Source organism: Erythrolamprus reginae, chromosome 2 (genome assembly GCF_031021105.1).
Source record: "Erythrolamprus reginae isolate rEryReg1 chromosome 2, rEryReg1.hap1, whole genome shotgun sequence".
NCBI classification, from domain to species: Eukaryota; Metazoa; Chordata; class Lepidosauria; order Squamata; family Dipsadidae; genus Erythrolamprus; species Erythrolamprus reginae.
The window spans coordinates 74,077,978-74,150,066 of NC_091951.1; the positions used below are offsets into that span (position 1 = coordinate 74,077,978).

General features: G+C 43.1%; 1 protein-coding gene across 1 annotated transcript; it reads right to left on the bottom strand.

The window, feature by feature from the left end:
* Positions 1-3,930: 3,930 nt before the first annotated feature.
* Positions 3,931-46,122, bottom strand: CHST13 (carbohydrate sulfotransferase 13). Its single transcript, XM_070738359.1, has 3 exons — positions 45,856-46,122; positions 9,941-10,023; positions 3,931-5,435 (listed from the first exon to the last, which is right to left on the bottom strand). The coding sequence occupies exons 1-3, from the start codon at positions 45,947-45,949 to the stop codon at positions 4,590-4,592; spliced, it is 1,023 nt and encodes a 340-aa protein (XP_070594460.1). The 5' UTR covers positions 45,950-46,122; the 3' UTR covers positions 3,931-4,589.
* Positions 46,123-72,089: the final 25,967 nt, after the last annotated feature.

Consider the following 72,089-nt stretch of genomic DNA (forward strand, 5'->3'; position numbering starts at 1 on the left):
AATTCCCCTGATTCCTAGCCAGTCTGAACATGCTTATGGGTGTTAAGAGCTAACACTTCCAGAAGGATCCTGGTTCGGGGATGCTGTTGTACAATAACTCCACTTCCAGTCAATTTAAATAAACGAGGGAATATATTTTGGTCATATGTGGGCATCATATAGAGTAACAGACAGTTTGCCCAGTACTAAAGACGTAAGTGTGCACCTGCACACACTAATGCGCACCATCCGAGCATGTCATGGCATCAGGAAAAAACCCGCAATTATATTAAATGGGATAGCTCCAGGGTGGGTCCAGCTGCTGGTCGGAATTCATTTGAACTGATCCGAACTGGTAGCAGCTCACCTCTGGTTTTGGCAGTGATCCCCCGCTCATTGCGAGGGTTCCGTTCCAGGACCCCCCGCAACGAGCGGGTTTTCGCGAAGTAGCGCTGCGGAAGTAAAAACACCATCTGCGCATGTGCAGATGGTGTTTTAAACTTCCGCAGCGCTACCGAGGAGCCGAAGATTGGGGGGCGGCGCAGCTCTTTTAAAACATCGCCGCCGACATGGGGGGCTCGCTAGCACCCCCCCGAACCCCCAACCCGGGTTTGGGGGGGTGCTAGCAAGCCCCCCATGTCGGCGGCGATGTTTTAAATGAGCCGCGCCACCCCCAATCTTCGGCTCCTCAGCGGCGAGCGAGCGAGCGAAGCCAAGCCGGCAGCAATGTCGCCGCCGCTGCAGCCAACGCGCGCTACGATCTTCCGGGCCAGCCAGGCTCAGTCACGGAAGGCAGCCGCTTGGCCCGGGATGCTGGGCCGAGAGGAGCCAGGCTTGATCCGCTGAGCCTGGCTGGCCCGGAAGATCGTAGCGCGCGTTGGCTGCAGCGGTGGCGACATTGCTGCCGGCTTGGCTTTGCTCGCTCGCTCGCTGCGCCGCCCCCCAATCTTCGGCTCCTCAGCGGCGAGCGAGCGAAGCCAAGCCGGCAGCAATGTCGCCGCCGCTGCAGCCAACGCGCGCTACGATCTTCCGGGCCAGCCAGGCTCAGCGGATCAAGCCCGGCTCCTCTCGGCCCAGCATCCCGGGCCAAGCGGCTGCCTTCCGTGACTGAGCCTGGCTGGCCCGGAAGATCGTAGCGCGCGTTGGCTGCAGCGGCGGCGACATTGCTGCCGGCTTGGCTTCGCTCGCTCGCTCGCCGCGCCGCCCCCCAATCTTCGGCTCCTCAGCGGCGAGCGAGCGAAGCCAAGCCGGCAGCAATGTCGCCGCCGCTGCAGCCAACGCGCGCTACGATCTTCCGGGCCAGCCAGGCTCAGCGGATCAAGCCCGGCTCCTCTCGGCCCAGCATCCCGGGCCAAGCGGCTGCCTTCCGTGACTGAGCCTGGCTGGCCCGGAAGATCGTAGCGCGCATTGGCTGCAGCGGCGGCGACATTGCTGCCGGCTTGGCTTCGCTCGCTCGCTCGCCGCGCCGCCCCCCAATCTTCGGCTCCTCAGCGGCGAGCGAGCGAAGCCAAGCCGGCAGCAATGTCGCCGCCGCTGCAGCCAACGCACGCTACGATCTTACGGGCCAGCCAGGCTCAGCGGATCAAGCCCGTCTCCTCTCGGCCCAGCATCCCGGGCCAAGCGGCTGCCTTCCGTGACTGAACCTGGCTGGCCCGGAAGATTGTAGCGCGCGTTGGCTGCAGCGGCGGCGACATTGCTGCCGGCTTGGCTTCGCTCGCTCGCTCGCCGCGCCGCCCCCCAATCTTCAGCTCCTCAGCGGCGAGCGAGCGAAGCCAAGCCGGCAGCAATGTCGCCGCCGCTGCAGCCAATGCGCGCTACGATCTTCCGGGCCAGCCAGGCTCAGCGGATCAAGCCCGGCTCCTCTCGGCCCAGCATCCCGGGCCAAGCGGCTGCCTTCCGTGACTGAGCCTGGCTGGCCCGGAAGATCGTAGCGCGCGTTGGCTGCAGCGGCGGCGACATTGCTGCCGGCTTGGCTTCCCTCGCCGCTGCAGCCAACGTGCGCTACGATCTTCCGGGCCAGCCAGGCTCAGTCACGGAAGGCAGCTGCTTGGCTCGGGATGCTGGGCCGAAAGGAGCCGGGCTTGAAGATCGCAGCGCGCGTTGGCTGCGGTGGCGAGGGCTTGCGATGGAGGGTGGAGGAAGCGGCCATGGGAGGGCGAGCTGCCTCAGGGAGGAGGATCGGGCGGGACCAGGTGGGGGCTGGAATTTCTCCGCCAGGGCGAAGGGCGGGCGAGCGGCGAAGGGCGGGCGAGCGGGTGCTGGGGAGGGCTTCTCGCCCTCCCGCCAGCAAGAGGGGGAGCGAACGGCGTGGGCAGGCGAAGGGCGGGCGAGCGGCAGCGAGGAGTTTGCGTGAGCGGTGGGGAAACTCCTCGCTGATGCCAGCAAGAGGGGGAAGACCCAGGGAAGCCGCCCAGCAGCTGATCTCCCGGTTGCCATCTACGCATGCGTGCCCATAGAAAAAAAAGGGCACGCATGCGTAGATGGTATTTTGACTTCCGGGTTGAAAAATCGCAAATTACCCTGTTCGCAATGGTCGGGGACGCAATAACCGGGGGATCACTGTACATAGAAACATAACCATGCCGAGACAAAAATGCCAACTTAAACAAAAGCCGTTCATGTGGACTGAGTTAAACGTAGTCTTCTAGGATTGCCATTTCAAGTACAATTTTACCAGAGGATAATCAAAACTGCAAAAAAAAAACTATTGCTGCCAACTATTGCTGCATACTGCACGAATCAAAAACAGGGCGGTGAAAATATTTACTGACCCCTCGTATCCTAGACACAAACTGTTTCAACTCCTACCCTCAACGTTGCTAGAGCACTGCACACCAATACAACTAGACACAAGAACAGTTTTTTCCCGAACACCACCACTCTACTAAGTCTGCACTTTTATTTCTACTAGTTTTTTCTCATCATTCCTATCATCCTTTTCCTCCCACTTAGGACTGCACGACTGTAACTTGTTGCTTGTATCTTAAGATTTTTATTAATATTGATTGTTTCTTCATTGCTTATTTGACCTCTATGACCATCATTAAGTGTTGTGACCACATGATTCTTGTCAAATGTATCCTTTTCTTTTATGTACGCTGAGAGCATATGCACCAAGACAAGTTCCTTGTGTGTCCAATCACACTTGGCCAATAAACAATTCTAAATGTCTGTTTCTCTCTCTACGGCCCAATTCCACCTGCGATCTCTGTCTCCCAACCCATACCCTGATATCTACAGTAAAATAGATGCTTTCTGCTTAAAAAGATGCGGAGAGCTATTTTAGACAGAAAACATGACTTGACTGAGACAATATAGCAATGCTCTACAAAGAAGGCACCATTCTTATCAATATTAATATTGTTTCTTCATTGCTTATTTGACCTCTATAACAATCATTAAGTGTTGTACCACATGATTCTTGTCAAATGTATCTTTTTCTTTTATGTACGCTGAAAGCATATGCACCAAGACAAATTCCTTGTGTCCAATCACACTTGGCCAATAAAATTCTATTCTATTCTATTCTATGCATGATTAACTCAAGACATGTCTTCTAGGGGATACTGTTTAGAGGCAAAGCAGGCTCTCGGATGAATGCTCTGTTCGGCTTTCACAATCCAGTGCCCTCCAAATGTACCAGATTCCCATTATAAACCATAAGTGCTGTCATAATGGTAAGAGAAGACAGGTCAAGCATATCCTGGGGGGGGGGGGGCTGTTCTAGAAGAAAAATCTGTTCTCTTCTTAAAACACTCTATGAGAAGATGTCTAGTCCAATTGATACTGCCCAGCTCTATTGTCCTTCCAGTCTTTGGTATGACCTACAAAAATACAATTCTGCAGGAGTTCATTTCTCTCACCTGGATGAGCGTCCACTAATTGACCTGAAGAGCTTGGTGCTGGAGCATAGTTTGATTAGGCCTACATATAAAAAGGACACCACAACCATTTTTGCACATTCCCAATACATATTCACATTTTTTTAAAAAAAGTCAAGGCAAATAATGAAATATTTCTTTTGGTCAAGATTTTCTCACATAGACAAATGGGCAATCCACTAAGCATCACTCCAGTGCAAACTGATGGAAACTGCATGGGAGCAGAACTTGATGGGGAAAATGCAGTGGGTTAGATTTTTGGTTTTTTTCTCTCTGAGAAAATATAGTTCTCTGAAACACCAGCTGCAAGGATGGTAAATGGGGGAGACACAGCAAACTCTTATCTCATAGACAATTTGGTTCGCATCAAATAATTGTTCGCAATTAGACACTTCTGGCTCATATTCCCCTTTCCTCCCTCACTGTGGAGACGTTTGTGGGGATTATAATTGAACACATGAAATGCATGCACACTTTATTATGTCTCCTGCTTCCACACAGATTCTCCCACCTCCTGACAAAAGGACATCGTTGCAGTGCTTCCTAGAAACAAATGCTGTTTGGTTGAGAACAGGAGAAAGGATAGACAACCATAGTAGATTCTGTCTACTGAAAGAGGAACAAAAGACGGAAAGAACAAAACAAAACAAAAGTAGAAACGCAAGCATCTTATATCTATGTTTGTTTGGTTGACAGCAGAAACAACGAGGAAAGGACATGTAACCAGCCTCATCGTAGATGTAAATAAGAAGGGATGGTGTAATTGAAGAGCAAGTAATCCATCTTGTATAAATTAAATAATCTTCTTTGGTAGAAGGGGCTGATGTTCTTGAAGAACTTTGCAGTCAAGTTATTATTGGTTCTGGTGGTCTTAGAAGAGGTGGGGAACTTGATGCCTGCATCAGCCCCAACCAATTGCAAGATATAGTTGGCATCGTCAGCCAAGGTCTCGTACTTGCCAATGATGTCATAGTGGATAATGCAGGGGTGGCAAAGGGAGTGCACTCGTTCCCAATGCTCATTGAAAGGCTCCTCACGCTGGGTCTTTGGATCCAACAGGTAGTACACAAACTCCTCAAAACGCACATCGTGGCCACTTTCCAGGGCTTCGCTGCTAGGGTCCTGACGGTGCCGCCTGATTATCTTGGTCCCATAACGCTTATGGAATGCTGTGTTGTAGCTGCGGGTGAATTTGTTCCGGTAGGCTGAGACCAACCGTTCCAGAGGCTCCCGTACAAAGATGAACTTGAGGTAGTTGCGCAAGCGGTAGTTGATCTCAGGAGTGCTGTACTCGGAGAGGGTGCGGAGGTTGGCTGGTACATGAGCTTCATGTGCTGGGATTTCCAGGGGGTCCTGGTACTTGCCCTGCCCTGTCAAGACCATTAGGACCCTCTTCCAATTAGTGCAAGCTACCTTGGGGACGTAGCAGTAGAGCAACTCATGGGCATCATCCACCACCAGGTGCCGCAAGTCATCTGGAGTTAGGAGGCGTCGCTTGCGGGTGTAACGATGGCACATACTGTTTAACAGCTCCCTCCTGTGTTGATGAGTTGCTTGCAGGGAGGACTGCTCAAGCTGAGGAGACATAAGACAAGGATGTAAGCGGGAACAGGAGTCACTTCATGCTGTGTGCCAAGCTCCTTTTTTTAGATCTCAGTAATACTCTACCTTACATGCTGCCAAAATCTTTGCACACCTTTAAGAGCCATGAGTAGTCATAACATTGGTTACAACTGCTCCCTAAAGTGCTGCACTTATGCTTTAATAGTGAGGATTTAAAGATTCACCAAGTAAAACCGCTCTGAGTCTTCGGAGAGGGGCAGCATACAAGTCTAATATATTATTATTATTGTTGTTGTTGTTGTTGTTGTTATTATTATTATTATTAAAACTGGGTAAACTTGAGGATCCTTCAGGTGGAACATGACTGTAACCCAGTGGCAGGCCACCATTCCCGGGGCTACTGGAATGGGCCGGGAGCGTGTACGCTAAGCACATGCATGCGCCCGGTGCAGGATTTTGCTTTTGCGCATGCACAGAAGCAAAATTACGCACGATGAAGTGCACATGTGCAATTTCTGGGGTTTTTTTGCTTCTACACATGTGCGCCTGCTTCTGTCTGTTCACCCACTTCCCCTCGTTGAGGATCCATCACAAGCGGCAGTGCAGCTCCACCCAGTCACCTGCTTTCCCTCGCTGCTTGTGGTGGCTCCGTCACAAGCAGCAGCACAACCCTGCCCGCTTGCCCATTTCCCCTTGCCGCCACTTGTCCTGCCACTTGTTCCACTGCGCCTCTCACCACCGCTAGCGCCCTTGCTTGCCCGCCACTCATCCTGCCGCAAGCAACAGCTCTGCCACGAGTGGCCCATTCCACCCACCCCACCACATAGCTCATGGTGGCTCCACCGCAAGCAGCCTGCCCCCCCTTACCTTACTCACTCTAGTGGTCAACTCCTGCAGGGGCGCTGAGAGGATGGGCCAGGGAGCAGGCCAGGTGGTCCTGACCTCTGGCCACGTGGTCTGCTCTGTGCTCTCCTACACCACAGACATCTCTCCTGCAGCCTGGGAGATCAAAGAGCAGGCCACGCAGCTGGAGCTCGGGCAGGCTGCTTTTGCTCCTGGCCCTAGGTGCCGCTCTAGGCGCGGTAGTGAGATTTGGCTGCTGTGCATGTGCAACAGCTGAAATCTCCTTCAGGCAACAAAATTTCTCAGTTTATTTGCTTCCACACATGCATGGAAGCAACAAAACCCAGTAATCTTTACCCGACTTGCGCCAGTTGTGCATGTACAGCATGTGCATGTCAGGCAGCAATGGAGCGAGGCTATGCGCTCCATTTCTGCCACCAGAACTGTGTTCCCGGCATTCCTGTTCAAGGCCCATCCCTGCTGTAACCTCTAGATTCCCAACTAGAAAGTCAAAATCTGAGATTTGGAGCCTACAGACTCTAAGTCATCAGACTGGGAAGGACCAGTTCAGAGAACAGATTATTTAACCAATTTTTGTATAGTGGGCCCATTTTCAGTCTCCGAAATATTGTTAAGGAGCAATGGCAGTGAGCAGGAATGCTAAGGGTCTAAACATGTTCCATTTTATGTTATTTAATTGCTTCTATGATTTATATCTCAATTGGATGTATTTGTCTACATTTAGGAGAGGGGTTTATTTATAATCCAAAATATATTAATACTGCTTGTCATCTGTTCTTTCAAGGTTTCCCAACATCCTCTGAATGGACTCAATTGCTTCTTTCCTTTCCTTGATCAATTAATCATATGGAATGATAGAAATGAACAGTGTTAAAAATGCATTAATTTGGTATGCTGGGTCATCAAAGGCCTACATCAAATGAGCAGCTGAGAGCTCTTAGCAAAGCAAAATACTTCTGAATCAAAATACTGTAAATGTAGATCTATTTCCATGATTAGACCTCAGCTATTCAAAGTTTCATATCTTCCCATAATTGGAAACATTTCCTAAGAGAAAAAGGGTACCTCCGGTCACCAGGGATTGTAGCTTGGCTCTGGAAGGTATGACAAACAACAAATTCAGGAAATTCTTTTCTTTCTTGGAAGCTTATTCTTGATTTCCTGTGACTTCTGGCTAAATGGTGGATATTTTTTTTAAAAAAATTATTCCCTGTGTCTCTGACATTTTATAGCACTTCACCTAATGAAAAGATGAGGAAAATCCCTGAAACTTCTAGGGTCTTTTGCAACATTTTGGTTCTTGGAAAGATACTATTCATGTGTGGACTTTGGGTATCTTTTGAACTTCCCTTATAAAAACATAAAGCAGCATCTGTTTATAGAGGTAAAACTTTTTTCCTTCCTCTTAATTATAGTTAAAACGAAGTGCTTATTTGCAGTTTGACTAAATATCTAAAGCAGTCCAATCGGCAAGCTGTTTATATCGTATGTGTTCCATTCATAAAGAGAGACAGATGAGCACATTTAGTATGCCATAAACTTCATTATACACTTCTTTGGATGCACACAAGCTAAGTCAGGGATGGGTGGGCGGCCACATTTAAAATGCTGAGCCCAAGTGACTTGCACCCTCTCATTTAATGACTTTTGGTGGTGGGGCACATTCCTGTTATAGGTTAATGGCTGCAGCCAATTACAAAGCATCTTTTCATTGAAAGGCAAACAGATAAAATTTTCCAGACAGTCCACTCAACCCCCAACTCTCTAGAATACTCCCCCCTCTCAAAAAAACAGATGTGCACCAGGCGAGGATTCCACTTACTGGCTGCTACTGCGTGCGCCCGTTGGAACGAGATTTCACTGATTTCCGGTTATTTCTTTGCTTCTGCGCATGCGCAGAAGCAAAAAACCTCCAAAAATTGGTGAAATGTGATGTGCGAAAGCATCCTCACACAAGATTTTGCTTGCTGTGCATGCGCAGAAGCAATACCTCACATATGCATGCATCGTATCTCCATTTCCTCCACTGGGACTCCAATCCCAGGCTTACTGGCTACAACCCACTACTGATGGACACACTTCTAACCAAAGAATTGAGATATGATTATTGGCCATTTTATTTTTTTCATAGTGTTGCTGGAAGTAAAGATTATGGTGAAGTTTGTTTCACTGCTTTGCAACCCACCTATTTAAATCCTTACTCCTCACTAAAAGAGTCTTTAAAAAGGAAGACAGGCATGATAGGAAGATGGGCAGGTACTCAAGAGAGGTGACACAGGAAATATTTTTTTCTAACCCTACCTTATCTCAGGATTATAATAGCTAGGGTGGCACAGCAGGTAGAGTGCTGTACTGTAGATCTGTAGGTCAGCGGTTCAAATCTCATCACTGGCTCAAGGTTGACTCAGCCTTGCATCCTTCCGAGGTGGGTAAAATGAGGACCCGGATTGTGGGGCCAATATGCTGGCTCTGTTTTTTAAAAAGTGCCATTGCTAACATGTTGCAAGCTGCCCTGAGTCTAAGGAGAAGGGTGGCATAAAAATCATATGTATGTATGTATGTATGTATGAATGAATGAATGAATGAATGAATGAATGAATGAATGAATGAATGAATGAATGAATGAGCGAATAAATAATGTACTTCAATCTTGGAAATGTCATAGGATCTTAACTGTTTTTATTGTTGCTGAGTATGACAAAGATAATTAGAGCTGTGGTGGCACAGTGGTTAGAGCACAACACTCTACTTCAGGCTACTTCAGCTAACTGCTAGCTGTAGTTCAGTGGTTCAAATCTCACCACCGGCTCAAGGTTGATTCAGCCTTCCATCCTTCTGAGGTGGGTAAAATGAGGATCTACATTGTTGGGGGCAATATGCTTACTCTCTGTAAACCACTTAGAGAGGTCTGTAAAAGCACTATGAAGTGGTATATAAGTCTTTAAAAAACTTCCCCACAAAACAAAATGCCAGTTCTCAAAAGGTACCAATTGGATTAGTAACTTGGCCTCCATACTTTGTGTGTGTCTCTGTGAGTGTGTGTGCGTGTGTGTGCATCCTGATTGTTTTCTTACATCTGCATAGCTAAAAGGGTAAAAAAAAAGAAGAACTCAGTGACAAGTGAGCTTACTTTCAATTTACAGGGATTATCCCGTATTTCCAAATTAGGTGGAGGAAAAATTACTCTTTTGGCTCTCAAAATACTCTACGAATAAAATACCTGGGTCCAAATCTCCAATTCATAAAATGAGCTACACAACTTTATAGCAACTGCGTGGGCGGGGGAGGAAAGTCACATTTTCTGCATCCAAAGAGTATTCTTCAGCTATTAAATGTCTCTCTCTTTCCTGCTCTCTATTTAAAATTCCCCCTCAAAGCTGTCATTCGCCAGAGCATAGAACAACTCAAAGAAATTTGGAAGATGTGGAGAGACCTGACCAAGAGTCAAACATGACTGAATGGATAACCTCATCCTTTTTATAACTGCATTTTATTTTTATATTTTATTGCACTGAAAGCCCTCCGGAGTCACCTTCATTGCCAGGAGGGGTGGCATGAACATTTAATTAATCAATCCACCAATCAATTAATTAATTGACTTTTCTCTTCCTTCATACTGTATACAAGCACTTTGCTTTTTGAAGCACATTTACCTGGTCATCCTTGTAAAGAGTCTGAAGTGGACTTCGACCAGATTTCCCGGGCCAGCTGATCCTCAATATCCTGTCTTCTGCAGCTGGAAAGAAAAAAATGGGGAGGAGGAGGAGAGTTTAAAAATGCATGGCAAAGATTCTCTTATTTCATGGTAAGCACAAGGTTAGTCATATTTATAGAAGGAATACGAAAATCAAGGACGGAAAGAGCATTCATTTAAATTAAGATTACTTTTGCACAACCACCATCCTCATGGTAGAATTTTACCAAATATCTACTGTAAATGACATCATCTGCCTTTTGTGACTGTCCTGTCTTCTTCCTCAAAGAAGTATTAGGAAAAAAGATAAGAGGAACAAAGAGAGAAGAGACTGCTGAGACTAAGGGAAATTCACAGGAAGCACCAAAGAGAGAAAATTCTCAAAGAGAACTTGGTTAAATTGTATGCTTATATGTGCAGTTTTAGTTGATCTAATCATATGAATATCTCACTTGTTCTCTGCCATTTTTCTCTCCCAAAACTAATTATAATTATAAATGATAGTTAGGTCTTGCTTTTTTTCAATAATTATTATATCTTTCTATGTTCAATTTTCAGTAAAAATTATTATTATATGATTCTCAAAAAAGAATGTTCTGGGTACAATGTTGCCAAATATCTTTGAATATCTTCTTCCAGAGTTAAAATATTTTTTTCCATTCTATATTAGTGGCCTTCTTCTTTAATTATAATCTCTCTGGTTATCTCTGGTAACCAATCTTCAAGGTCTCCTGTTATCATGTTTTCTTTTATTCAGCACATTTTCCCAGGGAGATATATCTTTTTGGCACTTAAACTCAACCTTTTCATATATTTTAGTAAGATTTTAAATGAACTACAGGAAGCATATTCTTATGTTTTTCAAAATCTTGCTTGCAATCAATCTGGTCCCTTATACCATTGAAAAGCTTTCTCAAATCAACATTCTAATTACCTTTTGTTGCTTAGTTCCAAATAAAAGGTTTTTCTTTAAGTTTTAAACTTACATAAACTTCTTTTGCTGCAGGTTGAAATAAAATCATACAGTGTAATGAAACTTAAAGAAACTATTGTTTGGGAAAATTGACTGTCCTTGCTGAGCTGTAAAATGTAAAATCCGCTAGAGACAGCTGGTCAGTGGTGGGTTGCTACTAGTTCGGACTGATTCATCCAAACCGTTAGCTCTGACTCCAAGCCGAGAGCAAACTGTTTCTCTGCATAGGTGAAAGTGGTCCTGTCCTCCTGCCCGTGGGTTATACTGACCTTTATCTCTGCTTCTGAAACTGATCAGAGGCAGCAGATTGAATTCCTGCTCCGCAGTTACTTTCCTTGCTCCTTGCCTACTTTGCAACATGGAAGTTCCGTTTCCTTTGAACTGCGGAAATGTGCACAGCGAAGCAGTTGTAAAGACAGTTGCAACCTACCACTGCAGCTGGTCTTGTCATAGAGAGGATTTGTGAGGAACACTCTGAGTGATCCTAAGTCTTCTTCATCTGGACAGAAGCTAATTCATTCACCAGCTCTATTTTTCACCAGTCATCAACTCTGTTTAAAAGTAACGTCTCTAGTTCACCATTGCTTCCCTAAAGTCCAGTTGCATTTGGCATTGGACCAGATTACTTACAGGACCGCCTCCTGCTGCATGAGTTCCAGCAACCGATCAGGTCCCACAGAGTTGACCTTCTCCAGGTCTCATCAACAAGACAATGTTGCTTGGTGGGGCCTAGGGGAAGAGCCTCCTCTGTGGGGGCTCCAGCCCTATGGAATCAACTCCTCTCAGAGATTCGCACTGCCCCCACCCTCCTTGCCTTCCGCAAGAATCTCAAAACTTATCTATGCCACCAGGCTTGGAGCCATTAGACTCTAGCCCCCTGGCCGACAAATGTAATGTATGTTTGTTGTGTGAATGGTAATTATTGATTTTAACACCAGTGGGGTTTTAGATTAATTTTAAAATTAATTGGATTAGGATGTTGGCATTGTTTTTTATATGTTGTGAGCTACCCCGAGTCCTTGGAGAAGAGCAGCATATAAATCAAATTAATAAATAATAAATAAAATAAATATTTTTCTTAATTTGCATATTTTTATTCTTCAACTTTTATTTACTTAATAATGTACTGACGTGAGCCCCAAAGTGACTCTGGGAGGCAAAAGAAGGGATGGACCAAAGGCAGTTCTATGAAAAGCAGAGCCAATGATCATGGCAGAACGAAGAAGCAATGAGTAGACTGATTCTTCAATTATTTTTCTCTGGACAAAGATCATCCTCAACTGCTCCAGAGCAGGGGTCTCTAATCTTGGCATCTTTAAGACTTGTGGACTTCAACTCCCAGAATTCCTCAGCCAGCTTTACTGGCTGAAGAATTCTGGGAGTTGAAGTCCACAAGTCTTAACGTTGATAAGTTTGGGGACCCCTGGCTTAGAGTAAGAGATACCAATACACTCAGATTTATTTTGCTCTACTTGAAAAATTTGGTCTACTCTTTCTTGTCAGATCCTTTCTATTCTGTCATTCTCTCCCCAAAACTATGACCTTTAACTTTCCTTAACTCTCACTCCATAGGCCTAATTTCCTGCTGAGGTGCCTTTAGTCTCTGCAACTAAAAACACTAATAAAAACTCAACATCTTGTTTTCTTTCTACTGTTTATCTGCCTCTGTCTTGTTCTGCAAATGCCTAAGAAAATGTATTTGTTATACAGTTTAATACAATGTACAGTTAGTCCTCAACGTATGACAACTGAGCTCAAAATTTCTGTTGTAAAGTGAGACACTTGTTAATCTAGTTTTGCTCCCTTTTCTGACCTTTCTTGCCACTGTTGTTAAGTGAATCACTGCAGCTGATAAGTTAGAGCACGGCTTCCCCATTGGTTTCGCTTGTTAAAAGGTTGCAAAAGGTGATCACAGGACCTTGGGACAAAGCAACAGTCATAAGTACGAACAAGTTGCCAAGCAACTGAATTTTGTTCACATGATCATAAGGCTACTACAAAGGTTGTAAGTGTGAAAAATGTTACTTTTTTCAGTGCCATTGTATCTTTGGGCAGACACTAAATGAACTGTTGTAAATCAAAGGTTATCTGTACCTCATGGTGCAGCACGTGCAAAATGACTGAAAAGTAAAAAGTGTGTAGAACTGTTGTACAAGGGACATACAAAATGTTCACAAACTCCTTTGTCAAGTCAAACCAATAGCCTCAAAGGCCAAACAGATCAGGGGGTGGTGATATTGACTGAGTTTCTTTTTTGAAACAGTTTTCTTAACATTGTTATTTCTTTTTTAATTGATGTATAACACTTTCTGAATTAGTTCAGCAAAACTTCTCTAAAGGGTTCACGCTGAGCAATTCAGAGGTTCCTCTGCTCTCTTTTCTGCTATTCTCTTTTAAGGCAGAGATATCTCAAAAACGTATGCGTGCTGAAACTTTCCATAGTTGCAATTCAACAAGTGGCAGCTTCCAGGAATAATTGCCCAACCCATTGCATGTGTTCTTACGACTAAGTGATGTTGTTATGTAATGTCTTGCTAAGAGTCTGTTCAGACCACAAGAAACCATCTGACTTCCTTTGTGTCCCACTTTGAAATTTTGGACCTGCTGTGTAAAATGTCTTTCATTGGAAAAGAAACATCTGTCAAGGCAGCTCCACCAAAAAGATGTTAAGAATTTCTCCTATGTAAATGCTGTGAGAATAGGGTTTTTCGCTAAAAATGTAATACTGTATGTCGATTTTAGTCTTTTGCCCCAAACATATTGATACCTGTTATCCATTATAGAATCTGTGGCATATATCCATGTCTATGCTCACTTTCCTCTTGAGTACCATGAAAATAACAGAACCACTAGATCTAGGCTACAAAAGTTCTGGATAACAGTTAAATGAAAACCAAGATCTCATTTGCTACTCTTCCAGGTTTTTGCAACTCAGGGATGATGGCCCTAATAATAATATTAGAATAGAATTGGCTTTCATTTATTTCTTCATAACTGCAGTTGGCACCATTTTTCTGATGTACAAAGAGATACTATACTCAGGGAAGGTAGACCTCAAGATTTGGGAAACCCTATCTATAGAGACTGTTGATGGGCACCTGGAAGCCGCTATACAGCTGTTAAGAAAAAAGGAAATAAAGATTGGCGATAAGTGCTTCTATCAGCATCAGAGATCAGTAGAAAAGGAACCTGGGTCAACCACATAAACCAAAAAGTTAGCCTACTCTCCCCCTCATGGAGAAGCTGATCAAGCAATATCCTTCAGGAAGATCCGTTAGATGGGGCAAGCAACGGATCTGTTCACGAGGCAGGTTGCTGCTAAAGGAACAGGAAAGGGGAGCTGATGCAATGAAGTCAGTTTGAGGGCTAGGGTTTAAGTGGTATGAACAAGCCTCTTCCCCATCTAGCTCTACCATAGTGAAGAAGGAAGTGGGGTATTGCAAGCAACTGCTATTCTTGCCCACAAAATTACTGTTATCAAGATGCAAGTAAAAGCATTTTGGTAAAGTTCTAATGGACATAGATGACCGTGGATTTTAAAAAACGTGGGTGTATTTTATTTCTCCTAGATAAGTTTTCTCCTAGAGAATTTAATCATTTCAGGGTAGGATTTAAGGAATTAAGATTGAGAAACTTCTGGCTCCAGATGAAGATGTGATCACCTAGCCAATTTGTAGACAGTTGAAATATACCTAGAACATGTGCATCAAAAATAACCTTGATTCTTTAGAAAAATGACTTGAAACCAATAGAACAAAATTTAACAGGAATCTGCAAGATTTTTCACTTGAACAAGAAATCAGTTTAATAGGTACAGGATTGCATCTATGAAAATATTTGCAGAATATACATAGTTCTTGGAGACCACAAGGAGCTTGATCATTAAGGGAAGTGATTGCTAAGTAAAATTGCAACTGTGCTTATGATCTTAAAAGCATAGAGTTGGAAGGGACCTTGGAGGTCTTTTAGTCCAATCTCTGTCCAAGGTAAGAATCTTCATATTATCATGGACAAATGTTGTCGAATCTTTTCTTGAAAATATCCAAAAATGGAGTACCAACAAGTCTGGGAGGCAAGCTGTTCCACTGCTTAATAGTTCTCAGCAACAGGAGATAGAGTTGGAGCCTTCTTTGTGGTGGCCCCAACCCTCTGGAATCAACTCCCCCGGAGATTAGGATTTCCCCCACCCTCCTTGCCTTTCGCAAACTCCTTAAAACCCACCTCTGTTGCCAGGCATGGGGAAATTGATTCCCCTGGGCCGTTTCCGCTTTACGTATGATTTGTATGAGATGTATGATTGTTTTTTATATTAAGGGTTTTAAATTGTTTTAACCATTGGATCTGTACTGTTTTGTTGTTGTGAGCCACTCCGAGTCTCCGGAGAGGGGCAGCATTCAAATCTAATAAATAATAATAATAAATAAAATGTCTCTTTATTTCCAGGTTGCATCTCCCTCCCTCTCAGCCATCCCTTCTTGCCTACTCTTTGTGGAGGATAAATCAACACCCTGGAGTAATCTTCAAGGACTGGAACATTGTTCTTCTGTCTCCCCTCAGATCTCTCTTCTAAGCAAAATATACCAATAATTCCTTTAGCCATTTTTCAAAGGATTTAACCTCCAAGCCCCTCATCTCACCTGGTCTTTGGGTTTCCAGCATGTGCACATGTGCTGGCCAGCTGGTGTTCGCAAGTGCCAGAATGCCAGAAACCCAAAGACTAGGTGGACAACACCAGCCAACTGATCCTTCAGGTTTATGGTGCTCCGGCGCACGCAAAAACCAGAAGACCAGCTGGCGACAGTATGTGTGCCCACAAAGAAGACTCTGGTGCCACCTCTGGTCACCATCACGGCCTTAGAACATTTCATACCATATTTGAAAAGGGCATTATGAAGGAGCACACTAAAACCTTTTTGGAGACCAAATGCAGCGCACACATTTTCTTCTTCCCATATGCATAAATATAGATATTCTGGCCATAAATATTGAGGTTACAATTAGCAGTACAGCAGGATTTTTCATCACTACACGTTTCCCAAGATTTAAATATCCTGGCTGAAAATCATCCAACTTTATGAAGCAGTAAGTGTCATCAGCCATAGTTAGATGCAAAGTCACAGCTGTTAAGTTCTAAGAGAAAGAATGCTATTGAAGAAGCAGGACTACTCCTAGGAGGATCCTTACCTCTGTTCTGCTCATATCATCTCATTTCAAGCATCAAGCCAAATTTTGCAATGAAATTAGTTTAACAGAACAAAAATTATGTTTTCCATTGAAATTCTAGCTCTCCAGGCAAGTCTCTTTTTCCAGTCCATGAGGAGATGCAAGCATCTATTTCCAACCACAATACCTATCATTTCCAGCCATCTGTTGCTCTTCAGATTGAAGTATCACACCCATCTCTGACCATAGTTTGGGGCAGAAAAGCATGTTTCAATATTGAGATCTGACCAGAACACTTATACCCATTTCACACATTACTCTTTTCTCATACTACTCCATGTATACATACTATGTATAATCAATATTTGTTCAGTACAAAATATAGAAGTGTGTTTGAGCTGGATTAATCACCAACCAAGACAGGCATTGTCTTTTCGATCATTTTAATAGGCCTAGTGGTTTTCACACTCAGCAACTTTAAGATATGTGGACCTCAACTTCCCGAATTCCCCAGACAGTTAGGATTGTCAAGTTGTCAAGTTTTAAAACTACTGCTCTAAGAGTAATGATGTTTTGTACCCAGGAACATGCTGTTCCACTGATAGATTGTCTCTCCCTAACCTGCGGATAAGAACTTGTAATCCTCCAGTTGTTACTGGTCCAGAATTCCTAAAATTATTAATTCATTGGCCACATTAACTAGGGCTCCTCAAATGAGTTGTACCACTCTTGATGAGACATGTTAATAATCTTTGCAGGCATAAACCAAAACAAAGACACAAATCACACAGATGCTGTCATAGCTCAGATCCATTTTACATACTGTATACAAGAAGAGAAATGAAAGCAATCAACAATCCTTGAGAAGCAAACCAGCTCACTGTGGCTAAAAGCTTAATAATAAAAATCCATGGGTCTATATAACAAACCTAACCAAAATGTTGCTAAGATTTTGAATAATTTCAATATTTCTAGATCTTTCCACATGGCATGATTTAGCGAATGTTGAAGGGGATGGGAGGGAGAACTGAATATTTTGGCATGTACTGCAGATGCCAACCTAGAAACCAGGAGAGAGTGAATTCTAGCCTCACCATAGTTAGGAAAGTCAGCTGGGTGACCTTGGACCAGTCAATTTCTCTCAAGCTAACCCACCTCATAGGGTTGTCATTGTTGTGGAAAAAAAACAAAAAGAAGGAAGGAATATTAGGTATGTCCACTGCCTTAAATTACTGTTTTAAAATAATAAGTATGGGATTTGAAAAATGTAATTACTAAATAATGAAATCTACTTCTGTTGCTTTAATAGAAAACTGGCTCCCTGAATTTCTCTCCCTTCTCTGTCCTAAACCATTGTTGTTGTTGTTGTTGCAACACCTTTCCTTATAAATATTTTGGAGAGCCAAAACAATTTTCAGTTTCCCCTTTACATTAAAATAGACATTGACCCATAGGAATTTTGCACCTGTCTACTACATTCATTCACTACATTTGTACATTTAAAACACACTGTTCATTAACCTCTAATAAATTTTGTAAAATGAATGAAATTAGGTAGACAGATAGGATACCTTTCACAGTACAATTCATTGGGAGAAAAAGAACTTTAATAAAAACAACTAATAGTTGCTAATATAAAGTTTTTAAAAAAGACCATTTTAACTAATTTCATGTTTTTCATGAATGTTGAACAGCTTTGCTTGTTTGTCACTCCTGCCATCAATCTTGCATATTGGAGAAAGCAAAAGGTTCCAAGTTGAAGTAATATTCTATTAATTAGCAGTGATACCATCCCCTAAGAATTGGACAGCAATAATCACTTAAAACCAAGATCTTGAAATGGGATGCCAAAAGGTTCCTATCATTCTCTTTCAAGAATAGGAAGGCAATCAATCTGAAGCTAAACTGGATGGGTTATAAATCTGATTGAATGGGATAAAAGACAAAGAACTAATGTTCTTTGGTAGCCTTTGAGAGATGAATTTAGAAAACAGCTTTGCTGTCATTAATTATCTGAAACCAGGTATTTGAGATAGCTTTAACACCCAGCATCCAAGCTTGGAGTAAACACCTCTCTAATCTTTCCCTTTATTATCATTTTCTGACCTAGTATTCAGAATACAGTGTTCCCTCGATTTTCGCGGGTTCGAACTTTGCGGAAAGTCTATACCACAGTTTTTCAAAAATATTAATTAAAAAATACTTTGCGGGTTTTTTCCCTATACCACAGTTTTTCCCACCCAATGTCATATGTCATCGCCAAACTTTCGTTTGCCTTTAATAAATATTTTTTAATAAACTTTAATAAATAAACATGTTAAGTAATAATCTGAATGGTTGCTAAGGGAATGGAAAATTGCAATTTAGGGGTTTAAAGTGTTAAGAGAAGGCTTGTGATACTGTTCATAGCCAAAAATAGTGTATTTACTTCCGCATCTCTACTTCGCGGAAATTCAAGTTTCGCAGGAGGTCTCGGAACGCATCCCGCATGAAAACAAGGGAACACTGTATACCTAAATAGGTGAATATGGTCACCCTTTAACTTTTCCACAAGATCCCAATATTATATTTGGCATTGGTATTATGCAATCAAGAAATCCAAATCCAAGTTTTCAATCTAGTTCTCTCTCTTGCTTCTGAATGGAGAATCAGTCACATCTGTCCTCCAGTTTTGTCCCTATTAACCCAAGTTTTCAACTTCCTCTCTTTCCTTTCCAACTAAGCATGAGAAAGGCACAGAAGTAGGCCAAGAGAATTGCACAACATGGGTCAATCATGTCTGACTCTTTTCTTTCCATGGAATTGACAGATAATTAGATTCATTCCAAAAGATGGAAGTATAACAGCAGAAAATATATCTGCAGTTTGTAATCAACCATTCATAAGGAACTTCAGGGAATGAGATTTGTCACCATCCATGAAAACATATTAAGCATGTGGAGCAGATTAATAAACTGAAGCTCTAAATTTTAATTTCAGTTGCCTCATTCTACCATCAGAACCCATTACGTGATTTTAAAGCATTGACTTTGGCTGAATCACCATAATCTCAGGGAAGTTCAAAGGAGGTACAAAATGAAAGAGTCCCATTTGTAGCATGTACAAAATGTTAATCTCTCCACCAACTGAATTCAGCCATCTCTTCCTCTTTTGGTTGCGTTTACACAAGATATAAAAAGATGTTGAAAATTATACAGTTGCTTTAAAAGCATACAATATAGCTCTGGTCAATAATTACTCAGAAAAGGAGATCTTGAGAAGTGACCCAAAATATCTTTTCTTCCTTATTACAGTAATCCTCTGCTGTTTTGGGAAAGAGTGTTACCTTTGAAGAAGAAAACTGCATTTATTGGCTTGTTACTTTTATGCCTTAGTTTGAGCTGGCCTTTTAGAATGCAACAGTCAGTAGAAGATAAAAAGAGATAAAATGGCCTAGTCTGTTGGAATTAAGTCATAAAAACCCATCCTTAATAAGTTGTTAAATTTTGTCTGAGCCTTTGAGGAACGTACCATTGTATTTCAAACCAGCCTATCATTAAATGGAAAGGTTAGGTGTGTGTTTTGTTTGCAGACAATTCCAGATCCATTTCCCAGCACCACAAAGGGGGAAGGGAATTAGAAAGAAATCCTTCAGCAAAAAGAATTAAAAGGACATTCAAATAAAAGTATGCAGTAAGCCACTTTAGAAGGGGTGTTAAACTGGCAGGCCAAGGGCTGGATGCATCACGCACAGGCTATGCCCACCCCAGCTCCAAAAAGGCAAAAAAAACATTGTGATACATCATGTGACGTGATGGAGTTTGACACACATGGTTTAGATAATTGGTTTGACACCCGTGGTTTAGACACTTAAGTAACTTAAGTAATTTAGCAATAAACCATAGATGGTCGTGTGCATTCATTCATTCATTCATTCATTCATTCATTCATTCATTCATTATTCATCCATCCATCCATCCATCCATCCATTCATTCATTATTCATTCATCCATCCATTCATTCATCCATCCATCCGTTCATTCGGTTTCTATGCCACCCTTCTTCTGAGACTCAGGGCAATTTACAATGTATTAGAAATCAAAATAAAACTGCATTCTTAAAAAACCCACAGTTAAAACTAAACAAACAGGCTCACATGTCACATATCCAACATTCATCCATTAGGCGGGGCAAGATGTCAAAGTTTCAGTGGCCCCAAGCCTGCTGGCAGAGGTGGGTCTTCAAAGTTTTGTGGAAGGCAGGGAGAAGGGGGGGCAGTACGAATCTCTGAGGGGGAGCTCATTCCAAAGGACCGGGGCAGCCACAGAGAAGGCCCTTTCCCTAAGCCTTGCCAGATGACATTGTCTGGCTGACGGGACCTGGAGAAGTCCGATTTTGTGGGCCCTGACCAGCCGCTAGGATGTATGAGGCAGAAGACGGTCCTGTAAGTAATCTGGTCACATGCCATGTAGGGCTTTATAGGTCATAACCAACACTTGTGTGCAACTCTGCTGCACGCAAGCTTTATTGTTTCCTTATCCTCCCTGATTTATAATCTCTGTATTATAAAAACACAAAAAAGAGCAATCCTGATTATTTTTAAAGCATGTATTGATTATGTGAAGCTTCATGTTTTAAGTCACTGAAATCATAACACCATATGCCCACAGGAATAAAACAAACCCTATAGCCCTACCACATTTATGCGGGGGATAAGCAGCATTCTATAATAGGACAAAGTAAAAGCTTAAAACTAAAAATAAGAAACTGGAACAGCATAACATTCTTGGCCTGTGATTATGATTAAAAAAAAAAAAGAATTGGGAGTTGCAGCAATGTCATGTATCATTTTGCCACAGCAGCCTTCAGTTTCTATGGCTCAGATGGTCTTTTTGGGGCCTTTGTCACTGTTGGATGGAGCCCAGCCCTAATTGCACCATTGCTCAAGTTCAGAGGATACACTTGGGAGGTCCTTCCACACATTCCATAGAAGCAAGAAAGAAACAGCTGGCTGGTACCGTCTCCTCTTGCCCCATATAGACATGACAAGACAACTTCATCTTCAGTTCTCAAATGGGCAATTCATCAGATGCTATGGAACTGAAATATGATGTGGTCCCTCAGAATTTTGCACACTGAAACAACACAATCTTCTGTAGGGAAGGGAATGCGTTGAAAGTAGAAAAAGGGTTTTATGACCATGACAGGCAATTAGACGTTTTGATGGATAAAAAAATAATAATACAGTACATGGAAATCCAGGGGAGAGATGCCCGTTGGCTTTCTGACCATCTTACCATGGCTATCTTTCAGTTCTGTTATATTAAAACATGCAAGGAACGTATTGCAGTTTTGCATGGAAGAAATTCTACTATATTTTGGCAGTCAGTCACTAAACTGCATTGCCCTTGAAGACAATCTTCATTTTTAGCTATTTGTCTTCTCTTCCTGCAAATTCATCTGTCTCTAGACTGCAGCCATTTTTCTTTTTCCAAGAAAGACTGGCATGGCTGTGGCCTGACAGATAGTTGAAGTCTGAAATGACTGGAACAATTCACCTAGCAAACATCCTAGACTTAATAGCTGCAATGGGATGCTTGCGAAACCAGTACTGGCCCAACACACACATTTTTTGCTCTTCCTCCTCCTATTTCCCCCCCCCCCAACAATAAACTTGTTAGACTGTGCTAAATTAAGCAAATTAACTTATGAATTACAGAATAAACAAAATAAGAATTACTACAAAGTGTGGGAGAAACTGTACAATTGGATAGAAAAAAAAATAAGAAAGGGAATTAGTATTAAAGGAAAAATTAAGTAATAAAAACAGAATTGTAAAACACTCATTAATAAGTAAATTATCATGTATGTATAAATGTTTTATGTTGTTTGTATGTTTGTTGGAAAAAAATAAAAACAAATGTAAAAAAATAAACTTGTGAGATAGGTTATGTCGAGAGAGAGTGACTGACACAACGCCATCCAGCTGGCTTTCATGATTAATGTGTAACGTAGATCTCTAGACTAAACTGGCTCTAAATAAATTGATAAAATGTTCACATAGTTAGGACTGCATTAATAATATAGATCCAGAAACCTATCGAGTATTCATGCAACTAGATAATGTCAGACTTTGTACTAAATCTGCACTTCTATTCTACTAGTTGTTCTCATCATTCCTATCACCCATTTCCTCCCATGTTGACTGTATGACTGTAACTTGTTGCGTATATCCTAAGATTTTTATTAATATTGCTTCTTCATTGCTTATTTGACCCCTATGACAATCATTAAGTTTTGTACCACATGATTCTTGACAAATGTATATTTTCTTTTATGTACGCTGAGAGCATATGCACCAAGACAAATTCCTTGTGTGTCCAATCACACTTGGCCAATAAAAATTCTATTCTATTCTATTCTATTTATCAGAGAATATATCTCTGCATTTAAGTACCAATAGTATGGTCTTCAATAGAAAGCAGCACATAATGAAAGAGTTATGTGGTTTTGAAGAGATACAAACCAAGACTTTTGTAAGGGCTGAGAAAAACAGAAGATCACGTCAGAGGCATGGATGGACTCAAGAGGTGCGAAAGGTAGTCTCATTTTAGAAACGTAAGTGGAAAATGTGGTTAAGTAGAAACTGTGGGTAAGGCCAGAAATCTGTTGCTTTTTTTTTCTTTGTGGGGGAAAATATTATGTGATGGTTCTGTTTTCTTTTATTCTTGTCTACTCTAATATATCATATAAAACTCCTGCCTCTTTTTCAACAAAAAAGGTGCTATGAGCATCACCCTCACATCTTTGCAGGCATTATACACTTGCAATTCCTGGGCCCATGCTAAAGAAATCAAGTTATATATGTCAGTGTGAAGTTCAGTTATGTCTGCTCTTGCAAGTGAACACGTCATCATATAAATGCCTAAATCAGGAGTGTCCAACCTTGGCAACTTTAAGACTTTTGGACTTCAACTCTCAGAATTTCCCAACTAGGAAGAGTGGCTGGGGAATTCTGGAAATGGAAGCCCACGGGGTTTTAAGGTTGCCAAAGTTGAACACCCCTGACCTCAACGGTTTTTCATCTCTAAGGCATTTAACTGACACTGCCCAGTTCAGTGCTGCAAATTTTCTGTAATGAAAGTGTTAAATATTCAACACAAGTAAAACATAGGCTTCACTCAGGTCCACCATTACAGTGGGAAAATACTCAAACATGATTGGCCAAACAGTCTGACAGCTCCCTATAAAAGGGCTAGCTGTCGGACAGGAGTTTGGCTGAGTTACTGAACTGTCAGACAGTAAAGAACTATTTGTTAGCAAGTTCCCACTTATCTCGCCTCTTTCACTGCCGATTCAAAACTGGCAACGAGGATGGGACATGGAAGAAAGTAACATGACATAGAAACATAGAAGATTGATGGTAGAAAAAGACCTCATGGTCCATCTAGTCTGCCCTTATACTATTTCCTACATTTTATCTTAGGATGGATATGTCGCCCCGAGTCTTCGGAGAAGGGCGACATACAAATCTAATAAACAACAACAACAAAACAACAACAACAACAATAATAATAATAATAAATGTTTATCCCGGGCATGTTTAAATTCAGTGACTGTGCATTTACCAACCATGTCTGCTGGAAGTTTGTTCCAAGCATCTACTATTCTTTCAGTAAAATAACATTTTCTCAGGTTGCTTCTGATCTTTCCCCCAACTAACCTCAGATTGTGCCCCCTTGTTCTTGTGTTCACTTTCCTATTAAAAACACTTCTCTCCTAAACCTTATTTAACCCTTTAACATATTTAAATGTTTCGATCATGTCCCCCCTTTCCCTTCTGTCCTCCAGACTATACAGATTGAGTTCATTAAGTCTTTCCTGATACATTTTATGCTTAAGACCTTCCACCATTTTTGTAGCCCATCTTTGGACCAGTTCAATTTTATCAATATCTTTCTGTAGGTGAGGTCTCCAGGATTGAACACACCGCGGCATTTTGAGCAGCGCAGCAGCAGCCAAGCACTGGATCAATACCTTCGACCTCAGCCATCATGATGACTCCCCACGCACCACCTCACCCTTTCAACCCAGCCACAGAATAGTGATAGTACCACATGGAGAGATTTGAATGCTTCATGGAAGCCAATGATTTCCTAGGGCTCTCGGAAAATAGGAAAAGATCATTATTCCTCAGCTACTTTGGCATAGACATTTCCGACAAAACAAAAGCCCTTGTCTAGCTAACCACTGTGACAGCCTTGTCTTGGCAAATCCTGTGGAGCACATTACAGTCACACTACAGACCTGAAAAAAATCAAAGTTTGTAAAATGCCGAGAGTTCCACAGCCGAATACAAGAAAAAGGCAAAAGTGTAAACCAATTCACAGCTATCCTGAGGAAACCCTCAGCAGGGTGTTAATTTAGAGAGCTGGAGGACCCGCTATTAGAACAACTCATAAGCAGAATCAGAGATTTGAGATTGCAATGGCAATTGTTACAGAAGCCACATCTCACCCTGCAGACCGCACTAGATGAGGCCAGAGCTGCAGTCTCAACTAGCCAATTAGCAGTGGCTTTTCAAAATAATGGTGCCAGTACCACTGTCACTGTGCATCAAGAAAGCATGGAGCTGGAAGAAGCGAGAGAAAATGAAGATGATGTTTGCCACTTCCGAGCAGAGAAAGGCAGAAAAAAAACCCAAGGCCGACGGATGGTCATCTCTATGTATGAGATGTGGGGGCCAACACCTTAGGGCAAATTGCAAATTTAAGGAAGCCATTTGCCAGTGCTGCAACCAAAAGGGTCACCTGGCCAAAGTCTGCCAAGCCAGACGACCCGCAATGTTCAAGACAAAAAAGATGGCTAGCTATTCCGGCCGGAGACCTCCTCATACACAAACACATCTCCTAATGCAGTTATGAAGAATCTGTTTTGGTTTGGGTGCCAAAACGGTGCGTGCACATGCAATAGCGTGTGTAAGCTTGGCCCACACTCATAAGGCAATGCCCTCCCAGCCATACATGCACACAAGAATTAAGGAGACATTTCCTAACACTTAAAACAATTAATCAGTGGAACAAGTTGCCTCCAGAAGTTGTGGGTGCTCCAACACTGGAGGTTTTTAAGAACAGATTGGGTAACAATTTATCTGAAATGGTATAGGATTTCCTGTCTGAGCAAGCATTTAGACCAGAAGACCTCGAAGATACCATACCTTCCAACTATGTTATGCTTATTCTGTTATTCTTTCTTTCTGATGAGTCCAACTGTCAGCTATGGCTTGGACCAAATAAAGAAGAGATACAAAATTATTTCCAAAGTTGCATTTCACATCAAAATAGTAATAGGATATTTATTGTATCAGCCCTGAGTCTTCAGAGAGGGGCAGCATACAAATCTAATAATAATAATAATAATAATAATAATAATAATAATAATAATAATATATTATTATTATATTGTACTTTTTGTACAGTTGAGTTTGACACAAGCTCTGACACTTAAATGAGCACCGTGATTATAGTTCCATATGGCTCAGCAGTGAACACTTTTTTCTTCATTTTCCCAAGAAACACTAAATTGTCTGTGTTGTAATTTTCTACTTCATAAAGATCAATAAACATAATGCAATGCTTGTGAATAAATACAAAACATATATTACATGGATCAATATTTCACAACTTAGGAGATTCACATTTCTCTTTTCCTTGGATGTGTCTGACGCATAAAATAACCACAAACTAATCACAAACTGCCCACAGTGTTCATCACCTATAAATTTTGGCAATCAAAAAGATTCAGTGCAGTAAGGGGGAAAATATTGACTGTTATTTGCAAGACAAAAGAGAATGCAAGAAACTGCAATATTGGATGGATGATATGACGGCAATAAATAAAGAAGCTTCTGAATTTAGAGACAGCTGTTCTGGCATGAGATAAACCAGCATTGAATAAACACAAATTCACTTCCAATTCAGAAGTCATGCAGGGCGTAGGCAATTGTATATGAAATCTATGCAAGTTTGAATCAAATAAATTAAACTTTGAGCTGCACTGAGCAGCAGGAGACATACACATACCATTTCTCGTAAATCTATGAATTAGTCCAGTTTTTGCTTTGCTCTCATTTGAGCACTGCACATATGAATAACAAGACAGCTTTTGGAATTAGAAGCTTATTGACCACAAAATGTTCCTTCCCTCACAAACTGTTTCCGTATTAACTTTATTAAAGGAAAACAGTTACGTATACTCCATTTAAGCAACTCCTCGAAGCTCATCCTTCTCTTTGCCAACTCTCCCCTGCCTAGAAATAGTTTGGCTTCTTCTGAATTCCTAGAGATCCTACAGATTGGAAGAAATTTAGCACAGTTACTTCTTGGCTTATGCATCCCTGACTATGAAATTATGCATACTTCTATATATTTGATGACTCATTTGGTTCATACTCTCTACCCAGGAAAGGGGAGTGAAAATTTATTTGTGGGGAAGAGTATTTGTTATTAATTTACTTATTAATAATTTATTCAGTATTATTTTTAAATGGTTTTAATGGAAATGACAAGTAGCAAGCCCAACAGAAAAAGGCTTGTGTGTAAACAGGGAAATTAAGTTTTTTAAGAGAAAGGGATGGTAATAATCTATGAGCTGCTCTAATCAATTATTGAAAGCTACAGATAGTGGAGAATTGACTCATCCACTTTCTCACAGAGGAAACGCAGTATAGCGGAGTGTTCTCTAAACCAGTGTTTCCCAACTGTGGCAACTTGGAGATATCTGGACTTCAACTCTAATGCATTCGCTGGCTGGGGAATTCTGGGAGTTGAAGTCCAAATATCTTCAAGTTGCCAAGGTTGGGAAACACTGCTCTAAACTATAGAAGCTACATTGGGTTGCCAGTTGGGATGGGGGTCCAATTCAAAGTGCTGTTTATGTCCCATGAATCCATTTGCATATGCGTGTGCAGACACGTGCACACACATGCAGGTACTGCTTTGGGTGTATTGGCACCATGAAAACTCTGGTTCAAGTCCTTATTCCTCTAAACAGGGGTGTCAAACTCGCAGCCACGGGCCAGATGTGTCATGCGCTGGCCACACCCTCCCCTGGTTTAGCAAACGGGAGGAAAGATGTGATAGGTCACATGATGACAACATGACGATGCGAGTTTGACATCAAGCTCTATAACAGTGATGGCGAACCTTTTTTACCTCGGGTGCCGAAAGAGCATGTGCGTGTGCTATCGCACATGTGCGAGTGCCCACACCCATAATTCAATGCCTCAGGAGGGTGAAAACAGCTTCCCCTGAATCTCGGAGGCCCTCTGGAGGCTGGAAATAGCCTGTTTCCCAACTTCTGGTGGGCCCAGTAGGCTCATGTTTTGCCTTCCCCAGGCTCCAAAGGCTTCCCTGGAGCCAGGGGAGGGTAAAAACACCCTCCCCATCTCTCTGGAGGCTCTCTGGAAGCTAAAACCACCACCCCCAGAGCCTCTGTGAAAGACAAAAATCAGCTGGCTGGCACACACAAACACAGTGGAGCTTAGTTAGGGCAACAGCTTGTGTGCCAGTAGATATAGCTCCTCATGCCACCTGTGGCACCCATGCCAGAGGTTAGCCATCACTGCTCTATAAGATCAACAGAGATACCTAAATCAGGCAAGACCTCTCAGCAAAAAATGCAGGTGGTTAGCTAGAAGAATAAAATAAGGCATTAAATACAAGGGCATAAATTGCAATTAGATGTCTTCATATCTATGGAGTCTACGGAGAGGGGCGGCATACAAATCTAATTAATAATAATAATAACAACAACAACAACAAAGGGCTGAGCAGATATTTTCTATGACATTGCTATTAACAGATTTGGATTGTTGAAGTAATTGTTGTTAGACAACTGATATACATTCAGCAGAAGATATTTGCTGGATCTCAATATTGATCTTAGTTGGGATTTAGCAACAGCCAAGTAGTTTGAAGTATATTATCAATTACAATATGTCAATTATCTGAATATGCATTGGAAGCAGAGGTGGGATTCACATAATTTCCCTATCGGTTTGCCCAGCACCGAAAATGTGAGCGTGCGAGCATGCTCACTTCAGTCATTCACGCACCTTCTGCAAAAGTGCTTTGCTCATGCACACAGCTTGGATGCATGTGCATGGCTTGGAAACATGGCTAAATAGGACAGCAGAGCGCTAGGGCGTGTGGGCAGATCACTACTATTGGTTTGCATAAACCAGTTCAACCCGGCTGAATACCACATCAGACTGGAGGGCTATTTTGCTACTAGAGGTGGACTCTAGATAGTTTCTCTTTTTAAAATAAAATATAGTAATCAATGTGGTACAGAAATTTGGTTTGGGGTGCAACTGGATAGAAGTAAGTATTATATGCTTATTAAGCACCAAATAAATGTAATAGTAGAAAATTAATGAAACTTTATTTTAAAAAGAAATATTAGTAGGTATTATTGTAAGGGCAAAGTCCATGGGTGAGAATAGGCAAAAGGGATTTAGAAGTTAAGATATTTAGTGATTTGGAAAGAAGTGTTTTCAGTTGAATAGGTTAGGTCAATTCAGATCTTATCCAGATTTTATTTATTAGATTTTCCTACCCACCTTTATTTCTTTATACATAACTCAAAGCTAAGATACCTAAGAGTTTTTCTCACTCCTATTTTTCCACATCAACACATCAAATCATTAAAACACAGCCACCCAATCTACTTGCCACATTTGAACCAGAACTTCATCCCCACCACTATCTGTAAGAAAAAAATGTCAGTCGCAAACAAACTACAGTGTTCCCTCGATTTTCGCGGGTTCGAACTTCGCGAATAGCCTATACCACGGTTTTTCAAAAAATATTAATTAAAAAATACTTCGCGGTTTTTTTCCTATACCACGGTTTTTCCCACCCAATGACGTCATATGTCATCGCCAAACTAATAATTTTTGCAAATAAATAACAAAAAAAAATAATTATTGTTAATAAATAATTATGTTTATAAATATCAGGATCACTAAGTGTCTTATTCCATGGTGAGTACCAGTAATAATGGTGAGTAAATGGTTGTTAAGGGAATGGGAAATGGTAATTTAGGGGTTTAAAGTGTTAAGGGAAGGCTTGTGATACTGTCCATAGCCAAAAATGGTGTATTTACTTCTGCATCTCTACTTCGCGGAAATTCAACTTTCGCGGGCAGTCTTGGAACGCATCCCCCGCGGAAATCGAGGGAACACTGTATACTCAAAGCAGCATGAAGCCAATAATGTAAGCCTGATGATGGCGAATGTGATTTCGCTGAAGTGTCACAAAGACACTCAAAATATTACATGGGAAAACCCCCAACTCACAACAATCTACATACATATATCTGTGAAAATCTACGAAAACCTACATACATACATGCAAGCATACATGCATGCATGCATGCATGCATACATACATACATACATAAATATATATATACACACACACACGTAATTTTTGTGTGCATTCGGGTTTTCTCCCATGTAAGGTTATGAGTGTACATGGGAAAGAACCCGAACGCACAAAAATTTACATACATATACCCATGAAAATCCAAAAAAACATACACACACACACACACAAACAAATTGTCCTAAAAATGCGAGTCCCAGCTGTAGTTCAGGATTCAATGGAGATTTTACACTCTGACTATGTCAGCAGAGTCTGGTGAAAGCTTAGTACATTTTTAAAAATTTAAACATTCCAGAGATCATAATGTCTATATATAATGTTTTTCTTTCATCTCACTGTGGTATACCCAAATATGGGAGGGAGCATACTTTAGCCTTTTATCAGCAAAAATATAAGTTTGAATATATGTGTGTGTATATATGTATAACATGCATATACATCATACATACATACATACATGCAAACATGTATGAGTTCCTGAATCTCAGGAAAAGGGCGGCATAGAAATCAATCAAACACACACACACACACACACACACACACACACAGAATTTGCTTTTAAAAGGAGCATACAGGAATAATCCAAATCCACTACTGGATTCTAAGAGCCAAGGCAGGTCCAGAGGTCAGAAGTTTAAAGGGCTCTTACATGAACAAAATTCACAGGAATATTGTGCAAGAATTGGAGATCAGATTTGTTGCCAGCAAATAAAACATGGGTCCCAGTTGCCACTTAAATCAGATGCTGTCAGCTGTAATTAATCAATAAATTTATTCTGTTGCTTAGCAAGTGGCCTCACAGAATATCTTTCTGCTCTGCTGTTCTCTCTACTTGCTAGGTACAGAGACTAGGAGGCTTATATCATCCTCATCTGACTGTCTCATCCATATAGATGGTGCTTGTGGCTCTTGACTTGGTGTCTTCTGAGGTTAACATTCCAGAGTTTTAGCTGGAGCAGCTTCTTCAGATTCAGAATCTCAGTCCCAAATAGAGATCATGGCATTGACCACAAATTGAACAAGATGGTTATTCCCTTATCTCTAGATCTCTAAACCCACCAGAGACTACTGCCTGACAGTCTCCTCATAAAGATCATTTGTCTGGAGCAAGAGACTCCAACTGAAGTTGAAGTCCTCCAGGCTTAAAGTTGCCAAGATTGGAGACCCTTGGTCTGGAGCACTTGTGAGCAATCTCAAGTCTGTTTGTCTGAAAAGGAATTGCCAGTCTAGCTACCAGCTCTGCATTCCACTGTGACCATCAGCTCTTCTTTTCAGAACTCTTCAGTCTATAATAGCTTCCCTGGAAGTCAGGGATAACCATGCTTTCCAAAATAATTACTTTTGTGGATTCCAAGTAGAGAATCAGTCTTTCTTCTCCATGATACAGCTAAGGAAGCACTGCCAAGTAAACTGAAAAGTATGAAAAGGCTAACAGATACTGGTGCTTGTATGTCTGAAAACAAGCATTTGGCATATCATTATTATAATACATTGAGCAGGTTCACGGTTTTACATCTTTACTGCTTGGTAGTTGTGCTTTGAGAATTTGAGACAGCTGTCAAGTTTACAATCACAATACAGTACATTTGCTTAAGCGAGTCAGTCCCAGGAACTATTTACCTATTAATGCTGTCCTAGTATTAATGCTCATCTGAAAATCTTTTTATTTGGCTCAAAAGTGCATGAACCCTAAATTTAACAATTCACAATGCATGCTCTTATTTTCCCACCAATAACTAACTTGTAATAAGGAAGCAGAAATGCCTCACCCAAAATCTGGATAGATTTATTGAGAATTATGCTGTAATTCTAAAGGAAAGGAATACCTGGATATGGTTACAGTCGTGCAACACTCATTAAGTGTTGTACCTTTTGATTTTTGGCAAATGTGTCTTATGTACACTGACAGCATGTGCACCAAAGACAAATTCCTTGTGTATCCAATCTCACATGGCCAATAAATAATTCTATTCTATTCTGTTCCGTTCCGTTGCATAATGGTACAGTATGTCCCTCTGTATATGTTGTGCAACAATATGGAGCAGAAACATGTGATACATACATACATATATACATTTTGTGGTGCAAAAGTAGCTGATCCTACAATGTCCTAATGAGTTTGCAAAAATTTCAGTTAGGGGAAAACAAAATTCTAGCATGCTTCATAGTGACTTAAACAGTAAGGTTGCCCCTGCAGCAATGTACGGAGGATACAAACTTGATCCCATTCTGATTTTATTTAGACTGACTTTAATTCTTCAGATAGTGCTATTATTGTGACTCAGGGCTATTTCTGTTATTTCTTCATATTAGATGAGAGAGAACTGAATTTTAGTAACTGCCTGGATTTGCCTTTTGTCGAAAGATAAATAGAGTGTATTTTAAATGTTCTTCTCTCTGCTTGTTTTTCTCTCTGTCTTTCAATTTTTAAATATTTGCAAGCAAGAGACTTTATAGTTTAAAAATTAGAGAAGCCGCAGATCGCCCCTTTTTAAAAAAATTGTCTCTAGTTGGACAGAATATCAGAATATCCTTAATCCTTTTGTTGGTTTGCAAAGACAGTCAAAATAATACTTTCCACCAATTTTAAAGCAAACAAAAGTAAAGCTCCTTATCAATGTCTCACTCTGCTCAGAAACTGTCCAGTAGCCATCCCAGTTTTTTCCTTAACAATCATTCTATCAATCTCACAAGGCTCAAAACCTTATCATTAAGCATTGACATTATCCAGGATTACCCCGGGGTTGACCTGGAATTACCTGGGCTTCATTTGTTTGCTTCGAACTTGGCCTCCTTGAAATTCCAATTATTTTCTTATTTTGTTCCATTTAAACGGAATTGTGAAGGGATTAAAATAGAATCAAGCTATATGAAGATTATATGAGATTAGAAGCCTCAACTGCCAAATTATATTCTCAAACGGCCTGGAAATTCCACAACGATAGACATCTGAGTAGCATAATTGGTAATGAATAAGAAGGGTGGAGAAGGGAATGCAGCTGCACTTTTATTGTTTCTGTTCTTTTGGGGAAGGGTTAATCATAGCTTGTTGTAACAGGTTGAACTGTATTTGCCACAGTGCACAGCACCGAAGTAGTTTCTCTTTTTAAATGTAGGAGTAAAAAGTCAGCTTGACTGATTAAAAATATTAGAAGCCAACAAAATAAGGAACACAAACTACCTTCAGATGCATAAAGGCTGTAGAGATTCTCAGTCATCCAGGCCATGGTTGTCCCAAAAGTGCATTTTTCAGGAGGCAACTGACTAGTCCATCTGCCTCCTGAAAAAGCACCTTCAAGACTTCAGATGCATGTTTTAGTTCAGTAATCAGTTGTCCACAGACCACTGGTGAGCCATGAGTAAATGTTCATAGTCCGCAGAAAAATTATTTGCATTTTTTATATTGCACTAAATACTATTTATCTTTAAAAAAAAATAAAAAAATTCATATTAGTGGTCCACGGGATTTAAAATTATGAATTTAGTGATCCCTGAGGTCCGAAATGTTGGTGACTCCTGTTTTGGTTGTTTCATTTTTATATAAGTCAAGCTTGAAATAACCTAATTTCAGGTAATGAAAGGTATATGCCTATTTAACAATTGCTCTTTTCTTACAGTGCCGTCAAACAAGCCACTTAGACCAAATGGCAATATTTAATAAGATTGAAATAAGAAGTGCAATGAAGTACCCAAGTCCTGAGATGCTCAAATGGACATTCCTCCTTTAGACTGCAGATGCTTCAGATGTTGTATCTTTATTTATCCTCTGAATTTCTGTGTGCAATTATCATTCTTCTGCCTGAAAAAGTTGTTATTCATACAAGCCCCTGCTTCACCTACCACCTGCATATTCAAGGGGCTACCCTTGAAAAGTGTTCAGAAACTTCAGATCGTGCAGAATGCGGCCGCGAGAGCCATCGTGGGGCTCCCTAGATTCGCCCACGTTTCTGCAACACTCCGTGGCCTGCACTGGCTGCCGATCAGTTTCCAGTCACAATTCAAAGTGTTGGTAATGACCTTTAAAGCCCTACATGGCATTGGACCAAAATACCTCCGGAACCGCCTTCTACCGCACAAATCCCAGCGGTCGATAAGGTCCCACAGAATTGGCCTTCTCCGGGTCCCGTCGACCAAACAATGTCGTTTGGCGGGCCCCAGGGGAAGAGCCTTCTCTGTGGCGTCCCCGGCCCTCTGGAATCAACTCCCCCCAGAGATTAGAACAGCCCCCACCCTCCTTGTCTTTCGCAAATTACTCAAGACCCACCTTTATTGCCAGGCATGGGGGAACTGAGACATCCTCTCCCAGGCTTTTATATTTTATGTTTGGTATGTATGTGTTGTATAGTTTTAAATTGCTGGGGTTTTAATAAAAAATGCAAGCAAAAATAAGTCCCTATTTAATGGTATTTCCATTTGTACTTATGATGCCCTAATGTCTAAAAAAGACAAAATGGGGAGTAGAGCAAGAGTTTATAATGCATGCAGTGAAAAACCCAGACACGCATAATAAGAGCCTGCCAAGTTCCAATACAGAAGATGTAAGACTAGACTGAACTTAATTTTCTATTAACTAAAGCTTGACAAAGTCCAGCATTGTTCTGAGAGCAAATAGGTGATTAACCAACAGTTACATACAGAATGGAACTCTAATTTTGTTTTTATTTTAATCCCTTAGGATCGCTGAGAAAGAACTGGAAGATTATTTTACAAAAGCGTCTTAAACAAATCAACTCAGAAAGCAAAAAATGCTTTAAACTGCTTCCTATCGGAAGGAAGGAGTGAGCAAGAAAACGAATCTTGTATTAAATATTTCATTTTACATGAGATGTGCAACAAATCTTAATACAAATCCATAAAAAGGGGTAATGAATTCAAATAAATTCATCTGCATATTCCTGCATAAGAACCATGCTTATTTAAAACAAACAGGATTAATGCCAGATCAACTATCAAGCAGTAAACAATGCTCTTATTTAAACAAACCCCTATCTTATCAGACAAACAACCAAAGAGTAAACAACATTCTAATCAAGGAACCACCAAGAACATTCCCACCAACATTGATAAGGTAAAGCCACTTGTATTTAAAGAGAAAGCAAAGCCCACTCCCTTTTAGTGCTGATGATGTTAGTAAGTTGGGTAATGAAAAAACCAAGCTCAGAGAACACCAAGGACCTCATAGTTCAGTGATGGCAAACCTATGGCATGGGTGTCACTGGTGGCATGCAGAGCCATATCTGCTGGCACATGAGCCATTGCTCTAACTCAACTCCAACATGCATGTGTGTGCTGGCCAGCTGATTTGTGGCTCACATAGAGGCTCTGGGAGGGCATTTTTGGCTTTCAGAGAGCCTCTGGGGAAATTGAGAGGGCATTTTTATCTTCTCTCGACTGCAGGGAAGCCTTTGGAGCCTGGGGAGGGCGAAACACGAGCCTACTGGGCCCACCAGAAGTTGGGAACAGGCTGTTTTCTGCCTCCAGAGGGCCTCCAGGTGGCTGGGGAAGCTGTTTTTGCCCTCCCCAAGGCATTGGATTAGGGGTATGGGCACTTGTGCATGTGCAATAGCGCTCGCCCATGCTCTTTCGGCACCCAAGGGAAAGAAGTTCGCCATCACTGCCATAGTTAAACCAAACAAACAGAATGATAGAGTAACACAAAGAAGTTCTACATTTATGGACAATGCATCCTTCTTCTGCCCTTCTCAAAATAGTCAGACTTTGTGCAATGAGGCAGAAAAAAAGAGACACATAGCAATGGAAAAATATGGTTGAATTATAAATGGAGGGTACTATTCTCTGTACAATGTGGGCAATAACGGCACAATGTATGCTTTGTTTCATAGAGCTATGCTATACAGGGCATGTCACCTACTGCTTCAAATGACAACAGGCAAATCGTGTTCAAACTGACTTAATGAATCCTGAGCTTTTTTCTGGAGTAAATATGACCATTTGTCCATTCTCAGGCTGTGCTAATATTTTACTTGACTGCTTTCGTACATAAATTAGCTCCAGGAACGTCACACCAAATAAGAGAAATAGATTTCCTTTATGATGTATTGCTCAAACTTGACATTCTCAGAGGGCAACATGTGCCTGAACGGTTTGTTTCTAGTTTGCCTGCCAATTCCACATCTGGAACTGATGAATCCCAGTTCATGGTACAGTTCCCGGACAATGGAAGAATGGAGATACAGCACAGTTTTTCATATCTTTCCAACTTATCTTACTCCTTTCTATTTAAGCTAGGATTTCATCATTGTTGAAGAAATGGAAAGGTTTATAAAAAATAAAGTAGTATAATTCATAGTCCAATACAACAGCTTTTGAGGGAAATAAAAATTTGAGCATTGTACTTGGCATTCTTCCAGGATACCTTGGCAAATCTACAAAAGTTTAATACAATCCTTTTTTTAAAAAATCCATATTTACCCTCTTCCATGACCATTCCTGGCATTTGACAAAATGGACTTTGGCTGATTCTGCAATATATTTGAAAAAATACTACTATATTTGATCAACTCTGCTCACATCCTGGAGTTCGATCCTAATGGGTCTTAAGGCTGACTCAGCCTTACAACCTTCTGAAGCTGTAAAATGAGATTGTTGGGGGCTATATGCAAATAATGCTGACATTGTAAACCACCCAGAATGTGCTGCAAAACACTAAGAGGTGGCATATAACCCTATATGCTATTTGATTTGATTTAATTTATTGGATTTGTATGCTGCCCCTCTCCGGAGACTCGGGGCGGCTAACAACAATAATAGAACAGTATACACAATAATCCAATAGTAAAAACAATTAAAAACCCATTAAAGTAAAAACCAAACATACATTCAGACATACCATGCATAAATTGTAAAGGTCTAGGGGGAAAGAGTATCTCAGTTCCCCCATGCATGACGGCAGTGCTATCACACAGTATTCTCTTTCTGTACTCAATAAAAATACATTCAAACTGATAGAAAACCAGGGAGGAAATGTTAACATAAAATCCTCTACAATTTTATACAATTGGGAAAAACAGTCATTCTTACTTCAATTGGGCAGATCAAAGTTTGAACATACAAAAATACATTTTGCCATTACCATTTCCCTTTAATGTTGTTGTGAATATGTTTAGAAGAATCCCAGCAGTGGGGGTGCTCCCTGGTTTGGACCAGGTCATAGAATTGGTAGCGCCCGCAGTGGGAGACTCCCCCCACCAGAACCCATGTGTGCGAACTGGTAGCAAAAATATTTACAATCCACCACTGACGAATCCCCCAAACCTTCTTTAACGTAACTCTCATATTAACAAGATATTTGGCAACAAATATTAACATGAAAAGTACAATTTCTAGACTGTTTTTGTTTTAGCAAATGAAGGAGGTATTAGAAAGGCAATTAAGTAGGTAGGTAAATCATCCAGAAAAAGCAACAAATAACCAAGAACCCAAATTCAAAATCCCAGCTCCACAACTCAGGAGATGTCAAAGCCAGCCTGTCAATCTCTTAAATATGCCATCCCCTTACCTCCACTTGATAGATAAAATCAAGATTTTATGGTATATTAAAACCTGAATCCTTACTTGCCACTAGGTTATTAAGAAGCAAACGAATTACAAATCCTGTTTCTTGATTCTAGTCTACTCTAGTCTTGTCTAGTTTAATTTATGTTTATTATCATTGCACCTCATTCAACAAAATTAAATGCCATCTTCATTGTACATTATAACTATAAAAATAAAACACACACATCCTTCATATTCTATACAATTGAACTGAAAACCTTATATTGCATTAATATTGCAGTATACAGTAGAATACAATAGAGTTACTACCCTGTTTTCAGCCTATTTGTCCTTATTTTTATTATCCTTCCAGATGGTAAAGGTTCCAAAAAAGGGTGCCCAGGATGAGATAGACCTTTAAAAATGTTTTGGACTTTCTTAAGGCAATGGGAGCTATACAGCTCTTCCAAAGAGGGGAGACAGCAACCAGTGATCCTCTGAGCAATAATGTTAATCCTCTGGAGCGCTGTCCTATCTGCCATTGTGCAATTGGCAAACCATACACAGGTGCAGTAAGGGGAAATGTGAGGAAATAGGAGCCCAGCTTCTGATGAAATGTAAGCTTTTAAAAAAAAGTAGTTTCTGATCGTTAAAATCATTTTTCTTTTCATTCCCCCACCCCAGGTTGCCTTAGAATACATGGGACATAGTTTTGTAGGGATACCTGTAACAAGACACCTTTAATCATACATTGGCCAAGAATCAGAAAACAACTGGCAAAAATGGCTCAGCCAGAGAGTATTTTACCATAGTTGTTGTACTTAAAATAGAAAATGATCTCAGGAAAGAAGGTGGCATGGGATGTTCAGTAATAGTAAATAGATATGGAAATTGTATCTCTTTGAGGTGAGCAGAGGCCAGGCACCCTAATGTGAGTGACGTCAAGTTGGCCATCTTTAAGCCAGTCACATAACTTTTAAGCCACCCCGATCACATGATAGTCAAGCCACTCCCAACTGGTCACATGGCTGGCAAGCCACACCCACAAAATAAGCCACACCCACAGTGTGATAGTGAAAACTTTTGCAGTCCTTCATTGGATCACCTACATTCCGAAGTTCTCCTTGTTCAAACATAACATTCTGCCATGGGAACAGCATCGGTGTTCCTCTTACCACCTTCCTTTGCTTCAAAGAGAATTTTATTCCAAAATTCCCAGAGGGATTGTTTGTAACTGCTAAAAATGATGGTACTACCGGTAGTAACAGAACTCCAACCCTTTCTGAAAAGACTCTATTTTCATTTAATCTTCTGAAAAACATCAAAATGTGTTGTAAAAGTAGCATCAGCCTTTCCTGTTGATTGCATATATTTTTTTAATCTGAAGCTAGCATTTCTAAGTCCCACAGCTGAAATTAAATAAATAAATGTGTAGCTTACACAATACAGACAGAAAATTGCAAAAAGGCAAGAGACAATATTTTCCCAGAAGTGAGGAACTTCTTCGTGACAGAAAGAGAGGGTTGAAGAAGGTGATATTTTAAAAAATAACTTTCACAGGAAATAGAAGTATCTAATATTCTGAAGCTTGCAAAATGTGTAAACACTAAATTTTGCAAAGCCAGCCAACTGCTAGCTGAAATACCACATTTAGTTTCAAAGCAAACAATTTTATATTCCTGCTGTTTTCCTCCCAAATTCCTCCATCTAAAGAGATACATGAAATATTTGCAATCAAAGAGTTAGTAACATTTTTATTATGACAAACAGAAGTGCTGCAGAATTAGATATTCCCAAACACGTTTCACTTTCAACTGGGCATTCAAAGTGGTAAATATGGAATTTTCTCTTCTTTTATCCTCACATCAACTCTTTGCCCATGGGTTTTGAAACACACACATACACACACACACAATGGGCCTGGGTAATTTTGAATCATCTAAAGATGAATGAAAGCTAGATTAGGACCAGTTGTTGCACTGTTACAAAATAAGCAGTAAGTCAACAACCAACAATGTAACTTTATCTTTGTGAAAGAACAGATGAAAATTATAGTTTTTGATCCTCAATAATACAATGTTGAAAAAATTATGCATTATCTATCAGACACAAGTGGAAATATAGGCAAATTAGCTTGTAATATTGTAATATTTATTTATTTATTTATTTATTTATTTAATTTATAGGCCTCCCTTCTCCTCCTTCTAGGCATATTGTCACTAGAGCGAATGTATAATACTGATAGGATATAATTCTGTCCATTTTCCACTCCTTCAACAGAAACTGAGACGATACAAAATAACACTACAAAGCATAATTAGAACTCAACGCTCCAAGATGGCCTCAATTTGGAAGGCACTAGGAACAGTTAGGTGTATCCATAGAAAAATCTGTAAGAAATCACGTTGGCTATAAATAATTGATAGAATTAGCCACAAGGAAAAACTTGTAGGTTTTCCATAAATATTTTATAGCCTGTTGGCTTATTCTAGGTGATTCATTTTTACCATTACCATTCAGATATGGGACAATGATTATTTCTAATTGGACACCTCTCAGAAGTTTTTCATATATTTATCAATGATACTCAAGAGTCACAACCTTGAACAAACAAGATTGCACTAACACAGCAAGGCTTTACAACTGAGGCTGAGAAGGGTTTTTTTTTTAAGGGATTCAGTCCTCAGAAGTGTCAAAGCAAAAGACACATTCAAAAAGACAACGCTGAACAAGCAGTCACACTATATCAGTGATTCTCAACCTGGGGGCCGGGACCCCTTTGGGGATCGAATGACCATTTAACAGGGGTTGCCTAAGACCATGGGAAAAGACAAATTTCCCATGGTATTAGGACCTAAAGCTTCTATTCTGGCGCCTTGGAACATATTTTTACAATCCGACCAATCAGGCGTTTACAGTGGGGGTGTCCCTCTGACCTTCCTACCAATCAGCTTAAAGCTCTGTTAGGAGAATTGGTGCTAGACATAAACTTGGGAGTCACCACAACATGAGGAACTGTATTAAGGAGTTGCAGCATTAGGAAGGTTGAGAATCACTGCACTATATGAACCTTACAGTTCCTTCCAAATCTGTTATTTTATAATTCCAAAATACAATCTTCTCCACCAAATTGCAGAACGTCTGAACAACGACCAATAGTATATTTGAAACCTATACCAATCCCGCACACGTTACACATATTGTATAACATCCAACCAAATAATTATATTCTTCTCATGAACACAATATACTAAACATTGTACTTCCAATTCACAGACAGTGCTGAAAAAGTTCAACATTTACATACATCAGCATAATCCTGGCAACGGCTAAGATATTCTTGAGAAATATTGACATTTTTTTGATTCACAAGAGTCATGTGGACATTTCTAAAATGAAGAAACAATATACTTCCAAGAACCAAAAGACAGGCAGAGGTCAGGGTGGAGGAAGGCTTCTCTAAGCTTGGCACCACTTGGATGAGTAGCCAAATGATACATTGAATTAATAGATAGATCAATCTGCTAGTTGACTGGCATAGAAATAAATCAGCTTTTAATTTATTAGAACTGTACAGAAATATTTTTCCAATTCATAACCACTTGCCAATTCTTGCAACTCCTGAACCAGCCATTACATGAGATCCAAGTTTAGAAAGAATCAATTAGATCAATGGAAATTCATTCATGTCTTCATCCAAAGGGTTTGTCCTGATTTTCCCTTAAATAAACTACCTTTCCGAAGGCAAATAAAATTGCTAATTCAAAATCTTGGATGCAGTAAAATAATGATGAAAAATACTATAGGAATCAATAACGTTCTGATAGCAAAGCTATATAGTTTCATGCATTTTTAAGCTGCAAATAGACTACACTGACTTTCTTTCGAATCGCTATATAAAGAAGAGTTGCTCTCTCATTCATTGAATCTCTTCCTTTCAGTTATATGAGCTTTGGTCTTCAGAGGAAATTCATACTCCCTACTATCCTAAACATAATCGAGAATAATCCCCATCAACCTGAATTGAACTTCCACATAGGCATGTATAGGGATTGTGGCATCTGTGCTTAAGTTCCAGTTAAATTAATGGAACAAATACAAAGTTAAGTATTATTAAGTCATCTTGAAAAATGCATTTCTCTATGCAGCAGATCACTCTCAGTATATAAAGTAGGAAGGCAGGGATAGAGTCCAGAAAATAAATACACGACTGAGTTCCAACTTCTTCTATTTGTGTCACAAGCCCCATCCAGTTAAAGCCAAGCATCTGTGAAAGAAGCTTCTGTCAGCATATTCCGAGCTTCATTAGGTAACTTTGTGTACACTCTTGAATCTGGGAAGCTTTTTCAGTGGAGTTTGTGCACAACCAGTCTCACTTAGGTAGAATCCATGGGAATGTTGATGAGTTTTGGGGAAGAACTAAGGAATCAAAGAAACAGAGAAAGAGAACTGGAATGTTTTGCCTACTTGAGAAAAGCTTCTCATTGAGCTTTCTTTCCAGGGAAACTTCTGTTTAGTATTCCCATTGCCTCAGCAAACCACGGGTGTTATTACTCATGAGTCCAAAGCCACTGAAAACAGCACAGCATATGTGATCAAGAAGGATATATCTGGAGTGTGACATTTACAGTATATGCATTTCAGTTCCTTCCCAACTGTATAGCTTTGTCTCCAATATTTTATTTTATTTGTATCCAGCCTTTATTATTTTTTACAAATAACCCAAGGCAGTGAACATAACCAAGATTCCTCCCTCCTACTAGTTAAATCTGGTACCATAGTGATGCTAAAATTACATTGCAATTTGATGAAGGTTGCTTTAAAAAAATGTAAGATCTCCTCTGTGTCAAGAGAAGTATCATATTCTTAGGCATTAAACGTGCTTAGAATCCAAGAAATTAAGGTCTATATAGGAACAGCTGGATTTCAATCCCAGTTCTATCTCTACTACAGATACTCTGGGTGACACTTATGCCAAAGTTTTTAAATACATCTCAGTTGCAGCAAGCACATTCTATATGTCACACTTCACTGTTAAAATGTCCAACCACCCAACGAGTGAACGTAGCTAAAATTTGTTATCTTAGCAGTTCTCCCGGAGTCACTTCTATGACTCTACTTACTTAACAATCACAGTAAATTTGTAGTTGCTTACCAACGTTGCTCACAACTGATTTTTACAATGTTAAGATGAACAGAGTTTTAGTTCAGAAAAGTTAGCATATGAACCTAAAGGGAAGGCCAGCTGATTTTACCAATTACTTCTTTAGCTGAAGTCAGTTAAACTGAAGCCTTGACTTCTCTTCACCTCTTTGAAGCCCATCAGCCCCCAATATATTTTATGCAAATTGTTTTCAATATCCTTTATGGCTACACAATTAAGAAACCTAAACTTGAAACCATTTTGAAATAAGAAACAAAGTTAATTGGGATTTTAAGGAGATAAGCTAACATGATTATTGTCCTTCATGTACTCTCCAGGCACCTGGAAACTTCTACACTCCATAAGCACAATTTTGTATCAGAGGTTCTTCTCCAGATGTTAACTCAGTTACATGTAAAAAAATCAATTAATTCTACTGATTCATGTCTCAGCATGAAAATAAAACCAATGAAATCTTTTCAAGGAAACCAGCAGACTGAAAAGCATTTCACCGCCTGACACTTCTGAATGATATATTTTTCCCCTCTGCCCTAAAGCACACTCCTTCTTAGTTATTCTCAGAAATCACACCCATTTAACATTCAAATACAGATGGTCCTTGACTTATAACCACAATTGAGTCCAACATTTATGATGCTAAATCAGACATTTATTAAGGGTGCTTTGCTTCATTTTATGACTTTTCTCGCCACCGTTGTAAACTGAATATGGCTTCCCCATTGATTTTGCTGGTCAGGTGCTCAGGGACACAGCAACAGTCATATATATGAACGAGTTGCTAAACATCCAAATTTTGATCATGTGACCGTGGGGATGCTGCAACCATCATTGTGTGAAAAGCAATCATAAATCACTTTTTACAGTACCATTGTAACTTTGAACGGGCACTAAATGAACTATGGTATGTCAAGGACTATCTGTAAAAGCTAGGGATAGTAGCCTGTATAAACATTATAATGTTTTTTTCTATTTGTTAATGATACTTTCAAAGATAAGCATCACAGCAAAGTCCCTATTAAAGTCATGATTTATTTAATTTATTTATTTGTTTCTTTTGTCCAATACACAATAATACACAATGAGGGTTATGGAGGATATAATCAGGTAGAATGTATTAAAGGAGGAATGGGGGAGAAAAAAAGGAGTAAAATATAACTATGAGAGAATAGCAGGAAAAGATATACCCTGTTTCCCCGATAGTAAGACACCCCCGATTGTAAGACGTATCGGGGGTTTCAGGGGGGTCGGCTAATATAAGCCATAACCCGAAAGTAAGACATATGTCTTACTTTCGGGGAAACACAGGGATATTGCCGCCTCCCTGTCATCTAGCTGCGCGCCGCCTCCTGCCCACGTCCGCACCGTCCCCCTCTCCATACGTCGCCGCGTCTGCCACCTCCCTCTGATCTTAATGAGCGCCGCCTCCTGCCCACTTCCGCGCCGCCCCCCTCTCCATACGTCACCACGCCATCCCCCTCTCCATACGTCACCGCGCCGTCCCCTGCACTTGTCACTGCCGCCTCCTGCTTAAAATACGGTAATGCACACAGTATTAATCATACATCAGTAAAACATACACACTGGCATACTGGGGTATCATCTGCTGTTTTGTGGTGAATACAATACTGTTCAGGTTGTAAATAAATGTTAATTTTATGGTTAAAACAAAAAATTTGACGATTTTTTCCCCAATATAAGACATACCCCGAAAGTAAGACATAGTGGGGCTTTTGGGGATAAAAAGAAAGTAAGACACTGTCTTACTTTCGGGGAAACACGGTAGGTATAGAAGAGAAGATATAGGAGATATAGGAGAGACAATAGGACAGGGGATGGTAAGCACTCTGGTGCACTTATGTACGCCCCTTACTGACCTCTTAGGAACTTGGAGAGGTCAACCGTGGATAGTCTAAGGGTAAAGTGTTGGGGGTTAGGGGATGATACTACCACTTTAGGAATGGGAAACCTGCTTATCTGTATTTGAGTCTCCATTAACCAGGAGGTGGTAAGAGAAACATAAAACATCTTATATCTATGTATATTACAAATACAGTATGTACTTGACAAAATAAATAAAATAAAACCGGTCCGGGAAGGGTCTGTGACAATTTGCTGTGGTCAAGTTACCACAAGCAACATGAATGAATGAATCAATCAATCAATCAATCAATCAATCAATCAATGAAAATAATAATAATGATGATGATGGCCCATTGTATTCGAAAAGGATCTTGACATCTAATGGGTTGTAGGCTGTACGTGATGTGCCCGCAGGTGGCTGGTAAGTCCTATACGGGCACAAAATGTTCTGCTACATGTTGGGCAGAAATATGTGGGCACTACTGTTGCAACATTTACAGCATTAGTTCTGGCTTTATAATAATACATACAATTTATAACAATAATAACAGCAATGATAATAATAATAATAGCAATACCCTCCTGGCCTTCTGAAAGGCCATAAAAACTTGGCTTTGCCAGCAGGCCTGGGACCAATGAGCTATACGCTATACTAGTCCCTGCCATGGATATGAATGATTTACTTTGGGAGTTTTAAATTGTTATTATATTGTTTTAAAATGTTGTATGCCAGCCAGAGTCCGGAAAGTGTTGGGCGGTTTATAAATCAAATGAATTAAATTAAATTAAATTCACAACAGAGTTGGAAGGGACCTTGGAGGTCTTCTAGTCCAACCTCCCTGCTTGGATAAGAAATCCTATGCTACTTTAGACAAATGGTTATCCAACTTGCCAATGGTTACAGCAATATCAAAGAAGGGGTGAAATGGAATCAACACAGAAAGGATACAAAAAGGAGGGACATAATGAAAAGCCAAGGGCGAAAATATATGTGTGTGTGTGTTTGCTTGTTTTACACACAAACACATACTGCTCAAAAAAATAAAGGGAACACTTAAACAACAGACTATAACTCCAAGTATTCAACGATATTTCATTCATTCAGATCTAGGATGTGTTATTTGACTGTTCCCTTTTTTTTTTTTGAGCAGTAGATATGTGTGAGAGTATGTGTGATTGTGTGTATGTGTGTGTGATGTCTGTCTGTCTGTCTGTCTGTCTGTCTGTCTGTCTGTCTGTCTATCTAGCTATCTAGCTATCTAGCTATCTAGCTATCTATCTATCTATCTATCTATCTATCTATCTATCTATCTATCTATCTATCTATCTATCTATCTATCTTATTTAAAATAATTAATCTGAATTGTTAAAATTGTCCCGCTGGCGAGTTTTTCCCCCTAGCAAGTTGCCCATGGCGAGTTTGTCTCGTGGCAAAAGTTTGGCTGTGGGCGAGTTGTCCCTTTTCCATCCGGGACAGTTTCACCAGGGATGCGGGCGGAATGAGTCTGACGCGGAGCCTTTTGCAGGGAAAGCCCCGAAGTAGATCTCCCGAGGCCACCTTAAAACCTAGGTGTCGGTCTCTGGGTGAAGCCCCCAGAAAAAGAAAAGAAAAAAAAACCGAGCGGAGGCTTCGAAGTGCCAAGAGTCTCTTCGTTCTTTCAATTTTTAGGGGCTGAGGGGGAAAGGGGAGAAAGGGAGCTGTCCCCCACCCCCAATCTCAAAGAACGTTGCTTTGCTCACGGCGCCGAGGCGGAATAAAAAGGTGGCCGCGGGGTAAATGTTTAACTCACCCGGGTTCAGGCTGCTCTGGAAGTAGAAGACGACCAGGAGCAAGGAGCCCAAGCAAGTGGCCAAGACCAGGCGGTACACCCTGCTTTTTCTCATCTTCGTCCCTGCGCCGCATCCCCCCTCAGAGCTTGGAAGACGCGCGGGGAAAGCGCCAGGAGCGACGCCAGCTCCTCATGGCCGGGATCGTGCGGCTCGCTCCGAGCGGCTGGCAGAGGGAGCTCTGCCGCTTCCACCTCCTCTTTGGCTCGCGAATTTAAAAGCTCCCCTGGGCCGAGGGGAGGGGGGAACCTCTTCGCCGGATAGGACCGTACTAAGTAAGCAGGCCGGGGGGTTGAGGCTCAAAGAGCGAGAGGAGACGACGCTTTCCTGGGTAAGGGTCTTCCTTTCGGGATTACCTCCTCTGTGTTCCTTTTTTTGGGGGAAGGGCGATATCTCGGGGGGCGGGAGCGAAGAAAAGGTTTAGGACACGCTACCGGAAAGACGGGGGGGCTCCCCTCCGTTTTCTTGACCCGTGGATTAGTCCGACTGAAGAGGGAGGGGGAGTCACAATACGCGGGCAAAGTCACAAACCGGGTGTGTGTCTCTGTGTGTGTTTGTGTTCGTGTTTCAGGTTGGGGGTTTGAAAGCCCAGTTTCTTTTTTAAACAATTATTTTTAACGCAGGAAGCCAGGTGAAGGGAGAAGGGCTAGAGTTTTCTTTTCAAGGCAACTGAACCGCTTACGCGTCTGGTAATTAGTTTTGGGAAAATAAACCGTATCCCTATATTAAAGAATTGCCTCGCTTGCCTTCGCAATGCTTGAAGTCTTCTGGCTCAGCATTTTGAGAGGTGCCGTTTCTCTTTAGCCTTTGGCAGCTCAGTCCGTGGAGTGTCCTGTCTGTCCCGAAGTGCCTTTCTGCCACAAAGTAGCAACGGCATTTAGACTTATATACCGCTTCAGAGTGCTTTACAGACTTCTCTAAGCGATTTTACATATTGCCTCCAACAATCTGGGTCCTCATTTTCACCCACCTTGGAAGAATGGAAGGCTGACTCAACCTTGAGCCTACTGAGATTCGATCTGCCAAACTGCTGGCAGCCTGTGATCAGCAGAAGTAGCTTGCAGTACTGCACTCTAACCACTGCACCACCGAGGCTCTAAGTAACATGGTGTAAGGTTCTGCTGCCTAGGGAATTGATCGTGATGGCCCTTGAGACTTTATTCTCAACCTTGTTGGGAAGTGGCATCCCCCAGATGTTTTAGAAAATATCAGAGACTTCCCAAATCATATGTGGAGGAGATCCTTAATGTTGAAACTTAATTTATTTAAGTGCCCTAAATGGGTGCCTTCCATTCCTGGAAGGTATTTTAATTTTTTTCTTTTTAAAATAATTCTAAGGCTTAAAATATTCACAGCAGAGGGCAGTACTTATCCAGCCTTGGCTAAGCCTTGGGAAACCACTGGGAAATCCTAGACAGTAGTTCACAACTTTAAGATTTGTGGACTTCAACTTGCAGAATTCTCCAGCCAGTTGGCTAAAACCTTTTTCTCCTATATTCCTTGAGGAAAGGGTAGTTGCTATACCCCTTGCTGCGAATTTGGCCGCATGAAGTGTTGCATCAGCCGAAAATTCCGCAGTTGCTAACAATTTGCTCAAGTCCTGGCGTAGGCGACCCTCCTCCGGGTTGAGCCTGGCCTGCATTTCCTGTATCCATATTATAGACGCCCTATTAAAAAAGGACTCTGTAGCCACTGCACAAAAGGCCCATCTGGCCATCTGGTGAATCTTTCGTAATAGGATCTCAGCCTTCCAGTCCTCTGGTCTAAGGCTGTCTCCTGTTTCGGTGGGGACCAAGGCGTTGGATACTAGCGTCATTACCGGTTGATCTATGGGTGGAAACTCTATGGTAATAGTTTTTCCACTTCTTCATCGAATGCGTAAAACCTCCTCTCCAATTGCAGAGATACAGCCAGTTATATCAAACAACATATAGCAGGGGTACCCAAACCTGGCAACTTTCAGACTTGTGGATTTCAACTCCCAGAATTCTCCAGCCAGTTGGCTGGAGAGTTCTGGAAGTTGAAGTCCACAAGTCTTAAAGTTTGAAGACTTCTAGGCTAGTGGCAATACTGAGGAAATGAAAATTCTGGGAAAGGCAGAGACAAAGCAACTTGAAGTATTGTAAAGGGAGAAAAATCCCAAGATGGATGAGTTCATTTAGTTACTAAGAACTCCGAATGTCAGACCTTAGCTGGCTTTGGAAGCAAAACATGGTTGGGCCTTTGTTACACTTTGATTAGAGTTCTCTGTGAAATGTCAAGGTTGCAGAGTCAACTTCAGTTTGAGATTATCTTAACTTTTAAATATAGCTGTATGTAACCCATTCTCAGTGCAGTCATCTTGCTTTTACAATTCTTCAAACATACACTTCTCACTTCCTGTTAATAAAGCAGGCAGAAGCATTCTCTGATAATAAAGTCTTAATTCCCAGCCTACACACAATCCCTGCAGCTTTAGTGATAAAATCCCAGTTCAAAAGGTTTTGGTCTGACAGCACATGTACTCACATAGGCAAGTTCTACAAACTTTTATTAACTCTTGTACAAATATATCATGTAGAATTCATCCAAGCAACCCAAAAAAGTGGCTGAAACTCACTCATGAGCACAAAACAAACAAGAACCAACCTCTGAAAGTAAAGGCAATACTACAAATTTAATTTGACTTCTATGTCGCCCAATCCTGAAGGACTCAGGGCGAATGCCATTTTAGCCCAAGACAAATCCTAGGTTCTCTATTGTAGAAACTAATTTGCAAGCCAACTCAGAGAGACCTGGCAGTGCAGTAATCACTAATAAGTGCTAAGAATTTGCTAACAAACCATTCATCATGATAGTGACTGTTATTGGTAGGGGGAAAGAGAAATAGGAAGCTAGTTGGGTTAAAAAGACTATTTGAATTTGTTAAGAACTTTCTTATAAAGTTGACTAGCTCAAGATTGACTCAGCCTTCCATCCTTCCGAGGTCAGTAAAATGAAGACCCAGATTATTGGGGGCAATATGCTGACTCTGTAAACCACTCAGAAAGGGATGTAAAGTACTGTGGAGTGGTATATACCGGTAAGTGCTATTTGAATTATTTAAACCACTGCTGCATACAAAGAAATAATCTTGTTATATTTTCTCTCCAAGATTTAGGTGTCTTGCTTTGTGCTAATTTTTGGAGAGTTGAATTTGCAATGTGCTAGTTTTTGGAGAGTTGAATTTGCAATGAACTTCAGGGAAGGTATCTGTTTAAAACTTGCTTTTAAACTTCTTTCCATTTCCCCTATCACATCTCAATTTAAATTGGAAACAGAGTGGATATGAACAGAGTTGAAAGTGTATACAGTGTTCCCTCGATTTTCGCAGGTTCGAACTTCGCGGAAAGTCTATACCACGGTTTTTCAAAAATATTAATTAAAAAATACTTTGCGGGTTTTTTCCCTATACCACGGTTTTTCCCACCCGATGACGTCATATGTCATTGCCAAACTTTCGTCTGCCTTTAATAAATATTTTTTTAATAAACTTTAATAAATAAACATGGTGAGTAATAATCTGAATGGTTGCTAAGGGAATGGAAAATTGCAATTTAGCGGCTTAAAGTGTTAAGGGAAGGCTTGTGATACTGTTCATAGCCAAAAATAGTGTATTTATTTCCGCATCTCTACTTTGCGGAAATTCAACTTTCGCGGGCGATCTCGGAACGCATCCCCCGCAAAAAGCGAGGGAACACTGTACAATACTTTTTCATCTGATGGAACCACAGTACTGAAAAAGCTACTGGTACTTCTAAGAAGAGTTCTAAACTTGGGTGGGAGGTGAGGAGGTTTCATCCTTGGTACCTTTAAGACTTGTGGACTTCAACTCCCAGACTTCCCCGCCCAGGATGCAGTTGGGCATTGGGAATTAAAGTCTACAGGCAGTGTTCCCTCTAATTTTTTTGGGGGGGGGGGCGGAAAAGTATAGTGTCTGAGCGGCAGTCCCTTCAGGACTGGGCGGCACTCTTTCCCTCTCACTCTTTCCCTCTCGGCTTCTGGGCAGGTTTGAAAAACTCTGAGTTGATTATGATTTTTAAGTGAGCCATTGCTCACTGCTCAGCTTAGAGGGAACTATGTCTACAGGTCTTCAAGTTGCCAATCCTAAACCTTCTACACTAAACTTTCAATTTTGCAAAAGGTCTGGAATACAAATGGAAGTTTATTTCTGTGTGAAATGGTGAAGTTTTACAGATGCATATTGTAGACCAGGGGTCGGGAACCTATGGCTCGCGAGCCAGATATGGCTCTTTTGATGGCCGTATCTGGCTCGCAGACAGGGAGCGCGCTACCGGGCCCCGGGCAAATTGGGGCCCGCAGTCAGCGGCTCCTTGCACTGAGCTCCCGCTCGCAGCTGTCCCCTGGCTCCTGCTCGATGCCACGGTTTTCGGCGCTGTCCTGCTGGGCCCCAAAGACGGAAGGCAGGAAGAAGGAGAGCTCCATTCTTCTCGCCTTTTTCCCGCCTTCCGTCTTTGGGGCACAGCAGGACAGCGCCAAAAACCGCGGCATCGAGCAGAAGCCGGGGGACAGCTGCGAGCGGGAGCCCCAGGAGGGAAGTACCGGCAGCGCCCCGCCCAGCTGAAGCTTCACTGGCGTCGGCGGCAAATGTCCTTTGTGTCCCGGTGGGAGGGGGGGCTGCAGCGGCCGCAGGCAGTCGCAGGGAGATGGCGGCGGCGAGAGGGAGCTCCAGCTGGGCTGGGGGTTCGGGGGGGCCATGAACGCCGCCCGGAGCCAATGGCTTCTTTTGGGCTTACTTGAATTCCTGCTGCTGGTAAGCGCGCGCGGGTGGCCGGGTGGGAAGGGCGAGGCGCGAGGGGGAGGCAAGTGGAGAAGCGGAGAGAGAGAGAAGTGGACCAAAAGAAAGAAAAGGGAAAGAGAGGGAGGGAAAGAGAAATGGAGAGGAAGGAAGGAGGGAGGGAGGGGAGGGAGGGAGAGAAGGAAGGAAGAGAAAGGAGGGTAGAAAGAGAGGGAGAGAGAGAGGAGAGAGAAAGGAAGAGGAGAGATAGAAAGGAAGAGAGAGAAAGAAAGAGGGATAGAAAGAGAGAGAGAGTGAGAGATGCTCAGTGAGCCTTTCTTTGAAGTTGCCTTTCTTTCTTTCTTTCTTTCTTTCTCTCTTTCTCTTTCTCTCTTGCTCTCTTGCTCTTTCATTCTTTCTTTCTCTTTCTTTCTTTCTTTCTTTCTCTTTCTTTCTCTCCTTCCTTCCCTCCTTCCATTTCTTTCATTCCCCCTCTCTATTTTTATTTCTCTTTCATTCTTTCTTTCTCTCTTTCTTGCTTTCTTTCTTGCTCTTTTTCTTTCTCTCTTTTACCTTCCCTTCCTCTATTTCTTCTTTTCTTTCTCCTTCCTACCTTCTTCCCTCCCTCCCTTCCTTCAGTCCTTCCTCTCTTACTCTCCCCTTTCATAAGTTTCCTTGCTTCCTTCCTCTGTTCCTGTCCCTTCCCCCTTTCTTTCTTTCTTTCTTTCTTTCCTTCCTTCCCTCCCTCCATTTCTTGCTTTCCTTCTCCTTCCTCCCTTGTTTCCTCCCTCATTCCCTTCTTTCACTCCTTCTTCTCTTACTCTCCCCTTTCACACCTTTCCTTGCTTTCTTTGCACCCTTCCTCTGTTCCTGTCCCTTCCCTCTTTCCTTCCTTCCTTCCCACCCTCCGTCCATTCATTCACCCATTCCTCTCTTGATCGCCCCTTTTACCATTCCTTCCTTCCTTCCTTCCGATGTGGGCCTGGGCCAGCAGAGTAGTTTGCTTTTGCACCCCGTCTCGAGCTCCCTTGGTGCCAACCCGGCCCTCCCCACTTCAGAGAGAAGGGGGAGAAAGAGAGAGAGAGAAAGAAAGAAAGAGAAAGAGAGAGATAAAAAGAGAAAGATAGAGGGAGGGAGAGAAAGAGATAGAAAGAGACAAAGAGAGGGGGAGAGAAAGAGAGAGAGAAAGAAAGAGAGAAAGGGAGATACGTACGGCTCTCGCGGAATTATATTTCAAAATATGTGGCGTTTACGGCTCTCTTAGCCAAAAAGGTTCCTGACCCCTGTTGTAGACCATGAATAACATCCTAAGATGTTTTCGTGTGCACAGTATATTTTTAAGTTTTATTCCCAAATTGAGAAAATCCATGCAGATTTCATAAACTTGAGCAACAAAATTCCTTGATTTAAATGAAAAGCTATGGCTTCAGTAGCCCCCAAAAGCTTTATTTGTTAAGATATTTGAAAAGACAAAAAGAAAAACCTTGACCCATTTATTTCAATGGCTTTACTTTAGTATTATTTTCTTTTCATGACAGTCTGCTCTCAAAGCATCTTTCTGAAGTAAATGCACTCATGATAAGCTTATTTACATTCTTCTTTTCTTCTGGTGTTATCAAGCAAATTCTCTCCTCATTTTCATTCAAAAATGTGAATGGTTATTGTTAAAACCATTGAAAACCCATAACGTTTGTGTATTTTGGTGCATTTAAATCTTTGACCTACTATCCATTTCATTGTTGGTTACAAGGATAACTAAATATATATACCCATTAAATCAAAGATTCAAACAAATAAACAAAACAAAAAAGAAAAAAATTTAATGATGCGGTTGGGTAGTAATAAAAAAAACCCTGAAAGAAATAACAAAAAATAACTAGGCAAAGGAGATGATAAGCTGGGTTCAAAGGCTCTGTAAATGTTTTTTTCCATTGCTTACTGAGTTAAAGGAGATACACATGTTGCTCCTATTAATCACATTGCTGGGAATTTGCCAATCCCTGCTGTACGAGACTTGATACAACAGCACATTGATTTAATTATCAGTGAACAAAGACATTTCCCTTGTGACTTCTCCTTTCTCTGAATTCTAGCCTGATTTTTCTGATTTCCTCTCTAACTTTCACCATTTTTACAAACAGCTTAATCGCCTTGTTTCCTTCTGCTACTGTCTTCCATGTATGGTAAATGCAATTTCCTCTTTCTCCTCTTCTACTTTCTCTGGGTGCTTAATATACGTGTCAGTTGAAAAGATAGAAAGAGAAGCTATAACGATTTTCTCAAAGTCAGCCATTCTTCTCCCTATCTCTGAGTTTTTCTGCACTTGTAGAATAAATATGATGAAGTTTTAAATTGTTCTATCTCACAGTGTGAAACCATGTCACATTGTCATCATATGACGTATGGTGATGTTTTTCCTTTGTGGAGCTAAAGTGTGCACAGCCTGGTTTCTTTCTTTCTTTCTTTCTTTCTTTCTTTCTTTCTTTCTTTCTTTCTTTCTTTCTTCCTTCCTTCCTTCCTTCATTCGATTTTTATGCTGCCCTTCTCCTTAGACTCAGGGCGGCTTACAACATGTTAGCAATAGCACTTTTTAACAGAGCTAGACTATTGCCCCCCACAATCCGGGTCCTCATTTTACCCACCTCGGAAGGATGGAAGGCTGAGTCAACCTTGAGCCGGTGATGAGATTTGAACCACTGACCTTCAGATCTACAGTCAGCTTCAGTGGCGTGCAGTACAGCAGTCTACCTGCTGCACCACCCCGGCTTGTGACACATTTGGCCCACATGTCACAGTTTGACAACCCTATGTCTATCTGATCACTCTTCATTGCTTCTGAGTATTAAAATATTTGATTGTGCTAACAATTTCTCTTTAGATGTGACACTGATTAAAAGATTTGAGGGAAGTAATCCTCATTTTAAACAGAAATATCTGTTTGTCAAATTATTTGTGTATTTTAAAAAATGTAGGGTGTTATTGTAATAACAAACAGGACAAAGTAATTACTATAGGTCCATGATGGCGAACCTATGGCATGGGTGCCACAGGTGGCACGTGGAGCCATATCTGCAGGCACATGAGCCTTTGCTCTAGCACAGCTCCACATGCGCTTGCTGGCCAAATTTTCAGCTATGCCACCCTTCCCCTCCCAGGAGTCTTCATGCAGCCTGTTTGGATGCCAGGGTTCATGCAGAGGCTCTGGGAAGGCATTTTGGACCCCCGGGGGAGGGAGGGCAGGTGAAGCCATTTTCACCCTCCTCAGGCTCCAAGAAAGACTCTGAAGCCTAGGGAGGGTGAAATATGAGCCTAGCGGGCCCACCGGAAGTGGGGAAATGGGCCCGAGGCTTCAGAAAGGCCTGCTAGGCCTAAAATGGGGTGTGTGGTGGGGGGACATGCACAGGGGCAGGGCATCATTTGAGGTGGTCATGTGTGCATTCACAGGGGATGGGGCACATGAGAGGGCATTGAATTAGGTGTGGGGACACACATGCGCTATCGCCCCTCCGTACACGCTTTTGTCACTCCAGGCAAAAAAGGTTCACCATCACTGCTATAGGTAGTCCTCAATTTACGACCACAATTCAGCCCCAAGTCTACATTGCTGAGTGAGACAGTTGTTAAATCATCTTTGCTGTGTCTGCATAGTAACAGCCGGCTGTCAGAATCTAGCTCGCGTATCCCTCTCCAGGGTGCTGATTGGGCGCGTAAGCCCAGTTACTTGTAAGCGGGAACTTTCCTCTGTATTTGATTGGTAGCTGCCTCAGAAGGCGTGCTGTATATAAGCCTCTGTACTCATGTCTGTGTTCTTAAGCCTGTATCTGCCCGGTTGGCAAGTTCTGATTAAACTGTCATGTTTTGATTAAAAGGCCTCAGTTATTATACTGGCGACGAGAATTCAACCCTGCATTTCCATCTCGCATCTATTTCTGCAGTAAGTGAAAATGTCTGTACAGCTTACTTTTCCCCCTTTCAACCCACAAGGGGAGACCTGGGACTCTTATGTCGCCCGGTTCAATTGTTTCCTGATCTCAAATGGGTATACCGAGATTTCTGGGGACCGTAAACGATCTTATTTTCTCGGTTTCTGCGGCCCCGAGATGTTTGAGACGGCCAGGGCTTTATTCGCTCCAGTCTCTATACACGATGTGCCTTGGCAGACGTTCCTGTCAACGCTTCAAGATCATTATGCCCCAGCCCCATCCCGCTGTGCCCGGCGATATGTCTTCTACCAGAGGAATCAGGCGGAGGGGGAATCCATTAATGAATTTGTAGCCGCTCTCCGCCGGGCTGCTTTATATTGCGAGTTTTCCGACTTGAATGATTATTTGCTGGACAGGCTTGTATTCGGAGTCCGGGATGGCCGCCTTAAACGCCGCTTGCTGGCCACCCGGGAATTAACTTTTCAGACAGCATTAGCTGAAGCTCGTGCTTTTGAGCTTTCCACACAATCTCTAGCAGCCATGGACAGTTCCGTGAACGTTACGACTAAAGTGCCAGCGGTGCCAGAGAAACCTAAAGCCGCTGCGGAAAAAGAGGACAGCAGCGAGGCTGAGGAGGAGGAAGTCTGCCGGCTGGGGGCTTCTCGGGGTCGTGATCCTCCTGCTAGTCGCCCCCGCCCCCCTCTGTCCCCTTGCAGAGGTTATGGGGGAAACCATTATCGGTCAAATTGCCCGTTTAAGGAAGCGGCTTGTTGGCGTTGTGGGGCTAGAGGCCACATTGCGAGAGTCTGCCATTCCCGGAGGTCCCCTCCAGCCACCCCTAGAGACCAGAGGGAGTCCCAAGGCTTCAATCCCCGCTGGCAGAGGAGATTTTCTTCCACCAAGAGGGATGACTGCAATGCCATTTATAGCTGCCCGCGCCCAGCCAGCACGTTTGTGAGGAAAACATCAGTTTCTGCAGAGAAGATCTCCATGACGGTTCGCCTGGGAGGCGTGAATTGCTCCATGCAAGTGGACACGGGCTCCGCACATTCTTTGGTTTCCTGGGCCACGATAAAGAGATGCGTGCCCGGCTTGAGCAAGAATCGGTTGCAGCCATGCACTGTGACTTTACGGGACTACCAAGGGGCGCCCATTCCAGTGTTGGGGGAAGGGAGATTCCCTGTCATATTTAAATCATTCAGGGGCAGGTTGCCTCTTATGGTGGTGGACAGACCATTTTCTAGCCTCCTGGGTTTAGACTGGTTTAAGTCCTTGGGGCTTTCTGTTTCGGGGGTGAACGCTGTGAGAGGGGGGTCTGTATTTAATGAGCTTACTAAGGAATTCCCCTCAGTCTTCGATGACAAATTGGGTTGCTACACTGGAACCCCGATTTCTTTTAGCCTCGACCCCAAGGTGCCAGCAGTGAGGCTGAAGCCCCGCAGGGTGCCCATTCCCCTCAGGCCAAAAGTTGATGCTGAATTGGACCGTCTGATTGCCCAAGGGGTGTTAGAGCCAGTTGACCAAGCTGTTTGGGAGACTCCACTGGTCATCGCTTTTAAAGGGGATGGGGGCCTGAGATTATGCGGGGACTATAAATGCACTGTCAATAAGGCTCTGGCTCACCACTCGTACCCGCTCCCAGTGGTGCAGCATTTACTCCACACTCTGGGTAATGGTAAGCTCTTTGCCAAGCTCGACCTATCCCAGGCTTACCAGCAGCTCCCTGTGGACCTCATGACTGCTGAAGCCCAGGCCATTATAACACATAGGGGGGTCTTCAGGTGCCACAGGCTACAATTTGGGGTCTCTATTGCACCGGGTATATTTCAAGGATTAATGGAGCGTTTGCTGTATGGGCTGGATGGCACGGTGCCCTACTTTGACGATGTCCTGGTCTCGGGGAGTTCCGAGGACGAACTACTTCGCAGGGTAAAAAGGTGCTGGTTAAGTTTCAGGAGGCGGGACTCAAACTCAAATCAAAGAAGTGTGTCTTTGGGGTTCCAGAGGTTGATTTCCTGGGTTTCAGGGTAGATGAAAAGGGAATCCATCCCACCCCTGAAAAGACTAGGGCCATTTGGGATGCCCCCAGACCCCAGTCGAGGGAGGAGCTGCAGGCTTTCCTGGGTCTCTTGAACTTCTATGCGGTATTTATCCCGCATAAGGCTTCGGTGGCAGAACCGTTGCATAGGCTACTGGACAAGCGGTCTGCTTGGCACTGGGGGGAGCGGGAAGAAGCTTCATTTCGGGGGGTAAAAGGGATACTTACCTCAAACAGTGTCCTGGCTCAATATTCCCCGAGTCTGCCTTTAGTTCTCACCTGTGACGCCTCCCGGTACGGAGTGGGGGCAGTCCTCAGCCATAGATTGCCAAATGGCTCGGAAGCCCCTTTGGCGTTTTTTTCTCGGACCTTGGCCGCGGTGGAAAGAAACTATGGACAAATAGATAAGGAGGCATTGGCCCTTGTGGCGGGAGTCCGCCGTTTCCACGAGTACTTGTATGGAAGAAGGTTCGAGTTAGTAACGGACCACCAGCCCTTGTTAGGGTTACTCTCAGGTAACCGCCAGAGCCCAGCTGTGTTGTCTCCGCGTATGACACGCTGGATTGTTTTTTTGGCCAACTACACCTACACCCTAATATATAAACCGGGTCATCACATTGCGCACGCCGACGCACTCAGCAGGTGCCCTGTACATGAGGAATTGACAGACCCCGCACCCGCCAGCTCCGTTTTTGCTCTGACAGAGGGGCCATTAGTATTAGCTGCTCCCGAGGTGTCTAGGGAGACTGGGAAAGACCGCATTTTGGCCCAGGTAAGGCAATGGGTTTTAAGGGGGTGGCCTCTCGCTGCCCCAGCTGACCAATTCATTCCTTTTTTTCGCTGCCGCACTGAGTTCTCAGTGGAGAAGGGAGTTCTTTTAAGGGGTGGCAGAGTGGTTATACCAGGCAAGCTGAGGAACCAGGTGTTGTCCCTGCTGCACAAGGGTCACCCTGGCATAGTAAGAATGAAGGGTTTGGCCAGAGATTACGTTTGGTGGCCAGCATTAGATAAGGAGGTAGAGCAGCGTGTGGCTAACTGTGCGGTATGCCAGGAGAGCAGGTCCATGCCCCCCCCGTGCTGAACCTTTAACTTGGGAACCACCTGCCAGCCCCTGGACGCGCTTGCACATTGATTTGGCCGGTCCCTTCTTGGGGCAAACTTTTTTAATCACCGTGGATGCATACTCCAAATGGGTGGAGGTAGTCCAGTTGCAGTCCACTCAGTCACAGGAGGAGGTGGTTCCGGCTCCCAAAGCGATCCACCCGGCTGAGATCGTTGGTTCGGAACATTCCACAGAGCCCTGGCGCTCCGAGAGAATCTGTCGCAGACCGTCATATTTAAAAGATTATGTCTGTGTCAGCCGAAGGGGCAGGAGTGCTGTGTCTGCATAGTAACAGCCGGCTGTCAGAATCTAGCTCGCGTATCCCTCTCCAGGGTGCTGATTGGGCGCGTAAGCCCAGTTACTTGTAAGCGGGAACTTTCCTCTGTATTTGATTGGTAGCTGCCTCAGAAGGCGTGCTGTATATAAGCCTCTGTACTCATGTCTGTGTTCTTAAGCCTGTATCTGCCCGGTTGGCAAGTTCTGATTAAACTGTCATGTTTTGATTAAAAGGCCTCAGTTATTATAACCTTTACAACTTTTCCTGCCACAATCATTAAGTGAATCACTGTAGTTGTTCAGTTAGCAACATGGTTGGGAAGTGAATCTGGCTTTCCCATTGATTTTGCTTGTTAGGAGGCAATCACATAAACCAGGGACACTGCAAATGGCATAAATACACGCCAGTTGCCATGTATGTGAATTTTGATTATGCGATCATGGGGATGTTGCAAAGGTCATAAGTGTGAAAAATGGTCAAAATTCAAAGTTGTCACTTTGAACAGTCACTAAACAAGTGGTTGCAAGTTGAGGATTTACATATGCATACCATCAATTTTTTTGGGGTGGTGGTGGTGTTCAAATAATTTCCAAGGAACTCTTAAAATGTACAATCGTGGCATTGAGAGGCATGATTTGAACAACTCCGTTCAATCTTTTGTTTATTGCAGGATCCAAATCAAAACTCTCATAGCAGGTGTAAAAATTGAATCTTTTTAGGGAAAGGAAGCCAGCCACCTTTATGGTAGTGATTGTGTTTTCAAATTGCTTGACCCGTAAGTAAACATTCAGCCAGAATCTGCTTTCCTATAATTCAAGACCAGGGGTCAGCAACCTTAAACACTCAGAGAGCCATTTGGACCCCACACCCATGGAGAATTTTTAGACAGCGACTTGTGGAGGGGTTTCGTGATGGTAGCTTTATTTTGCAGGGAAATACTGTCGAAATTTAGCAGCCCCAGGAATATTTATAGCTCAGCCTTGTTGGTGAGTACTGGAACCTCCCTAATAGCCCTAAGCTTAGCTTTAGTGGGGTGAAGACTGGATTTACCTATTCGGTACCCCCCAAATTCTACTTTTGGAATCCCTATCTGGCACTTGTTTGCCTTAACTCACAGGCCCGTGGCTCATAAATGCATGACCACCAGCCTTAGCCTATCCCTCTGGTGGCTAATATTCCTTGCTATTATTGATACATTGTCAAAGTATGGAATTACACCAGGTAGCTTGTTTAAGATTCATTCCATAAATTTCTGGGGCCACATTAACGCCAAATTGAAGCCTATTACATTTGAAAGCCCCGCGGTGCATAATTATCGTTTGGGCCTTTGCGGTCTTGCAATCAATAGGAAGCTTCTAGTATGCTTGAGCAAGGTCTAATTTTGCAAAATGGCATCTGGGCCCAGTGTGTGTAAGAGGTGTTCGACTACTGGCACCGGGTATGCGCTCTGCTGTAACTCCTTGTTCAATGTGCACTTATAGTCAGCACATATGCACAAGGACCCATCTCCCTTGACTATGGGGACTATGGGAGTTTGTCATTTTGCATGACCGACTGGTTCTAGTATTCCCTGCCCTATTAGTCTATCTAGCTCTTTGTTGATCAGTGGCGTAAGCACAAAGGGAACTCTACAGGAGCATAATATTATTGGCTGCATTTGAGGGTCTAAACTAAAGGAAACAGAGGTGCCCACATACTTGTCCAGTGTTGGGTCAAGCATGTCCTGGAACTCCAGAAGCAGGTCATCACAGCTGTTCACAATTGTTGCGTTTATCATTTTCTTGTCTCTGGTCACCTTCATTCTTAATGAATCAGGACCCAGCAGGCTAGGAATGTGATCTCTGGCAATTGTTAGTGGCAGACTTGCTTCTTGGTCCTTGTATTTGACGATCAGTCTTTTGACTCCTACCACTAGAATTTGGTTTCCTTGGCAATCTGAGATTCTTATGGGCAGAACTCTTAATTGTGCTGGATTCAGGTTGGGCATGGCTTGCTTTGCAGTTTCCTAGGAAATGATAGTTATTGAGGACCCTGTGTCTATTCGCATCTCACAGGGGGCTCCTTACACTGAGACAATGATGTGTATAGTGCACTGCTCTGGCCTCCCACCTGATTCACCTAGGTGTAGTTGACTCTTGGATGGAGGGGTGTAACCACTGGCTCATCTGTTGTGGCTTCTCATCTCTTCTCAGCTCACCTGGATGGTAGTTTTGGTCAGGATCCCTGGGTGCCCAGTGCAGTGCTCTGTAAACCCTTATAATATGGTGACATTTTCCGCACCTGTGGCATGCAGCATTGCAAAATTTGCAGTTTTCTCTGGGGTGGTGTCCCCCAAACTTCCACAAACGCATCCCTACTTTCCATGCCTCTCTTTTCTGGTCCATCTGAAACACCTCTTCCTCATCTTCTTATTGGTCACTTGTTCTGCAACAGTCTTACTTTTACTACTCTGGATCTTATACACCTCAGCACTCCCCTTGTTAGGACTTGGGGACCCTTTCCAGCACAATGCTTTGGCAGCCTTGTAAGATGTTTCAGCTGCTCTGGCTTCCTCTACCACTATCTTTAGGGTTATATCATCTTCCTTAGCCAGGAGCCTTTTCTGTAATCCTATGTCTCGCACCACTCTAACAAGCTGGAAAAGTAACACTTCATCAAGGATTTGAAACTTAGAATGCATTATGGCCTTTCTCAATTCAGTCAGAAAATCATTTATGCCTTCTCCATCCTGTTGCAGATGTTTGCTGACCTCTTACCGGCTTACAAATTCTGACGATGCTGGATCATAGTGCCTCTTGAGCACCTCTTATAATTTTGTCCAAGTGACTGTTTCTATTGTTTCAGGCTCAGTTAAAGCTACAGCCCTATTGAAAATGGCCGAGAACATGTCTCTTTTCCGGTTGTCAGGAAGATATTTCATATCATTTGCCCCCTGGAAAAAACAAAATCTTGCCATGTAGTTGTCCCGTGTCTAGTTCGCATCAGATAGGGTTGGCAGATGGTAAACAACATGTCAATGACTCATTTTATTTATTCAGTCATTGAATTTGGTGCCTTGTGGTTTGTCGCTTCCCTCTGGTCAGGCTAGTTTGCCTTTGTTCAAAACTCCCTTCAGCATCCCAGCCTCGTCACCAGATGTTAAGTCCCTCTACTGAAGAGGCAGAAAACGGTTAGGTGACTTCAGCTCTTTATTGGTCATAGCGAGCAAACCTCAGCAAGGTCCTGCTATAGGCAGGTGTTTAAATAGGGAACCCTTTAACTCAGGAGCCAAACAGAATTTACCTGCTTGAGTTCCTGGTCAAACTGGAGTGAAAAATTCCCAGCTTCTCAGGACATAACACAAAGGGTGATGGGAAATTGCTTTTCTGTTTGCTGTACACTTAGTTGTGGCTATTGGTTTGTGAAGGAATTTTGACTGCTTGAAACAAATCAAAACTAAATGGATTCAATACCATTGGGGAATTTTCAAAAGGACCAACTACTAGCAAAGTTAGATGCAGTTTCTCCAGCTATAAAAATAAGAAATATTTCTATGTTTTTTTCAGAGATTTTATTTAATTAAAACTAAAATCTCTAAATGAATGGATCCACACAGCGGCCAATTAATAATTATGTTTTTAAAAGTATGCTTATAAACCCACAATGTATGAAGCTGGCCTGAATGTGGTACTGAGTACATAATCCTGGTTTGAAAATGAGGTGAGAACAATATGTGGCAAAATATGAAAATTCAGGGATGATAATCTCTTCGGAATTAGATCAAATTGTTTACATTTGTTAATAAAGTACATTTTTGATTCATGAGATATTATTTATTTATTTAATTCGACTTCTATGCTGCCCAATCCTGAAGGACTCAGGGCAGTTTACAACAATATAAAATATAAAAACAATTAAAAGAAGTCAAATATGCAATCTAACAATAAAACCAAATTAAAACCCATAATAAGCTAAATAATCACCATACATATGTAAGATTCACACAATTTGGCCATGATAGTTGTTAATTCATGGCCCCCAGGCCTGCCAGCAAAGCCAGGTCTTCATGGCCTTATGGAAAGCCATTAGGGTGGGGGCTGTACAGACCTCGGGGGGAGTTGATTCCAAAGAGCTGGGGCAGCAGCAGAGAAGGCCCTCTCCTGCGGTCCTGCCAACCTGCATTGTTAGTCGACAGGACCTGGAGGAGGCCAACTCTCTGGGAGATATGTGGAGGGAGACGGTCCCATAAATATGAGGCACAGCATAGGCTAGGTAACTTCCATAGAATATCTCAAGACCTAAACTGGTCACCTAACATCAAAAACATCATCAAAAAAGCACAACAAAGAATGTTCTTTCTGTGCCAGCTCAGGAAGCTCAAACTGCCCAAGGAGCTGCTGATACAGTTCTACAGAGGAATCATTGAGTCTGTCATCTGCACCTCTATAACTGTCTGGTTTGGTGCTGCAACCCAACAGGACCGACACAGACTTCAGAGGATAATCAGAACTGCAGAAAAAACAATTGCTGCCAACCTGCCTTCCATTGAGGACCTGTATACTGCACGAGTCAAAAAGAGGGTGGGGAAAATATTTACTGACCCCTCACATCCTGGACACAAATTGTTTCAACTCCTACCCTCAAAACGTCGCTACAGAGCACTGCACACCAAGACAACTAGACACAAGAACAGTTTTTTTCTGAACACCATCACTCTACTAAACAAATAATTCCCTCAACACTGTCAGACTTTCTACTAAATCTGCACTTCTATTCTACTAGTTTTTCTCATCATTCCTATCACCCATTTCCTCCCATGTTGACTGTATGACTGTAACTTGTTGCTTATATCCTAAGATTTTTATTAATATTGCTTCTTCATTGCTTATTTGACCCCTATGACAATCATTAAGTGTCGTACCACATGATTCTTGACAAATGTATATTTTATTTTATGTACGCTGAGAGCATATGCACCAAGAGAAATTCCTTGTGTGTCCAATCACACTTGGCCAATGAAATTCTATTCTATTCTATTCTGTATCCTTTTATTAATATCAATTGAAAATTGCCCCAAACACATGTAGATTGCAATTTGATTACCTACCCCATGTGGCATCACTCTCAGCAGCTCATCCTCAGCAATAACAAAATAAAAAAATAAAACCAACCTTAAAACCACAATTCATGGTACTAAACTAACATGCCCCAATACATTAAAAAAAATGTAAATCAGGCTCCAGCCACAGCCTATCCTAATAATTGTGGTAAAGCCATTTTGTTTACAGAAGGGTTCAAAAGCACCTCCATGTATTCTATGCTACAATACTCTGATTGTGACCTAACTAGGGCATGTGTCTCTATCTAAAAGGCCAGTTAATCCAGGGCCTCCCAGCCCAAGTGATCTAGCACAAAATGGGTGGTGGTGAGGCAAATGGGCAAAGCTGTTCAGTCTTCATGATTTAGCCTACGTTTATTCCTCCTCATACAGATCTATGCAGCCTTCAAATGCTGGGTTAAGACTTCTGCTACCACTCTTAGCCTGCTAAGGATTGTGATATACATCATACTGAAGATAATCTGAGCGCAAACCAGTGGAAACCACTTCACGCAGTAGCTTAATGTTGATATTAAAACTGAAAGGGAGAGAATGTTCAACCCTGCAACACTCCACAAGTGATGGATGGGTGCAAACACCCCCTTCCTGTCAATCCCAACTGAAACCAGCCACAGAGAAAGAAGGAGAACCATCCTAAAACAATGCTTCCTACTGCCAAAATTGATCTGAAAAGATACCATAGTTAATGGCAACAAAAGCAGCTGAGAGATTATTGAATACAAGGAGAGATTTACCACAATCTTCTCAGCTTTACCACAAGTCATCAAGTACCACAGCTAATCCTTTCTTCATACTGAATCCTGACTTGAAACCCAACTGAAATGAGTCCGAAACATCTGCTTTCTCCACATCCCTCTGGAGCTAAAGTCCAACCACCTCCCTACCAGCTCCCAAAATGGGTAGTTTGGAGATTAGATCATTGTTTGCCCATGACTTTATCCAAATTTTTTTTTCTACAGCAAATTTCTACGTTGGTTAAGTGTTTTTAATAATTATTATTGTCGACAAAAATAAACTCATATTCACATAGGAGATCTGTCTACAGAAACAGCACAGAAAAGTTAACCCTGTCTTTGCAGGTACTAGAAAATGAAGTACATACCATATTAGGGAAAAAAAATATTTTGCTCTGCTGTTACTCTACACAAACTACTTCATTGACAAAATATCTATGTAAGAATAGATTAAAAGGTACATCATAAAAATAATTCATGCCACACAATGAAATGTGAAGGTTCAGATATTGGTATTATTGCATGGCTAAGCAAACCATGTTAATGTGTTCAAATACATAAAGGGAGGATGTGTTATTACATTGGTGTAGGGGGAAATGGAGGAAGAATGTGCTTTTACCTATGCATTACTATCTAGTGAAGGTATGCAAGAAGATGTGGCTTATTCACTACAAACTGGTGAAAGAAATGGCTAAAACTACTTGGCTTCCCACATATCTCAAAGGAAAGAACGAAGAATCCTTTCTTTCTGTGCAGGGAAGCGGGCACTGAGCAACCTGCTTTCCACTGAATTTATAGGTGGAGCTGCAGGTAATGAACTTGGTTCGTTCACTAAGACGTATCTCCTGAAGAATGGAAGAAAGAAAATTAGTCAGTGACCATATTAACTACATTGAAATATTGATTAAACATTCAATAAAAATTTTTAAGAATGAGGTCCACCATGGATTGATGGCCAAATATGGCCTTAATCAAGGAACAAATAATTCTTAACTATGATGAACTGACTAGAACTTCAAAATTTAACCAAATAAATAGTTTCTATTTCAGATAAAATTATAAACATCAAAAGGATCATCAAGTGTTTCACATTTTATAAACAGTACAGGTAAAACTCAAAAAATTAGAATATTGTGTAAAAGTTCATTTATTTCAGTAATGCAACTTGAAAGGTGAAAGGTAATATATGAGAGAGACTCATTTACATGCAAGGCAAGACAGTTCAAGCTGTGATTTGTCATAATTGTGATGTTTATGGGGTTTCACTTTTTAAGTTGCATTACTGAAATAAATGAACTTTTGCATGATATTTTAATTTTTGGAGTTTCACCTGTATGACAATCTTTTGCTACATTTAAAGAAACTGATAGAATAGCTGGATGTAAAAAAAAAAGTCAAAATTATTGGGTTACTTTTTCATCAATTGGAAATTTTGAGATGGGCCTTTGTGTAAGTGTAAGATAACAAAACTTGTGCTTCTTCTTTAGCTCCTTGGATAAATGTTGCTTTTCATTCTCATGTAGCACACATAATTTCATATTGATTTATGCTGACTTAACATTACAGAAGTAGTAGAAGTAAGAACCAGGGACCAATGAAATGCCTCATTGTTTTGCTGCTGACAGTCTTTAGGAGCAAAACCTACAAGAGGGTCTTTCCATTTTGATTTCAGACCACCGATAGATCATAAAGTATGGTCTTTATTTTCTTTAAGAAACACTATTTTGGCATCTACTCAGAAATATCGCCGGCTCGACTTACCGGCCCACGGCGGTTTTGCGGAAGGGCCGGGCAGACTCGGACCCTTCAATGGCGGCCGCCATCTTGTTTTCGGCCGAAATCTCGCGAGACGAGATTTCGGCCGGGAAAGCCTGGCCCACGTGGCCAGGCATGACGTGGGGACCGGGCGGGGCTTGCTGGCCCTATTTAAGGGCGGCAGGCCTCGAAGCAAGCCTTTTCGCCCGGACCCAGCACTGGAGCAGACACTCGGCTGAGAGCTGCTCCGGTCGCCATTTTGGGTGCCCTCGTGTCGCGGCCGCCATTTTGTGGCTGGCAGCGTGGGCGGAAAGCTGTCGGTGGTGCCCAGCAGTGTCGGAGGACTCATCTGGAGCTACTATAATTTTGTGGAGATCCCCCTCGGGCCCGAGGGGGACTGGAAACCTGCTCCCGGCTGGGAGGAGGGCGCGGTTGGGCCCCGCCTGAACTTGGGGTGGGGCTGCTTGGCCTCTGGGGGGTTACCCGGTCTCGGGGTGTGCTTGGGGGCCAGCTTTAGGGCCTTAATCGGCCTGCACGTGGGGGGAGCTTATTCTTGGGCCTTGGAGAAGGGGGTCTGGGGGTTTGGACGGGCTTCTCCCTTTGTATTAGTTTGTGATTTGGGTATGGGTCCAAAGAAGAGGCCTGCCACGGCCCCTATGGCCCCGCCGGCTGCGCGACCCAGGAGGGCCCTTAGGCCCTCTGCCCGGGCTCGGGCCAGTAGGGAAGGGCCTACGGGGGTGGTTCCTGTGCAAGGGGGGGTGGTTTCGTTGCCTCCGGCCCCTCAACCTGATCCTTCTCCTGCCATGTCTTGGGCCAGGGTTTTGGAGAGGCTCGACGAGCTCGAGCAGTGGAGAAGTGGATCGGGCCCCGGAGGGTCCCTCGGGCAGGTTCCTGCGGCGTTGGGAAGAGATCCGGTTGCGGCCCAGGCTGGGCAGATGGCTCCTGCTGGACGACAGGCCCCGGCAGGGCCGATGGCGGCTTTCCCGGGCCCCGCAACAATGGGCCCCCCGTGGATGTCATCAACCCCGTACGGGGCAGGTGAGGCTGCACCACACACTACACCGCTGTCCTTTCTTCCTTCACCCACCTCGGGTTTCCCCCCGGCGGGGGTTGGGAGTGGGTCCAGTTTTTTGGGGTCTTCCACGGGCACCTGCGGGCAGGTCTGGGCACAGCCGGTTCCTCCTTCGGGGCCGCCGGCGGCTGGCCCTGCTCCGCTGCCCGGGCCAGGTCCTACGGGGATACCTGCGGTGCCCGGGGTAGGGGGGTGGGTCCCTCCAGCCCCTGCTGTTATGCCCCCGCTCCCTGTCTTGCCCTACCCCCACGGTGCGGGAGTTTTTGGTGTTGCGGCCAACACGGTATGGGACCCGTTCGCTTGCATTAAAGCAGGGGCCATCCCGTGCGGGTTGCCGTCCACCCCTCTTGGATGCCACCTTCACCCTTCGGTGAAGGAGGCTATACGTGGATCTTTTTTCGCTTTTGAACCGAGAGGTTCCTAAGCAGGAGAAAGAGATTGTCCCGGGGGAGAAAACGAAGAAAACCAAAGTAACGAAATGCTTCAGCTCCTGGCTGTATGCTTTTCTTACTTATGGGTCTGTGGTCATTCAGAGGCAGCCGGCTATGGCCTCTGCCATGTTTAAATATATAGATTTGATTGCCAGGGCCCACTTCGAATATAAGGGCACCATATGGCGCCATTATGATAAAGGCTTTCGTATGAGGATGGCGGTAGAGCCCAACTTGCCATGGGATATGGTGGTTCCGGACCTTTGGTTCCGGGCCACGCATATGTCTGGAAAGGAAGGGTGTGAGCGTACGGATAGTGGGCACTTCATGGAGGAGGAGCCTGGCGCGGCTTCGCCGGCCAAGGCGACTCCTGGTGTGGCTGGCAAGGGGGCCTCGCCCGCTTGTCATGAGTTTGCTGCAAAAGGGGCGTGTTTTCGTCCCTTTTGTAAGTACAAGCATGCCTGCGGGAATTGTGGGGGGTCCCATGCAGCTTCAGTCTGTCCCCGCCCCAAGAAAGGGGCGGAGAAGAAGGGCGGGGGTCCAGGAAAACCTCCCCCACCAGCTGGGGGAAAAGGGGCCCAGCCCAATTAATGTTTCTGTGCTCGAGGGTTGGTTGGTCGACTACCACCCTCGCCCGAGAGCCGAGTTGCTCTTGAGGGGCTTCTCTGAGGGATTTAGGATCCCTTACGTGGGCGTTAGGAAGGCTTTCATGTCGGACAACCTCAGGTCGGTTGTCGGACATGAGGACATTGTTCGGGCTAAGATTCGAAAGGAGGTTGCTGAGGGCAGGGTCCTTGGGCCTTTCCCGGAGCCCCCCTTTTCGAATCTTAGAGTGTCCCCCCTGGGGGTGGTCCCCAAAAAGGCGAGTGGTGAATTTCGGTTGATTCACCATTTGTCTTTTCCAAAAGGGGAGTCAGTGAATGACTTCATTCCTGACGAACTTTGTTCAGTCCGGTACGCATCCTTTGATGCGGCCGTGGCCATGGTTAGGGAGTGTGGGGTGGGAGCCTTTATGGGTAAATGCGACATTAAGTCGGCATTCCGGCTCCTCCCCATTCACCCAGGCGACTTCGAGCTTCTGGGCTTCCATTTTGAAGGTGGGTTTTATGTGGACAGGGCATTGCCTATGGGCTGCTCTGTTTCCTGCTCCCTTTTTGAGAGCTTTAGTACCTTCCTGGAATGGGTGCTCAGGAGGCGTAGTGGCCTGGGGTCGGTCGTTCATTACCTTGATGATTTCTTGATGGCCGGGCCGGCGCACTCGGAGCAATGCTTTGCTTTGATGCGGGACTTCGAAGCCCTTTGTGCTCAATTGGGGGTGCCTCTAGCCCCTGAGAAGACCGAAGGCCCTGCCACCAGGATTACCTTCCTCGGTATTGAATTGGACTCAGAGGAGCAATCTTCCAGATTGCCCCTGGATAAGTTGATTAAAATTAGGAGCCAGCTCGAGGCGGTCTTGGGCTGCAGGAAGGTTACTCTTCGGCAGCTCCAGGAATTGGCCGGGATCCTTAATTTTGCCTGTCGGGTAGTGGTGCCAGGCAGGGCTTTTTCTCGCCGGTTGTATGATGCGATGAAAGGGCTACGTCTGCCCCACCATCGTACCCGCTTATGCGCTGGGGTCAGGGCTGACCTCTGCGTGTGGCGGGAGTTTTTGGAACATTTTAACGGGTTGTCTTTCTGGCGGCACGAGCTTCTTTTGGAAGCGGAGCTGCAGCTTTGTTCCGACGCCGCAGGGACTTGCGGTTTTGGGGTAGTGTTAGGTGACCAGTGGTGCTGGTCGGCATGGCCTCCGGAATGGAGTGCCTGTTCCTTGGTTAAGGACTTGACCTTTTTGGAGCTTTTCCCCTTGATAGTGGCCTTAGAGCTCTGGGGAGAGCAGTTTAGGGACAAGACTGTGCATTTTTGGTGTGACAACCTAGCGGTGGTCCATGTTGTGAACGCCCTGTCCTCTAAGAGTGACAGGGTAATGCGGCTTCTCCGCCATTTTGTGCACAGGTCCTTGTCTCTAAACGCATTGTTTTTGGCTAGGCACGTCCCGGGGATAGATAACGGGGTGGCTGACGCCTTGTCCCGTGGTCAGTTGTCCAGGTTTCGGACCCTGGCCCCGTGGGCCCGAGAGTCGCCAGAGGCGTTTCCAGCCCACCTGTGGAGCCTGGGCGGGCTCCCGAGAGCTGGAGAGACGAGGCCTCCAGGGCGATCGCCTTGTCCGTAGCACCTGGCACCCTGCGAGCTTACCAGCATGCAGGTAAGGAGTTTGGGGATTTCAGGCAGGGTAAGGGTTACCCCCATAGTTGGCCTGCCCCGGTTGAGCACCTAGCTGAATTTTGTGTCCTGCTGAAGGGGCGTGGCCTTTCAGTTAGGACTATCAGGTCTAGGTTAGCCGGCCTCGCCTTTCTGTCCAAGGCGGGGGGGGGGGGTTTAGTGATTTTTCGGGTGATTTTCGCATCCGGAGGATGCTGGAAGGCTGGGTGAGGGAGCGACAGGGGTTCCCTTCTGACACTCGTCAGGCCCTGACGGTTCAGCAGCTGTCTTTGATTAATCAGGCATTTGACAGTCTGTGTGCCTCTCTGTACGAGGCCCGTCTTTTTAGGGCAGCGACTTGCATTATGTTTTTTGGGGCCCTCAGGGTCAGCGAGGCAATGGCCTCCTCGCAGTCTGACTTGTCGCTCCGTGCTTTCCAGCTTACTGATCTGACCTTTAGGCAGGGGGGTGTCTCCCTTTTGGTGAGACATTCCAAGACAGATCAGTTACACAGAGGGGTTAGAATTGAGCTTAGTGCAGCCACCGATCAGTCTGTGTGCCCGGTGGCTGCTTTGCAGCAATTTTGTGGCTTGCGTGGGTCAGGGCGTGGGTACCTTTTTCAACACCAGGATGGCACCCCCCTGACCCGGTATCAATTCTGGGCGTTAGTGTCAAAGGCAATGGCTCAGGTAGGCATGGATCCCGCCGGCTACGGAACGCATTCGTTCCGTATCGGCGCCGCCACTAGCGCGGCACTTTCTGGTTTCCCGGCCCAACGGATTCAGGAGATCGGCCGCTGGCGGTCAGCGGCATATTTGGGTTATGTTAGGCCCGCTGAGGATTCTGGGCAGGGTTTAGGCTAGGTAACCTCTCTGTGTGTGTCCTCTTCCAGGTTCCCAGTCCAGGCAGAAACCGACGGCGCTGCTGTGTGGCCACAGCATGGTCTTCTGGGCCGGCCGCTCAGCAGCCAGGAGCGCCATTGGGACCCAGTTGTCATTGGGACGGTGGGTCAATGTTGTTTGGATGGGCCGGAAAGGTATGCGGTGGGAGGGGCTCCTACCGACGTTGCTGGGTACTCAGCATCTCAGGGCTGTACCCGGCGCTGCTGGGCGGGCGGCTACCCAGGGTCGCGCCCAGATGGGACTGGGTGGTCGGCAACCCATAGCCGCACCCAGATGGCTGGTCTTGCACCTCGGTGGCAATGACCTGTGCCTGCTTGGCGGTCTACCGTTGATCGTCCAGGCTCGCGAAGACCTGCGGTGGCTTCGCACGGTATGGCCCACCACGCAAGTGGTGTGGTCAGAGATCCTCCCAAGGATCGTTTGGAGGGACGCCATTTCCCTTAGGGCCATACACCGGGTCAGGCGTAGGGTGAATAAGGCCTTGGGAAAAACAGTCAGGGAATTAGGTGGGGTTGTAGTGGCCCATCCCCTCATCACCGTAGATCGGCCGTGGCTTTACCGGGCCGATGGCGTTCACCTGTCAGAACAGGGGAACGCCATTTTCTTACAGGACCTGCAGCGGTCTCTGCGTGAGCTGGCGCAGATAGAGGGGGGAGTCGGGGGGCCAAGATACAGATCTGACCCCCGCTCCGTGGCAGGTTAGGAGCGGAAATCTGGGTGGTGGTTCAGCAACTGCGCGTTCTCCCTTGGGCATCTTTGGGGATGATTGACAGGTTCTCTCCAAGCCCATGGTGGGTGCTACCTGCGCACTTGGGGGGAACCTGTCTTTGGGTCCCGCTATTGAAGTCCCAGGGTAGGGGTGAGCCGGCGGGACCCCCCTCATGCGAGTGCATGGCAGGGTCTCAGGTGAGGGAGAGGTCCCTCACCTGGACCAGCATCGACTACGCCCTTAGTTGCCCAGGAATGTTGACCTTTTACGTCATTTCCGCCCCGGAAGTGTTTGTTTGACCCTGCAGGTCCACTGTTTCCGGGTCATAGTTGAATATGTTGATTTATGCAAATTTATGCTAATTCATGCTAATTTAATTAATAAATTATGCAAATTTATTTTAATAAAAATGACCCAAGTTTAAATCCAGCTCTGGTGTCCGTGTCGTTACTCCGTCTCTTCTGCAATAACTTTTTTAAAAAGTAGAAGTTTGGGATTTATGACATATTTGCTGTGCAAGGCTACACTTGCCAATTGAATTCCAGTTCAATGCTTGTTTTTCCTTCTATTGATTTTCATATTTTTACTGTTTCCATGCTCAATTTTCCAATAGAAGAAACAGTAAATCTGCTAAAGTAGTGAATATGGAGATTTTTATTTTTTTTAAAAAAAGTTTATCTCTTGATTACATTAGCAATAGAAGCTCTGAAAAGTCTGTACATCCATGGAAATATACCACATTATATTGGTGGTAAAACTTGCATATTATTTAATTAATTTAATACATTAAATTGATTAAGATTCATTTTTATTTTATTTTATTTCACTGTGGAGACATAAATGCATCTGTGAAATCAAAAGATTGCCCGAAGATCTCTAGATCCTATTTGCTGGCTTTGTGAAACTAGCACCAAGCCGGGCATTTTTATCAAGGCAAGCCGTCTACCATTATAGACACCCAACTCTGCCCTTTTGGCTGTATCAAAAAAACAAAAATCCTGATTACTGTGGGGAAAATTTAATAAACGTGGGTGATATCTATCTGCTTAGTTCCACTTAAAATGTTCAGATTTTAGTAGCAATCTTAAAACAGCATCCTTCTAAAAGTGGGCAATTTCCTAAATATTTCCCCTTTTACTTAAAAATCTATGCGACCTTGAAA

Bases quoted from the DNA above. Each gene is read 5' to 3' on its own strand.
- CHST13 (XM_070738359.1), bottom strand. From the start codon at position 45,949: ATGAGAAAAAGCAGGGTGTACCGCCTGGTCTTGGCCACTTGCTTGGGC. The intron at 10,024-45,855 runs GTGAGTTAAACA...TTTTCTTTCCAG, and splicing joins CCAGAGCAGCCTGAACCCGG to CTGCAGAAGACAGGATATTG. The intron at 5,436-9,940 runs GTAAATGTGCTT...ATGTCTCCTCAG, and splicing joins CTCTTTACAAGGATGACCAG to CTTGAGCAGTCCTCCCTGCA.